This window comes from Nothoprocta perdicaria, unplaced genomic scaffold (genome assembly GCF_003342845.1).
Source record: "Nothoprocta perdicaria isolate Ctin4 unplaced genomic scaffold, notPer1 scaffold_14, whole genome shotgun sequence".
NCBI lineage: Eukaryota > Metazoa > Chordata > Aves > Tinamiformes > Tinamidae > Nothoprocta > Nothoprocta perdicaria.
Genome location: NW_020454538.1, coordinates 2,465,195 through 2,535,180, shown reverse-complemented (window position 1 = coordinate 2,535,180; position 69,986 = coordinate 2,465,195). Strand labels below are relative to the sequence as shown.

At 41.2% G+C, this 69,986-nt stretch overlaps 4 protein-coding genes across 8 annotated transcripts; 3 read left to right on the top strand and 1 right to left on the bottom strand.

The window, feature by feature from the left end:
* Positions 1-14,678: 14,678 nt before the first annotated feature.
* TACC3 (transforming acidic coiled-coil containing protein 3) lies at positions 14,679-29,600 on the bottom strand. Its single transcript, XM_026034173.1, has 15 exons — positions 29,420-29,600; positions 29,125-29,270; positions 25,762-26,850; positions 24,492-24,591; positions 23,806-23,998; positions 22,796-22,842; positions 21,970-22,103; positions 21,768-21,879; positions 20,943-21,095; positions 19,073-19,149; positions 18,945-18,988; positions 17,804-17,964; positions 16,447-16,553; positions 16,110-16,230; positions 14,679-14,846 (listed from the first exon to the last, which is right to left on the bottom strand). Exons 1-15 carry the CDS (start codon positions 29,597-29,599, stop codon positions 14,781-14,783), a joined length of 2,730 nt encoding a protein of 909 aa, XP_025889958.1. The 5' UTR covers position 29,600; the 3' UTR covers positions 14,679-14,780.
* Positions 29,601-34,201: 4,601 nt separating this feature from the next.
* TMEM129 (transmembrane protein 129) lies at positions 34,202-41,734 on the top strand. The gene is made up of 4 exons (XM_026034181.1): positions 34,202-34,406; positions 34,513-34,987; positions 37,636-37,795; positions 39,468-41,734. The coding sequence occupies exons 1-4, from the start codon at positions 34,202-34,204 to the stop codon at positions 39,714-39,716; spliced, it is 1,089 nt and encodes a 362-aa protein (XP_025889966.1). The 3' UTR covers positions 39,717-41,734.
* A 2,353-nt stretch (positions 41,735-44,087) lies between these two features.
* Positions 44,088-54,039, top strand: LOC112943052 (histone RNA hairpin-binding protein-like). Of its 5 annotated transcripts, none has more exons than XR_003248517.1 (12): positions 44,088-44,206; positions 44,867-44,912; positions 45,837-45,941; positions 46,672-46,803; positions 47,425-47,574; positions 48,385-48,522; positions 49,096-49,212; positions 49,681-49,785; positions 50,170-50,280; positions 50,643-50,741; positions 51,463-51,649; positions 52,522-54,039. XR_003248517.1 is itself a non-coding variant. In XM_026034149.1 (10 exons), exons 2-10 carry the CDS (start codon positions 44,896-44,898, stop codon positions 50,731-50,733), a joined length of 981 nt encoding a protein of 326 aa, XP_025889934.1. In that variant the 5' UTR covers positions 44,088-44,206; positions 44,867-44,895; the 3' UTR covers positions 50,734-50,742. The 5 variants fall into 5 exon arrangements, 3 of the variants coding, with proteins under 3 accessions (XP_025889934.1, XP_025889933.1, XP_025889936.1); XR_003248516.1 differs by having other exon boundaries at positions 50,628-50,741; XM_026034149.1 differs by lacking the exons at positions 51,463-51,649; positions 52,522-54,039 and having other exon boundaries at positions 50,628-50,742.
* A 2,026-nt stretch (positions 54,040-56,065) lies between these two features.
* On the top strand, positions 56,066-62,155 carry SLBP (stem-loop binding protein). Its single transcript, XM_026034135.1, has 7 exons — positions 56,066-56,099; positions 57,356-57,460; positions 57,975-58,034; positions 58,155-58,286; positions 58,896-59,045; positions 60,292-60,376; positions 61,197-62,155. The coding sequence occupies exons 2-7, from the start codon at positions 57,429-57,431 to the stop codon at positions 61,311-61,313; spliced, it is 576 nt and encodes a 191-aa protein (XP_025889920.1). The 5' UTR covers positions 56,066-56,099; positions 57,356-57,428; the 3' UTR covers positions 61,314-62,155.
* The last annotated feature ends 7,831 nt before the right edge of the window (positions 62,156-69,986 follow it).

Genomic DNA, 69,986 nt, shown 5'->3' with positions numbered 1-69,986 from the left:
GTTATATTTGTTCTGCTGAAGTGTTTTGATGCCAAATTCAAAGAAAGGGAGGAAGAAGTTCAATTCACTAAACGTCGTCTGGCTCCAGTATAAACATCCTTTCAAAAGGATGCAAAAGGAGAGGGCAAGGTGGGTTAACATACCAACTTTTCAGTCTTTCAGGTTTATGTTTAATTCAGGGCCACTCAGTGATTCCAACTCTCATTAGTTTAACACACACCTTGAAATAGCCCCTGGTCTCTGTGCTTCCAGTTTAAATCCCTGAAGTCAAGTAGACCAGTGAGGAACTTGGCTTGCGGTAAACTGCAAAAGCTTGGAGATATCACAGTGAGCAGACCACAAAAAAAAAAAAAAAARAAAAGAAAAAAGAAAAGAAAAGAACCCAAAATTGATTATTTCTTTAAAAAGGAGTAGTTTTAAAATTCACCCAGCCATTTATTGCGTGAAAATGTAGATTTAAACAAAGAGGCAGTCCCCAATAGAGCCAAATCCTCACCTATGTGCCCAGCACTGGTGACATTGCTTCACAGAGAAATGGGAGTGCAGATACTGGGGGCTCAGGGGCTCCATAGATTGCAGTTTTAAACATATGTGAGTTGACAGTTTTGAATTCCTCATAACCACAAACCTGATGATGTGCTTTTCATAATGCTTATCAAAACAAACACTTGAGGGTAATTCGTTGTATCAGGGCATATCACAGCTCTTTAAGTGAAAGCCAGCTTAATTTTTATCTGCTTCTGTCTGTATCCCCTATGATTGTGACCTCTGATCAATCTGCTGGTGTAAATCAGTGGTTCTTTCTGAGATTTCCATACTGTTACAATTTAAACATGTGATAGTTGAGGCACAGAGAGATTAAAAAGTTTGCACAAGAAGTAAGTGGCCAGATAACCTGGAGAGGAGTGCTGGAAAAATGCCACTTGAACATACATGTGTCCTACATACACCTATCTAGAAAGCAGAAGTTTTAATCTGAAAAAAAAATAGAAGTCCCACAGATCTTTGCAGGTAAATCCCTTCCAATACTGACTATTGGCATTTGGCAAGAGGAAACCCAGTAAATATAGACCAGTCTCTGATGTACTACCAAAGAAGAGCTTTTAAGCAATGGGTCTATGCATGAAAAAATAATAAAAATAGAAAAGAAATAATCAGAGCTAAAGATCCTCAAAAATTTAGCCAAGCCCAAGGCTACACAGCAAGGCATCCTGGGGTTTTAATTCTACTTAAACCTTAACCAAAGAAGCATAGAAGCAAACATTTAAATTATAGCACAGGCCAACAGAAATATGACAGAAATATGTGAAAGTCAATAGAAACACATTGGGATTTGAAGGGCTTGTTGCCCAACACTAGCTGTTCCCTGAAAATAAATGTTTTCTAATGTTTTCAAACGTGCTACAGAATGGTTCAGGAGCAGCCAAAGAAAACCTGTGGCTTTTCATAAAGAAAATCAATGAGAGCAAACCTCCTTGTTCTTCTCCTCTCACATGCTCTCACATAAAAAGAATTTTGCATTCGCAGCCCTGTGATAAATCTTTCATATCAGGTGCCTCCTTCGCCCTTTAGCTGACAGGCCTCCAGCCAGGATGCCTGTGGAGACACTAGGTTGACCTCTGTTTAAATGATCTTCCCTCCTAATACACAGAAACGTCCCAATGTCCGTTAGACGGTGCCAATTTGATCTTTTTCCTTTTCTTGTTGCAGCTTCTTCAAGGTTTTTGCAGCGCTGAGATTTCACTTGCCTGCGTGCTCAGAAATGTGATAGGTCTTCTCCTTTCAAGCAGGGGACAAATTGCAGTAGGAGAGAATGAGAGAGAGATGGTACAGTCCTACAGGCCTCCTCCTTTCCTTGGAAACTTGAATTAGAAAGAAGGGCTGTAGGTGTTGCTCAGAAGTAGCCTCTTCCAAGGGACAGTCTGGTTGCTTAAGCTCTCTTAGGGAGGCCTATGGTGGCCTTTTACTTGGCAGCAGTACTAGAGAGACAGGTCTGCTCCAGCCTGAGCTTACATGAGCTGAGGATCCATCTCTCTGTCTTCAGAGAAGTCTCATTAGTTTCCATCTGTAAAGATATGGCCCTGTGCTTTTTGATTGCTTAGCAGGTGCTGTAGATAACATGGAAACCCGCTCAGTGTGTGGTCCTGTGCCTGGTTCTGTTTTGCCCTTTTCCTGGCAGGGAACAGGAGCTATTCTGTGCACAGCAGAGAGATTCCAAAGCTGGGAGCAAAACACAAGAAGTGGTGGGGAAATGATGAGGAGGATCTGTCCCCAGGCACAGGAGCCCACGAGACAGCCCTACCTTGGGAGACACTGACTGGCAACAAGATGCTATGTCCAAAAGAGGTGGAAAAGGAGCAGAAGTCAGAGATGAATGACTCTTTCTACCACTCAGGAACAGAAAGAGAGGGAAATTAAAGGATGTACAGGCAGCCTGTGTCAGAGGCAGAAAGCCAAGGCATGTTCTGGCTCCCGTGTTGCCTACAAAAATGTCTTTCCTCCCATTTCTGATGACAGAGTTATGCCCAAAGTCTGTTTTTTTATTCCTTTCTCTGCCATTCACCCCAGCATTGGCCAGGGCAAGGGTTAATTAGCTCTTGATGGCAGCAAATCTGTCCAGATCCCGCATCAGAAAAAGGGAGAGGGTCAGCAGAGGAGTTTTCCCAGCCAGTACATTTGCTACAAATTTGTTTGCCTGGAACCTACTGAGGGTAAGTTCCTCATTTTTAAATAAAAATTCATAATGCTGATCCATATCTCCAGAAAATTGGAGGCAGCTGAAGCCCTGCAGTCAAGGTGAAGGCACATGTCTGAGATGCCACCTCCATTTTTAGGACTTTTCTAGACCTTTAATGGGCTGCTCTTTAAACTAGGCCAAAGAGAGAGGCCAAAGGATCAAGTGTTAAGGAAATAGATAGGGATAGAGGCAAAAGAAAGGAGGTTTACACCTTCATGGATAGAAAAGACCACCAAATGAGGGTAAGATCGGTCTTGATAGCCAAAGAAATCTCCAAAAGAATGCAAAGGTTGAATGAAGATATACCTGATGAGTGAGGGATTCCAGCAACCAGAATAATGTGGAGAAATGCCACTGTGGTGGGGCTTGCTTTCTTGCTTTCTTGCTTTCTTGCTTTTTCTTTTTTCCTTTTATTTATTTATTTATTTATTTAATTTTTATTTGAAACCAAGAAACAGAGGATGGAATAGAAACTTATGCTCCACAGCTGAGAACTTCGGCATCTGCATATGAACAGGGAAGCATAAACACTTCCTGGCTCAAGACAGAGCTGTTTGTGGGACCCAGGATTTTTGAGAGGAATTACTGAGGGCAGCAAAGCTGAACTTCCCAATGGTGAGGCCAGGGAGCGGATGCAATCAACAGCCACTCAGCCTGAACAAGTGCATAGCTCCAAGTTAAAGGAAGCTCTGAAGCAAGATGGAGCAATGAACTGGGAAATCGTAGGACATCGCAGTGATGTAGAAAAGCAAAAAGGATCAGAGGAATTTCCCCACCTACCCTCTGCTCCCAATGTGAAAGTCTTTTTATTCCAGAAGCATAAGTTGAAGGAGAAGTGATCTTGAACCATGGTCCAAAGCTGTGCCATGTCCCCCTTGGGTTTGAACACAGAGTGGGAACAGGCTGGCTCTGGAAAACTGTCATCCTGAGCACTGAGAAAGGACCTGGAGATGTTACAAAAACATCTCAAATAAAGTATATGAAGGAAGCCTGAGAGTTAGGCCGATAACTCTCCTGGTTTCTGAACATATACCCAGAGGTAACTCCCAAAGAGGCATCACAGAGATGCTCAGGGCCAGTCATTTGGGAAAGCAAAGAATTTCCTAAGCAAGAGATCAGCACTAAAATCCTGCAGCAGCAAAGAGCAGTCAGTTAACTTTATCAAGTAGATACCTTTCCATGTTAACTCCCCACCTTGCCAAGTGCAAGACTCAAGCCAGGGTGACACAAATTGCTGAAGTGTGCCACCAGCTCACATGAAGGGATGTGTGGTGATTGATTGAGAATGCAGCACTGCAGGACACACGAAGGGGACACTGCCCCTTAGATTTGGTCCTTTGGGGTCTGCTCCTACCTAATTTAAACCTCACAGTCCCCTGCAGGCTGCTGGAAGGGAGAGAAATCTGCATCTCTGGAGGGAATTCTTGGTGTGCAGAGACCGGTCCTCCAGTGCTGATCCTCATGTACCAACAAGCACGATAAGGTGCTGGTGGTGGTGACTGTCCCCCAAACACCTGCCACCTTCTTTGGACACTCCTGAACCTCCACACTTTACAGAAGGAGCCAGTTTCCCTGTGCCCTGCACTGCGGAGCATCAGCCACGGAGGAGGCAGCGTCTCTGTCCTGCAGGGAAAGCTCGGCTGCCTGCTGGCAAGTCTAGGAGAACCCCATCCTGGCATGGCGGGGAGTATTAAAAAGTGCATTATTTCAAAACAGCTTGTTACACGCATTATGGGGTTTTTTCTTTGTTCCTGTTGCTGCAATGTTTATTCCCTAAACTCTTTTATTAGTGGGCTTTTGAGAAGGTGTTTCCCCAGCATGGGAACTATGTATACAGCACAAAGCAAACACTTGCAAGATAAATATGCTTCACAGCCCGGGCTGGTCCCAACCCCTTGGAGTTCATCATTACCTCCCTCGGAGCAATTTAGCACAACTTAATCAAAGTTTAAAATGATACTGTGTGATTTTATTTTTGTACTTGCTCAGTGAGCTTTTATTGGCAATTGCTGCCAGGAGCTGGGATCCTGCCAAATCCCCTGCTTGCATTGCCCCAGTGTGGACAAACAAAGAAGGCCTATTTAAAGTTTCTTGGACATAAATTATTATACATTGTTTTCTATTTTGTATGTTTTTACCTTATTTATTTCCTTTATGAAGGATCTCCTTTGGAGGCCTTTGAAATGAGTTCTGGCTTCCACCTACAAAAGTCACTCAAGTGTATTATTTAATATTAATAGACATTCCTGAATCAAAATATTACAGCCAGAGGTATAAAATCCAGGGGGAAAAAAAAATCTATGTGCATTTGCATTGTATTTTAGACCTCCCGAGCCACTTGCCTTTCTCAGTAACGCCTCAAATCATGACTCAAAATAATTTGTGCATTTAAGCTATTCAAGTACAATTCTATTAATTAAGCATTTTATGCTAATAGAGCAGCTGAATGGAATAAAATGCTTTGCGTTACATAAAGACAGATGCCCCTTTCCACAGCACCTACCCGGAGGTGCACGAGTTGCCCCTGGACCACGTGTGTCCTGCAGCAGGGCTCCCGTGGCCGTTAGCAGATGACCACGGTTCCAGCAGGCCCAGGGACCCCCACAAGGTGACAATCACTCACACTGTATCATGTGGCATCCCTGACATTCACAGCACTGCAGAACTGCCTGGTGGCCCCAGGGGTGGCTGTGGACCACACCGTCCCACCATGGTGTCCCTCCTGCCCCAACCACCCATGCTGATGTCCCACAAAATATCCCACTGTGGTCTCTGTCCTGCTCCAGCCGCCTTCCTTCCCAGCTTGCTCCCACTGTCCATGTGTTTCTCCCAAACAAGGAGAAAGAGAGGGGAAAGGGAGAAAGGAGAGAGGAGGAGAGGATGGAGGGAAGATGAGAGGGAAGAGGAAAGAGGAGAAGGGGAGAAGGAGGAAGGGAAAGGGTTGGGGAGAAAGAGGGAGAAGGAAAAGAGAGTAGAGGGGTAATGGGGAGAGTGGAGGGGAGGTGGAAAGAGGAAAGAGGGTGGAACAAAAAGAGGGAGGGAGAAGGAAGCAGAGGAAGAGGGAAATGGAGAGAGGGGAGAGGAAGAGCAGGAAATGGAGAGAGAAGGAAAAGGGGATAGGGGGACAGGAAACTCTCCCCATTGAACAGCAGCGCAGCATTTCAGCAGGAGTGGGGGGGCTAGACTGCCTTTCGTAGGTCACACACACGAGCTGCTCTGCAGAGAGCCCACGCGAGCACACGGATCCCTGGTGAGGGAGAGCAACCGTCAGCACACAGACAGGCAGGTTCGGAGCAGATGGGCTTTGAATTCACAAGAATGTTTTTTTTCGGGTCACCTCTGATTTCTCTTGTAGTCAGTTGCTTTTTGATGTGCATGACCCATAGGAGAAAATTTCTCTCCCAGCAGAAGAGTCTGACATCAAGAAATAGTTTTTATTAAAAAAAAAAAAAAAAAGTAAACTTTTGTTTCTTTACCAGTGAGTGGCTGGAAAAAAATCAGAAAGAAATAAAGCACCTCTTGAATAAAGCATCTCTTGTGTCTCCTCCTAACTGAGCGAGCTTTGGTTTGAGAACACCTTTTAGAACTTATTGAAACATCAAATCTAGGTAAAATTCAGGTTGTTTGAAAGAATTTCTTGGACATGAGGAGTATCTGAAGTCCTACCTACATCAAACATCAGGGAGCTGCAGGTCCTGCCTCCTTTGCTAACCTGTGTGCTGTTGCAAAGGTGACAGAGCAGCATCCGCAGACACTGCGCAGCGTGGGCTGCTCCTCCGTTACCCCTACTCATCTGCACACAATGGGATTAAAATCTGCGAGGCCCTGGAGCAGTGTATAAAGGCACAGAGGGTATTTCTGCTGGCTTATTCTAGCAGGGAGGATTTCTTATCTCCAGTTATGTCCACACAAGGTGGTGTTGGCCCTTTGACGCTTTTATCCAGACAGATGTGCTTTGGAAGAGGAGAAAGAAATGTGACTTTGCCGCACGGCGCTCACGGTACAGAAGTCACGTCCTCCATCAGGGCTCCTTTGAGGGAGAACTCCTGGCTGTGCTCTGCAGACCTTGACCCCAGCCCCAGCTCAGCTGTCTTTGAAAGCACAGTTCTGAAAACGGGCTGATTCCTTCCTGCAGGTCACTCTCTGCTCCTGCCGGGACCCATCGGCTGATCTAATCCGAGCGATTTGCTCGTGTCACCTCCCTAGTTCATTTATTTAAGAGAGAGGTCATCTCTCCACCGACCTACAAAGAAAGCTGAGAGTTGAAAGCAGTTTACTGATCCACCTGCAGAGCTGGGAAGAGAGAGGTAAGGAGGAGAGGCAATTTGCAGCGGCCGCAGCCCCTTGCACTAGAAAAGCTGCGAATGTTTTGTGATGAGGAACGCTCTGGGAAGCAGGTCAGCCCCCTGCTAGGGGGGAATGCTCCGTTCCATAATCCAAGTTCGCTTCAGCCATATATTTATTTAGGGAGTCTTTGTAAAGATACCTTTGGAATCATAAATAGTATTGAAATGTATCTCGGCAGAAGGAGATGCCAGCACAGTGCAGAGGGGCTTCATCCCCTGCCCTCTTCCATGTGCAGAGAGGTGGATGGAGCAGGGATGCTGTAGAGAAGGATTAGTGCTCAGGTATTCGGGTCATGAGGAGGTGCCTCATTCCCCCTAAAATCCATGAGGGATACATGTCTAAATCTCTTTGAGGATCTGGCTTGGTAGCACCAGTGCCTTTCTTGCTTCTCATGTGTGAGATCTACACAGAAACACCTCTTGGATGCGGAGTTGTTGGTTGCACAGTTACCTTTCACGGAGCCCCAACCTTTCACAGGCTGAAAATCATGACAGCTTATTCTACCAAGCCCTGAGCAGTGTGGTGACCACGGCCTTCTCTGTGCTCTGCTGCCCTAACTCCACAGTCATCCATGGATTTGTAGCTCAGCAACCCCGTGGCCGCTTGTGTGGACCTGGTCATGGGCTCCTTGCTAACACAAGAAGCTACCAACTGCCCCAAAAAACATCTGTGGCCCCATTTGTCTCCTTGATTCATTTGGCTCATATTCAGTTTATCTCTTACCCAGCCTCTTGATGACAGCCCTTTCCTTGTTATTTCATTCATTACTGATCAAATTCCAATCCAAGCTTTTTACATTTTACATATCAGAACCCACAACATAAATCCCTTCTAGTTAATTGTTTAACACCTAGATTTTCTGCCTTAAATCACAACAGAATCTAACTGAAAGATATGGTCTGAAGTAATTACTTCATTGATCACCAGGAGATAAAGTTTCCATAAATGATATTCCTTACAAAGCAAAGCTGAGAATATGACCCAAGCAAAGCAAGTAATTAACTGCACAGCAGTTTCACAGCTGGACAGAAAGAAGTCACAGGTAGCCTAATTCCTCCTGCAGGTTGTCTACAGTGATCAAGATTGTTTTTTACCTTGTCCTTACTCAAATCAGTTGAAAAATACCCAACAATCACATAAAAAACTTGCTTTCTTGATGGGTCTTGTTTAGCTGCAGTCATTCTCTGACCTGATAAAATCCTGGGAAGTTTTGACCAGAAAAAAAACAACATACACAGAGATGTGTATAGATATATGCATATGCAGATAGAGAGATAAGCATGCACCTAACATTTCTGATCACATTTTTTCCCCTTGCTCAGGTTAGGATAGATGCTCAGTTCAGACCTAGTCCTATAAAATACTAAGTACCCCTAGACCCAAAGGTCAGTGAGTGCTCATTCCCTTCCAGATAAGACTCTCTCCCTTGCAGGCTCTAGCCCGACAAAAACAATGTTTACTCTCAAGTATTTCCAAATACTTCCTAAGCTCTTCCTGCAGCCTGGTGGACATAATATTCCCAATACACCCAGAAGAAACCAAGGATGTTTCTTGGTACAATCACACCAGGTCCAGCTAATGAACAGTTACACGTATTTCCCAGTCACCTCCTATCATCTCACCAGCTCATGTCTCATGTCCTGACCAACATCCTCCTGTGTCTCCAAGCAGTTTCCCAGGGTGTCTCAGTTTGGATTTATGGCAAGAGATGAGTGCAAAACTCTGAGGAAGGAGTTACAGATTCCAAGCAGACAAGCTGACTCCAGACTCCTCCTTGCATAATTGTCACTCGAAGGACTTAAGGCACCAGCAAGAGGTTAATAACACTCAGTGCTCATGTTGATTCACTCCAAGTATTGAAATGTCAAGAGTTTGAGCAATGGATCTGTCAGTGCCAGCTAAATAAACAGCACACGATAAAGCACCAGCTGCCGAGGGCTCTGCAACAGGCAGGCCTTCAAAACACCCGCGAGGAGCTTCTGCCTTGGTCCGAGCAGTGGTTGCTCTAAATCTTAAGTGGCCACCACTTAGAGACACTTTAAAAGCCTTCATTTTATTGAAAACACGGGCTCTTGCCATTTTTTATGTAAGTGTGGCTCATTTTTCTTGTTAGAAATGTCCCCCGATGCCTCACACAACCCAGCTACTTATCTCAGCCCTGCTCGGCAGCCAGCAGAGGAGATTTGGAGGTTCATTCACATGTAGAGGTTATCTTGATTAAGCCAAATAAAATGAAACTGAATTAATAGCAGATAAGTCAGATCCTCAACTTAAACATCTTGGCATAACTTCAGAGACCCCCAAGATCTGCAGCCTGATCTTCACCTGCAGGAATTGGTCTTCCTTACGGTAATTAAGCACATTATATAGAGGTTCTCCAAGTCAGGATTCCTGGCACTCAGGCCAGGCTGGGAGACAGCTTGGGACAGCGTGAGAAACACTTGAACTTGCCAGAGATACCAGCTGTAAGACAGCAAACAAGGGTGACATTCTGCTGTGGAGAGAGCCAACTTGTACATCAACAAGAGCAATATCACAGGTAATGCAAAAGCATCAGTGGATCAGCCAAAAACAGGTTTCTGGTTGGAAAGATGGGATTTTTCCACTTTTTTTTTTTTTTTTTTAATATATGCATCACCTCCATTGAAGAGTTAAACATGCAACAAATTTGATGGCCTTGATATCCTAGATTCCAGGCCGACTAGATCTCAGCTGGAGACTTCAGATTCAGGACCCAGATATAAGTTCCATTGTTAGGAAACAACTGCTGATCAAAACAACTGGGTTGGAAAGGATTTTATTTATTTACCAAAGTCCCCATAGAAACTACAGCAGAGATTTTTCTACCAGATGTGATGCTTCATTGTTAATTCGTTCATTTATCAGAACAACGGCTTTTCTATCATGAGATCTGGGCAGCTAGAATTTGCAAGGCTAGCTTGAGGCTGCCCATCAGATGGAAAACATTAGCAAGACACTCAGATTTTTTACTTCCAAAAATGAAGTGGGTTGTGTAAGAGAAGCAGTTATTGTTAATCTTGAGCTACCAGTGTGGAAATAAGGGCAGGGAGCATCAAAATGCCCTGAGCCCAACCAAATTTCTCTGAGCCCCTCAACTACTACTCAGCACTTAGACCCCAGCATTCGGGTTCAGCTCCCCATCATCAGTCAGATCATTTTACCCCCTGACAAGCTATAACCCATCTTCATCTCAGCATCCAATACTCAACATTACTAACAGCGTGCATGGTCTCCACGGACTTGCTGCATATGGGCTTAGGTGTGCATGGAACATGCAGAAAATGCCAGGGCCGTAGCAGATAACACCATGAGTGGGAAAAGGGAGAATGAGCATTGTGTCTCCATCTCCTACACTTTGCTGGGCACGGTCAGGATCTCGGCTGAGGCTCTATTTTTAGACCTACATTTACCTCTCTTCCAACCCAAATATAATTCTTCTTTTAATACTAGCTGCTTTCAGAGGGAAGGCCGAATCACGGCGCCACAATTATAAATAAAACTATCAGCTGTCGGTATGTGCTCCCACACAACCCCATGCAAGTCTCAGTCCGCTTGTCCCTGGCCTCCCAAATGTGGTCATGCTGGCCTTGCTAATGGAAAGAAAGGCAAGGATTTATTGTTTTAAATACCAAAATGAAGATATATTATGGAACTTTCTGCATAATGGAACTTTTCACATCTACAAGGTTTAGAGAAGTGTTTTCCATAGGTCCACCTTCCAATGCTATTCCTTCTTTCTTGATGGTATCTGCCTATTCAGATTGAGGGACATAGTCTTGAGACTAAATTCATTGGAGACAGCTGGATTCCTTCACTGACTGAAGTACTCCACCATGGTGGGATGCAGAGCCCTTTCATGCTCACTAACACATGCTCGTTGCTCCCTGGAGCTAGAATCACCTTCCTGTTAGCTCTGCTCTCCTGTTGGCTTGTGCATCCCCTGGGAGGATAACGGAGAAGTGGCAGCTTATACTGAGGTGAAACATTTGCTTGTGTTGAGAACGGATGCAAATTCTCAGTTTGAAAAACAGGAGATGACACTGGAGAAACTTCTTTGAGGAACAAGTTAAGACACAATGAAAAGCAATCCTTTTTTTTTTTTTTTAAAAAAAAAAGCTTTTAAAATTAAAAAAAAGCAAAACAGTTAACTAACAACTGACTAGGCTGCAGGAGGCAGCATTGCTCAGCAAGCTTTACAATGTACAGTGGGGAAAAAAGGGGTAAAAAAAAAAAAAAAAGATCTTAAATGGCTGATTAGAGAAGTCCATGCCCTCTTTCCAAATGTGTCCCATCCCAGAAGCCTACAGTTTACCCTTGTATCACAGAAGGGTAAGAAGGGTAGACACCTAGATTGGGACTGTGGTGATAGGAGTGCGTATTGGCACAATCTGCAGATCTCCCTGGCCAGTATTATGTTTTAAATTTAGTTGGTTTAAAGAGACTAAGGAGTAAAGACTTACTACATGTTTGTATTCCAGGTAGCTCCTTCCTAAAGCCTCACAAGCCACACTGCATCTGAGCACCCTTAGTGGGCTGCTGCATCCCATAACACTTGTGTTAGCCCCACTAAACTGCCACAGCTGCTTCTGGCACACAGACCCCTACCCTACAAGCATATTTAGACAAGCTGATCCCTGGGTTCACGGGCTCCTGCTGTGCTCTGATAAGTGACACCAGCCAAGGGACTGGCCTTGCAGCCTGGCTCACAGGAACATCACAGAGACACCACTACCCTCCAGCAATGAGCAGGGTTTCACTAGCAGGAAACACTGTCAAAGAGGAGAAATATCAGGGTCTGATACAGCCTCGTTCTGCATCTACAGACTGACTGCTAGCAACATGCTCAACTAGCCAGTTATCCTGGGAGGAAAACTGGCAGTAAGTGCTAAAAAACAAATACATGACATAAAACATGTTTAGCTTTCCTGGTCCTAACTTCATTCAAGAGTAGGGTGAAACTCGCAAGGAACTTCCTTCCCCTCTGCTCCTGTGGACTATTTCATTTGTCTGCACTAGGCACACTGGAAATGAAGAGAAGTCTGTAATAGAGTGGATGCTGTGACTGAATGTATTTGACAAAGCTGAAGGCCTGCTGATCTTCTAAAGCCATAAGATTAATCACAATGTGATCTAATGACTTCTAAAAAGACTAGAGAGAGCACAGGCATAGAAGATGTTTATAATTTTGCTTTTTAGTTGAGTTGAGTTTAGTTTATTCTGCTTGTGGAGACATGTCTGTAATTAAACAGTAAAAAGGTAACAAATCAGCCAGTTTGATTCTCATCTTGGAAGTTGTGCACCAAGTCATACTGACACAAACATAGATTTTGTGTACCTGTGCATCTCACACAGCTTCATTAACCTATACCTGGCCATCTATATTGTCCAAAATCACAGAATGATTGAGGTTGAAAGGAACCTCTGGAGATCTAGTTCAATGCTTCTACTCAAGCAGGGTCACCTACAACAGGTTGCACAAAATCAAATCCAGGTGGGCTTTGACTGTCTCCACAGATGGAAACTCTTCAACCTCCCTGCACAACCTGCTCTAGTGCAGTCACCCTCACAGTGAAGAAGCTCTTCTGAAACACCACCTGTATTTCCGTTTGTGCCTGTTGTCCCTGGCTCTGTCACTGGACACCAGTGAAGTCCGGCCCCATACTCCTGACACTTTCCCTTAAGAGACGAAGGGGGATTCTTTTGTAGGGGACTCCCTAGCACCCGAGGAAAGAAAAATAATCGTTAAACTAGGGAAGATGACATTTACACTGTATTTCCCAACTACCAATTGCAAAACATTAAGATCTTGCAGGGGGCATGAGTATTTATTCAGATGGAAATGCAGGCTGCACCTGCACTGTAAAAAGCTTCTTTCTGAGCTATTTTAAAAAGCAAGGCCAAAAGGAATCAAGCACAGCAGGAAGAGCCTCTGGCAAGCAGAACAGCCATCCAAGCTGAAGGCTGGCTCAGGTCTTGATGCTAAGCTTGGGACCTCACACATTCACAAATTCCTTACTCATCCACGTTAGCATCCAGACAGTTGCAGTGATCTCCATTCAGGTATTGGCCTTCAAATACCATCAGTTATCTTGTGAGCACTGATACAACCAGCAAACAGCAGAGCCTAGGACAGATTTCACATGGCATTGGTCAGATTACGTTAGGAATATGTTAGATTATCTTCTCACCTCTTACTATTGTACAGTTCCTACTATGTGATATCAACTGCACCAGGTTCCATTCTTGATAACAAGCTTGATCATAGGCCAAATGGAAGTTGTCAGGAGTACCATAGCATCTGTATCCAATATATTAGCCTTACTCACCCAGACCTTCCTCTGCATCCGCCTCCATCACCACAGTGGGGGCTGTAATGTTTGCAAGGGCTTTGCGTTCAAGCAACAGGATAAACACAAGCTGAATTAAGGCTCCTCTCCTCTCTGCAGCTGGCAGCTCTTCTCCACTTGCCCAGCAGGATGTCAGAGCAGAGGCTGCCTGCACAGGTAGCCAGTATGAAGCCACAGGGCAGGTCACCTCAAGGACCAGAGGGAAGATGCCAGGACTCCCTTATTCTGCAGTCTCTGCAATCGCTTGAGGACACGGAAAAAAGGAGATACGTGACATAAATAGAACAGTGGACATAATGACAGGAGACCTTCTCCTCAACTCCAACAAAATCAATGAATTATTATAATTCAGGGTAAGCTTGAGATGGCTAAACTTATATAGTGATAATAAACTTACTGGTTTATATCACTGTTTTGGCATTTTCAACTAGAACCTTCATCAGAACAAACAGTCTTATTACCATCAAGTGCAAGCAGCACACAGTGGGACAAGATCCATCTCTGCAATGTGCTGAAACAAAGCCCAATCCATTGGTCAGTATTTCAAAGAGCAGCAGCTACATCTTATGGAAAGATGTAGTATTGCAAGTTCATTCCTAATGTGAGAGTTTAATTTAACTCTTTAGCTTATAAGGGTCCTAGCTCAGCACCCTTTACCCAGAGCAACAAGCCTATCTGGATCATAACATCCATTATTTTTATTTCTCCTGTGGCAAGAAATGAAGTCTCTCACTTGTGACCACATCACCCTGCAAAATACCGCCTTGGGAAGCACCTGCCACTTGAAATCAATACAGCAGCAAGCTTTTTATGCTCAGTCTGCGTTTACTCTCTGCTGTTGTCTGCAGCTTTCCTAAGCCTTAAACATAATTTAATTGCTGTACCATATAAACCAAACTGAGTCTGTTGCTACTGTTTTCATCCAGACACTTGCAGGATAGCACAGAGCTTAAGCCAGCGTACCATGAATTTGGAGTCTTAGTTAACTGTAGACCTGGTCTGAACTCTAAAATCTTCATTCTAGATGCAGTAGCCAATATACCTGCTACTAACAGGTAACTAGCTACCTAAAGAGTAGACCTTGAGTTGCTAAGAATGGTTACTCACTTTTCTTCCTACCCTGGAAGATATATGTACCAGAAAAGGCAGTTTGAATATTTATGAATTTATCAGTAAATTGGTGCTCCATAAAAAAAACATAGCCAATAACATACAAGAGAAGTGCAAATCAAGAGTTTTATTTTTTCCATATTCATAATTAAAAAGTGAGTGAACATACAGGACAGGAATTCGGAGAGACTAGACATATATACAAGACAGTTCAGCTATTAGATTTTTTCCATCTTCAAAATCAAGTCATCACAGATTTTTGTTAGCTCGTCATTTTCTTTAGTCTGTGAAGAATAAAAAAACAGTTAACTAAGGTATGCTTAAACTATAACACAATTGAGTTACACATTGTCATGTTTACCAACACATGGCAGTGTTGATAACACAGTGGCAGAAAGTCTATTTACATGCTGACAAATTTACTTCAAAAGGCAGTCTAATTTCAGAAGGTTATGAGTTATCTGCCAAGCCTACTGAGGGCAAGTCAGAATTTGCTCTATTGTCTTTTTACTTCTGCTGCAGACTTTCCCCATTATCTGAGATCAGCAATCTTGGGAAATACGAATTAAAAGCCCTTTTGTTAGAAGCTCTCATTTTCAAGAGAAGAGCAATCATGTAGATTTTAGTATTCATGAAAACTTGCGGAAAAAAAATCCCCTTTACCTCCTTTAATGGTCAACCATTTTAATAAAAAGTTCTTAACATATAAGAACATACAGTACTTATATGTTGCTGTATTTACAACAGAAGCAAAGCTAGTTCTATGTTAATTGGTTCTTCTCATCTCACTATATGAAGACCTATTATTTATTCAGCTACACAAATCCCAGCGTTTAGCCTGGAGATGCAACACAGAAATGGGACTTTCTTCACAAATGCAGAAATGTTTCAGTATTAGCTACTTTAAGTCTTCAATGCTGGTAAAAATAACTATGATGCAATATAAAACTAGCCGCAGGCATTTTCCAACATGATAATTTAAAACCCTTAAAGATTATTTCCCCCTTTAAAAGGTTCTATCAAATCAAACTGATCTGCCTCTCCAAAGCAGTCTAAAACTTCATCTATGCAATAGAAAACACTGCAATCAAATATCTGTACTAATAGCTTGAAAAATACTGAAAGTTCAGCCAAAACAAGAAAATTTATAAGCCATTAGTACTAATACAAATTTTATGTTTAGCAACAAACTGAATGAGCTAGTTATTCTAAATTCATTCTCAAATTCTACCCTTTAAGATGCTTAAGTTATATCACTATTGCATTCAGCAGTTCAGATAGCTTTCAGAAAATACCCAATTCAACTGCTTCCGACCCCTATATAGTAATAAATCTTTTGCCCACACAGATTTGTATATATAGGTGACTTAAGGCACAACTGCAATATGTCTGGAGTGTCAATGCCTGTTTCCCAAAGTCTTCCAGGACAGCACACAGCAAAAACAGTATAGCTAGTTAGCACAGCTATTTCCAACACTTGTAAAAGACACTTTCTTAAACTAGCTCAGGTAGTACTTTAGAGAGTCATCGTTGCCACTTGGACTAACCTTTTGCTCTAGAGTCCTTTCTAAGGATTGGATCCTCATTTGTTCTTTGCGGAGACTGGCTTGTAGCGCTGCAGTCTCTGACTTGGCTCTGCTCCGGACCTGGGCAATTTCTTCATTCGCTCTGAATTGAAGCGAGACAGTGTTTAAGGGCCATCAGACAGCACAGCAGAACTGTTAACATCAGATACAAGTTCCTGCACGTGAAGGTTAAGCCCCAAATTAAAGGTGTTTTAAGTCACGCAAACTTTGGCACTAATGAAAGAAATTCTGCAGCAGCTCTAAGTGGGCAAATTAAGTATTTCACTCCCTATATTCCACTTCTTGATGTGCTACTTACTGATGCAGCTTTTCTTCAGCATGTGCTTTTAGTGCCTGGTATCTCTGCTCTTCCTTCTTGATTCTGGCCAAGTAGTCTTCAGCACACTTCTTCAGAGCCTCTTCATTCTATCCCAAGAGGAAGAAGCTTAGTTAGCTTTTTTATAGAAGAGTAGCCAAGCATTTGAGAATGTTGATTTATGGCCACATGTCTGCAAAGATAAGGTGAACAAATCTCCCCATTTTCCAGAAAAGTTATTTGAGTGCAGAGTTGCATTATTCATTTGAGTAATAGCGACAGTTGTCAACACTCAGAGGGAGGGAAGCTGTTCTCCATCTCCCTCATTTTGCAAATGAGGTCCTCTACTCCACAACCTGAACATACTATCTAGCACAAAGTATCTGGTAAAGAAAAAAGGCCCTGGGTCCTTGCTAATTATCACTTATCTGTTTTTATTCTTTCAATCAACTTCATCTTAATTTAATTCAACATTATATAGCACCAAAGCTACCAACATCATTATACCTTATCTTACGAGCTATTACAGCAAACTGGAACAGCTTGAAAAAAGTGCTGAGACGCTCCACTAACTCCAGATACTGGATTCAGTAACTCACTGTCTCCAGATAGTACTTGAGATCTATGATAAAGTGAAAGCTTCTACGTTCATGATGGAAAGCAGGAATGGACATGAAATGAAGAAAATGCCTCACAAGTTTCTGCAAGACTAACATATTAATGACATGACAGAAAATTCCTGTTCCCAAAGCCTGGACTACCATGAATCTTAAGTAAGAGACTAAAGAATAATTTCAGGAGAACACATCTGAAGGCCATCTTCTTCATGATGACTATACAACTTTTACTCACTTTATACATAGGGAAATTCGAGCAGCAGCTTCACTCCCCCCGCCTCCAGAAATAGTTGTAGATGTTTTAGAACAAAGACCCATCTTGACTAGTTTTTTTTTTTTTTTTTTAAGCTAAAGAACATCCCATCCAACAAAGCATGTGTTTCACCCTGTAGTAGCAAAACCTCTTAAGCATCCATCAAGAATGCAGGGACTCATGCTACTACCATGCAAGAGTTGCTACATTTGAGTTAGTCTCCATGACTAACTAAGTGATGCCCTGATGTATCCAGAAGCAGCATCTCATTCTTTAGTCTGAGGAGACTTGGGCTTCTAAAAAATATCATCATACTTTAAGACAAAATGTACTTGTTTATTATTATTATAAAAACTGTAACCTGGTGCCCTGTTTTACATGTAGTGCCTACAGTAACTAGAGATTGCTCTAGGAAAAAAACCTCCAACTCCTAGCCTTCTTTAAGCCTCCTTTATCTTGAAAGGTTATCATCTACATTATAGCATCTTACTTTGCGATAACCTTCTAGCACTTCCTTCTGCTTTTCGAATCGTTTGAACAGTTCAGAAAAAGATTTCTCCATAGAGTTCAGATCTGAAATAACTTGTTGCTTCTCTTCCACCATCCTCTGCATTTCTTTTTTTGAAAGTTCCTTCTGCTTGTGAGCATCCTCTAAGAAAGAGCAGGGAAACAGGGTTATAGTCTTATATTAGTTGCTGCATTGGCATAGAACAAGAAAAAAAAGCATAATATGGACACTTAACAATAAACTGATGGTGTAAAAGTCAAATAAAAGGCTTCATAGTTTAGCCTCTCCTCCCAAGGAATATTGTACCTTTGGTATTAGGTTAAGAAATTATATTCTGCTGCATACATTATGCTGTTTATTTACTGCATTTACCTCTTCTAACTCCAGAGGTCATTAAGGCCTGTGCTCATAAGGAGCTTGCCTAAATACACAGTTCTACTTTAAAAGGCTTCTCTTCTAGTTCTACTGCAATGCAGTCAAAATACTGCACTTGAGTTTACCATAACAGAAGCCTCAGAAGTTGTGATAGAAACAAGGCACCTCAGACAATATTTACATGTTTTTCATTTCAAGGATACATAGTAGCTGCAAGATCCAGAAGAAACTGGGATAACGAGCTAAACCAGCACAACAAACCCCTTCAGATCAAGTTTTTGCTAGTACACTTGAACTCTGTTCTCCATTTGCTAACTTTTCAAAAAAGTCTGTCAACTTTTTTCTTGCTTATCAGGGCTCCTTAAAGAGCCATATTTAAACAAGACATAGATTCAGCAAATTCAACTTTCAGCTAGGAAAAACAAAGCTATCTAACTTTCCAGGATCTCCATAATGTTTAAGTCACACATCCAACTGAAGCAAAGAGCAAATCTATCCAGGCAGAACTCCTATTGACATCAAAGGAGAGTATGTTCTTTCCTAACTTAAGAAGTCATTATTACCTACCAAGGTATAATCATTAAACATTATCACGTCAATTTGAATATAAAATTGATGTATTGTCAGCAGCCATACACACACCCCATCAGTGCTTAAAATGCTAATGCCATTGAGAGCATGGCGTTCAGTTAGCATTGTTATGCTTCATATGTCCCACTCAAAACTACTACGTAAATATGAAACTTACCCATCATTTGTGTTATTGTACCCTCAAACTCAGCAACTATTTTTCTGAAATAAAACAAACAAAATATGTTGAATATAAGTTAGAAAATAGTTAAAGAAACAGACGTACAAATCAAGGCACATGCTTACCCCATTTCTTTGTACTCCATGTGAAGCTTTTCATACTTCTTTTGCCATTCTAGAGCCTCCAATTGCTTCTCTTGAACCTTAGGGAAGGAGGGGAAAGCAAAGTGCTGTTTTTTTTCAGAAGTAGTGATATATGCTCAATATCATAACAGCCTGAAAGGTAACTTATGTATACCTAGAATTTACTATGGGGAATTTTTATTTATTTAAAGACTATTTGATTTGTAGTAAGTATAGCCAAGATCTTCAGCTACTACATCTCTTGACACAGTCTAATTTTTTGGTCAAGCTTCAGTTTGAAACCATTTTTATGCAACATTCAACCCTCCTCCATCATGTTTTTAAATTTAAAACCATTTCATCTTGAGAAATATCTATACCTATATTACAACTGAATTAAAACAAAGCTCATAGTAACAGTATTACATACTATAACCAAAAAAGCATCTTGGCCTTAAACAACAGGAAATTCAGTTTTGTCCTGGGTGTTTGTTTCTAAAACTATGTTGATAGTCAATTTTGTAGCCCAGAAAGCCACCTAGTGACAAAGAAGCCCAAATATACACAAAACCACCTGGAAGCTTAAGTAAGAAGATAAAAGCACCAATTACTTCTTGTTTTCCCTCGAGGCTGCACAGTATATTGTAGTTCAGAGAGCTCTGCTATGACTTTTAGTAGTGTTGATAGTTAACTTATTTTTAAGTTAAAGAATTATTTAATAATATTTTTTAAAAACTTTAAACTTATTATGAAACAAAGCACAAATATTAAAATGGAGGTCAAATCTAAAATCTGACAAGAGCAAAACCATGTGAAGAAAGACACAAAGTAAACCTTTCATTTGCTAAGTTGGCTGAAATAATTCAACAGATCCTTAAAAAGGCAAGTTTTTATAACTTACATATAGCCACATGAGAAAGAGGCTCCCCTCAAATAGTTTCACAAAAAAAAAACCTAAGGTCATCTTAAATTCAGGCTGCCATCATCCTTTTGGATTAATAGAGCATATCGAGCTAGAGTCATCCAGTCACGCCTGTCTTACTGCAATTACTGTTTAAAATGGTTCTTTGAAATCAGAGCATCAACTTGTAAGATATTAGAAGCTTTACTCCCTGTTATGTAAGTTCTTGTTTTTGCTCAGTGCACTGAGATAGGCTTCCTGGCAAAGCTGCACCCTTTTCTTTTTTCAAGCACTTCAGAAAATCCAAGGTAAAAATTTCTTCCCAAGTGACAGAAAAAACAGTTCTGCAAAACTTCCATTTCTAGAAGAGCTGGCACCTTTGTGCTATAAAGGAAGAGTTGTAAAGCAGCAAACATCCATAAGCATCTTCCTAAAGGGTACTGGGCACCCTTTGACTGCCATATCCTTGTCAGTCACTTTAAATGCTTCTTCAGCACAGGAAGTGATTCGATTAACTTTAGGAAGACTAGCTATAAGTGCTCCTTTTACATTACGTGCTATTGCTAAATTTCATTATGGTTTTTTTGATTATATAAAGTAGTCACCAGATTTTTGGAATGATGAAACTTGGTTTTTTGCATCTGAAAAAAGCAAGGCTCAAAAAGTAAGGCTCAGGAAGAGATTTCTTCTAGTGATATAGAAGTGACAGAAGAAATCCCACTGACTCCTTTCTTCTTCCTTTACTTACATTTCTTTACTCCAGTATTCCAGACTTCATTTTTTCTTCTAAGTTAGCAGCTGGATGGGCATGTTGTCCTCTCCATTTATCCCACGCCTCCCCATTCCACATCCAGAAAGTGACACCATACCCCTTCACTGAATTGCCCTTAGAGCTTCATCTTGCTTCAATGATAGTTATTACAGTTATCGCAACTTTTAGAGGAAAGTTTTGCTTTGGAAGGATCACCATACCTCTTTTTTAACCAGTTCAACAGCTGCATCCATGTCTTTTTGACTATACTTTAGCACATCTATAATAGCATCCACTGCAGTGTTTGTGGAAGTAGCAAAAGACAACGGTGAAACATCACCAGTCAGAGAGTCTGGAATGAGGGGACCTGTATCCTGCAAGGAAAGAAAAATTTGGGAGTTTTAACAGATTGATTTCAATACCATTGATTATCTACACATAAACTATCCCAATAATTCAACATATTTAATTTCAGAAACCTCTAACCTACCTCCTTGCAGGTATTTTGTAGGACTAGTATGTAATTATTTTTGAGATGATAAACTCCTCTCTCAGTTATGATGAGAAGAGCAGATGACATCACACCGTGACCCTCAGCAAATCAAACATCAGTTTGGGATAAACTGCTGGGTAGATCTACTCCTAAGCAATGTCACATCAGCAAACGTCATCTTGGGCTGCACAGCAGTGTTTTAAAGTAGTGCTTTTCATTCCAGCACTGCAATTATAGTACAAGTTTATCTTATTTTTGTAGCTTCAGCTGCACAAAAGGTCATGCAAGTAAAGCATTCTTTAGAACAGCTTAAATTCTTAGAGAACGCTACTAGTTCTCACAGAATATGCAAGGACATGAAGTCCATTAAAAAGTTTAACTTTGATATCACTGGTATCCAACCTTACTTTTAAGATGAGGATTTAAATAAGCCTTTTAAAGTATTTTGTTATTCATGTAAGTTTTGCATGGCAAGTCTTGAGTCCAGAACTCTACCTGTTCCCTTCTCCCAAAATATCCAGAAAAAATTTGGTATAATTTCAGGTATTCTTACAGAAGTTGTAAATGTTCCCAGAAGATCTAATCCTTTTGGCTTTTCTTCATTTTCAAGACTCACTCCAGGCTTTTCAGCTTCCTCAAGCAGTCTGCTTAAGTCAGCAGCAGAACTGAAAATGAACAAAAAGAACCATTTGTGCTCAAGCGCCGTCTTTCTTTGTAAGGCTACGTAGCAGAGTTTAGATCAAATAAATACCTACCCACAGTGAGGTGGAGCAGTCATAACACTCATATTTGCCTCAACAGTACCAGAAATCTGTTTCCTGGGACTGTCTCTCAACAGAGGGTCGAACTTCAAATACAGCGACTGTTTCCTCAAAGCTGATTCTTTGAACTGAGAAGAAAACACAAAAACTAGCAGATTTGTTGCTTTGTAGCCTAACACTAACATACACAACTCTCTGGAGGGAGGGCGAGTCTGTTCTTCTGTGGCCAGGGTATTGTTCTCCAGAGAAAAATTATATAACAGAACTTGGTGCCCAAAAGCTTAAGGCCTTATGTAACACCAAGTCAAAGTTAACAGTAAGACAAACACGGTGGGACTAAAACCAAAAACATAGCAATTAACTGCATATTCACACTAAAACAGGTGACTCCTACTCAGGCTTACAGGAAGAGAAAGAATAAAGGTGTATTATTTTAAACACAATTCCCAATTTTGAGACAGACTTCCTGAAGTCTTCTATATAGAAATCTGCCAAAAATATTTCTTCAAAACAGTGATCCTGCACTTCCAAAGCATTACATTCTCCTTGCTTTGGCAAGCAGACACACCATTTCATCCATCTCCATTTCCCTACCAAAGATGCCTACCAAAGGCATCTTTGAAAACCAAAGATACAGTCTCTGACTCTTTGCAGAAGGGCTTGAAACTACATCCCTCCCTAGCTTTATAGATGCTTCTCTGAAGCAGAAGATTTTTATGGTCAAGTTCAAAACCAAATTATTTCCTAAGAGTATCTTAGGCTTGACAGTGACTTTTTTCTTTTCCCTTATGATAACAAGACATTTCAGTATCATACTTACTGATGAAGAACCAAACTGTTCCAGATAGTCTATGCCCATTCCTAGAACTAGAAAAAAAAATTACACATAAGATATGCAGTATTGTCATATTATCTTTACAGCGAAGCATCTAAAGATAGAAAGATACATATGGGTAAAAAGCAGGTAAATCCCTCTTCTCATCAGCTTTAGTTTTTCATTTGCCAAGAGTTTTATACTTCAAAAAAATCAAAAGACAAAGTATTCTAAGGCATATCAACTTTTAGCCTCCATTCACCCCCTCCAAATGCATATTTAACTCATAGAGGAACACATACTTGAAGAAATTCTGTTGTTCTAAAGTGGCAAAAACACCCAGATATTCTACTTTATATAGTGCCCCACAAAAAGGCTAGGACTACTAGTCTGACCATTAAAGTTAGTATCCAGCTCACAGCTGTGATCACACAAGTTTTGTGGCTGTTTCTCAGTGTTGGTTCCACTCAAGTACTCCGTAACGCACTGCAAAGCAGCCAAGTTGTGCACTCGCCCTTCCACATAGTGCTCCTAAAAGGAATAACTCATCCAGGAGGTCCAAAAATCTTGGCTATGCAATAAACTTTCAAGGTACACATGCAAGTGCAGAAAAAACACACATGCTAAAATAAGCAATCAGCATTCAAGCAGTGCTGAGGGACTTCAGCAAGCTACAGAACTCAAATACAGGCAGTCAGGTGGCTCTCAGTTTAGCAAGTACTTAACACTAGAAGCGATTTTGAGAACAGAACATGTTTTCAGCACAAAAACCTGTGACTAAGGCTCCAAAAACAATTTATATGACAGAATAAAATTCATCCTCTCAGGCAGCAAGTTGTTGCCGTTCGTCTCCTACTGGAATTTAGTATAATCCAAAGATGGTTAGAAATCATATATATAAATAGCAAAAGGGGATGATTAAAAGCAAAAAAACATCAATTGCTAATATTAGAGAAACAAATATTTTTGAGAAGTTATTTTAATCTTTCCAAGTCTGTCTGAAAGACTGCTCTTACCTTCTGCTGATGGTCTGAACTCCTCTTCAGGCTCAGTGCTAGCTGTCTGGTCATCTGCTATTGTCTTAGTTCTGTGGGAACCAAGTTTAATTTCTTCTGTAGGCATTGGACTTTTTCCACTGTCAGGGGAAACTAGCCTATCTTGAGACGCTTCATTTGCTGGAGACAATTTAGAGGGACTCTTTTTCTTCTCCTGTAGAAGAAAAGCCAAAGCTTTGGATTGTTAATATAACACTTTACTTGTATTATGAAAAATATATTTTCAGTATCATAACAATGATCAAATTGGTTTGTCAAACTAGCTGGGCAGCTAATATAAACCTCAAAAGTTCACAGGTACAGAAAATAAGCAGTACTAGCAAGGCGTTGTTTAAGAGGGCTCACATTAGGCAGGAGTCACTCCAAGTCTACACCCTTAGGTTTGTCTTTATATACAACTGTGATCAAAAAGAAATCCTATGTACCAAGCTACCAATTTTGCTACCTCTGATGTTACCTTTAAAGGTACCAGACTTCTTCTTTTAAAGAAGTCTGTGCATTGTTTACATTCAGTCTTAAGCTGGTGAAGATCCTTAAAAAAAAATTCTTATGCAGAATATAAAACAAGGGATATAATGGTGAAGTCAAGAATAACTTTGCTCCATTAAACAACTGTCCAGGGAATCATTATCTTTTCTACACATTACCATGGCTAGTTGTCCTAGAAGTTCAGCTTCTGTTTGAGCTCCTAGCATATCTTTTTGAATTGCTGGCTCGTCCTCTTCCACGCTCTGTTTACCAGTTTCTCTAAAAAAAAAAAAGAGTATCAACAAATCCAAGTCAGTTATATCATTCTGAATTATTTGCAAGATATATTGAAACACTGAATAAAATAAGCTTATTTAAGAGCTTCTACTACATTCCAGAAGGCTTCAAGGGTGGAGAAGCAAATTCACTTTCTTCCCTGATAATACTAAGAGACAAAGTTCATTAGAAGCAGAGCTACCAAGGAAGCAAATAAAGTCACAGCAGTGTCACAGAAGAGTCTTACAGTTGGCTTAACCTTGACTTATTTCCAACTGTAAAGCCCAAGTTATTATTAAGAGGGTCACTTTGTTTAAAAAGAATTAGGATTTACAAGGCAGCCTGCTTCTCTTTCCACCACAATAAAGTAGCATGACAACTGGTGTAAATCTTCATTAAAATTCCAGTGCTTTATTTATTGATGACAGTAATTTTGACCCAGCAAAGTTACAAGTAGCTGATCAGGGAGTAAGCAAGCAGACCCTCCCCTTCTGCCAAATCTCATGAAAGGCAACTTCAAGCAAGCACCTGCCTATAGTACTGCAAAAAGCTGCCAACAACTTAATACTTTATTTTCTAGGAATTTAAAATACAGTTTCTCACTTGAGAGTGGAAGATGATTTGGTGCCGAAAAAAGGCAACAATTATGGCAAGCAGTTTTTATACTGGAAATAGCATTCAGATCCCAAGCTCAGCAAGTACCTAGCCTTGCTTCAATCCACGCTTAATTCTACACTGTAAATATGGCATATAACTGTCTAGTCCCTCTTCATGATGCATAAAACATAACTGTGCCAATTAAGTCTCCAGTCACATCTCAACACACAGTTCTTTGGAAAGAGTAGCAGCTACCTGATTCTCCACATTCTACTCAAGATTTTGGCAGAGTGAGAATAAAGAACCATTTGAACCATATTATCACTCTTCCCATGCAAGTCTGCTCCCTTCCTTGAGATTTAAGAATAACTTTTGCCCAGAACCATTTCCAGATGGTTTCCCAAAAAAAATCTTTGGCATCACAACCCCTTATGCTAGAGACCCCAGAGTGCATCCTAAGTCCACCCATCTACCCAAGGCAGAAATTCAAAGAGTTAGAATCCATTTAAGAAAAATAAACTATTTTCACAAAAGAATTCAATGCACTTCTAAATTCAGTTCTGTAGATTTACTTACAGATTTTCAGTATCTTTTTCCTCAAGAACTTCACAGGTACTTGGTGTGTTATCCTGCTCCATTGAAAGAGACTCCCTTCTTAAGGGGGTACCATCCTGCTCCTCTTGCAGATGAGATTTTTGAGCGGTAGGTTTAGGACACTTGGGTGAGCTGGAAATTTTAGAGCCTCCTCCAAATGGATTGAAATTTGGATCATCAAGTTTGTCCCAGTCAAACTTATAAGATGCCTTGGGAATAGGAACGTCTTCTTCCACATTACTTAGATTTTTCACTTCAGTATTCTCTGGTTTTGTTTTGGCAGTAGGAATCTTTTTAGAAGGTGGCTTAATTCCAGGTCTTTTACCTAGTTTCTTAGGAGGTGGTTTTCTAGCAGTGGTATTATCAAAGTCAAATTCCAGTTTTACTGGTCCAGCCTTGGTGATACCAGGTTGTTCTGCAGATTCCTCCTTGGAGCTAACAGGCTTCTCTGTACGTTTTGACTCTTCTGTGGAGGCTTTTTCTGCTACAGAAACATTCTGAAGCTTCAGTTCCCCAGTTTTAGAAGAATCAGTTGCATCAGAACTACTAGGGTCTGATTTGTCAGACAGTTGTACAGAACGTTTAGGTGCTTCTGTTGATCCCACAGAGTCATCAGTGTGGCTTACTACATTGGAAAAAGATTTCACATCCTGCACAGAGTCACTGATTGTTTGCTTAGGAGTCTGCCTGTGTTTGTTAGCCTCCTCCAACTCTGTCAAAACAGATTTTCCAGATAAAAGTATGTTTGCCTCTGCGCTGGAGCTCTCTGTACTTGCTGTAGTGGAAGGAAAAGAAATCGCATCATCCAGGGGAAGAGAATTCCTACTTTTTTCAGGAACTCTCCCAGAACTGCTGGATATAGGAGACTTTTGTAGATTTCCAGGAGAATTCTGCAGCTGCATTGAACTCTGAAAAGGATTGATGTCATCCAAGTTATCAAAGTCAATGCTGTAGGAACCTCGGCTCTTCACTGGCATCTCATCATCAGGGTAAGAAGCAGCGCTGATCTTCTCCGGCATTTGTGTATTTGACTCTCTATGACTATCTTCAGCTTCAGCTTTTTGAGCACTTCTGCATTGAAAGAATCAAAATATACATGACATAGCTATTATTTCAGATATAATTTCAAAACACTTTAAAAAAAGATCAACCTCACAAGTAGCTTTATATGCTCTAAAGCAGTCTTAATTTTTCATGTAGTATGGAGACTAAGAGAAAGAAAAACAACAACAAACCTAGAAACAAACAAACAAAAAACCCCACAGCAAACAGACATCTGACCAACCTGCAATTAGGAGATGCTATACATGAAATACAGGTGAAAAGTTCTTAGAAGTAACTGAGTATTAAGCTATCCATTTGACACAGCCAGGTTCTCTTATTCTAGTCGCTGCTATGACAGCTCTGCTCACTACAGCTGAAAAAGCCATTTTCATTTCACTGAATAAACATGTTCTACTCAGGAAGAGTTAATCTGCTCAGACACAGACACACTAGTAGTGCATCTTCATGGTGATTTGACTGAGTCACGACTAACTCATAAGACTAGGCTCAAACTAGGATCATGACTCACTTCCCCCATTTTGTCCAATCTTTTTGTCTGGACATTCTGGACAATTTTGCATGTCAAAGCCCACAGCAGCATTCCATAAATGAGGTCCTGCCAGAACAAAACCTGGACTTTAGGTATTCTCAACTCTATAGAGCAACAAAGCTGAAGAGCAAAGCAATTTACAAGAAAATACTATCTCTAGAAAGTTCTACAGAAAGAGAGAAAAAAAAAAGTAAGATTCTAGCAGAAGAAACAAGTAAAAGTTTGTATACTCACTACTGCTGGGTACTCTACAAGATAACTCTCCACATTATTTCCCCAAGCTTAACTTTTTTGAGTCTCATCCTCAGACTACAGAGAGTTAAGCCATTACTTCCTGAAACAGGATTTCCTCCCACTGTTTTGTCCCTGTGCAAAGAAACTATCTGTGCGCCACTCATATCTGCTATAGTGCAGAACATGATTAGAAGCTGCTCATTAAAAATAGTACTTTGATAAACCTGAAAGCAAAGGCTGGAGATAAAGGTCAGGAAGCTCTTCTCACCCGCCTGAGTGCCTCTTCCCTGCAACAGTTCAGCCCCAGACTTGTCTAACTTGCCAGGCTCCTCCCATTTTTTTTTTTCCAGTATTTAACCAAATAAGTGCCAGTCAAGAGCAAGCTATTGACTTAAAGGACATTTCTCTCCAAAGAAAAAGTTCAGTAACATGCAGTGTTTAATTTTAAAATATAGATTTGTTTTTATCAAGAAAAGGATATACACAAGCAATGTCTTGGCACGGTTATGTCCCTAATTAAAAACAATAGATGGCAGCGCTTTTAACTCAAGTGAGCCATGTATTACATCTTCATTCATCCATGCAAACATAATTGCATCTATGGCTCAAACTTAAGTCATTTAAGAATTGCAGCGGCTTGCTCAAGAGTACTTTGTTAAGCTACAGTATATATGCAAGTTAACTTCGGAAATGAATCCAACCTCTTAAGGGGCACTGAGAAATTAAGGACTGATCATTCACCATTTCCATCTTACTCTCCCTTCCCAAATGGAAAGAAAGAGAGCTAAATAAAAAAAAAATAGGAAGTTTTAAAACAAACAAAAGAACATCTTGCTCCACAGAAGGGGAAGTAAGAAACTGGGAGCTATTAAATAATATCACTGTATTATTACTATGCTATTATAACAGTATCTTCAGTGAAGCAGCAGTCACAAAACCCTAAATTGTAACACTGCAGACTGTGCTCTTCTCTAGGCAGCTGTCGCGGGCCACACTGGAACTCAAGACTCCTAGACTACAGATGCATAAACTAGTTGCAACATGGGATTGATTAACATTAGATTCAGGTTGCTTTAAAAAAAAATAACCAAAAAAACCCAAACTCAGCATTTACTGACTCAAGATTCAAGCCAACTCTTCAGAACATATCTTAAGAATAAAGAGATAAAATAGTACTTCACATTCAAAAAGGAAGTTTGAAGACTTGTCATATGAGCTTCAGATAGTTACATAGTCTCACAGGAAAAAAGTCATGGTAAGAAACAGCTTTGTTTTCTCTGTCAAATGCTCTTACAGGACTAGAAACAGAGCTCAGTAACCAATACTGCAAGTGTCATGATCTCTCAAGCCTTTAATGTTGGAAAAAAAGTTTGTGCATCAGGTTCAACACTAATTTTAATACTCTTATGGAGTTTACATAGTCATAAATTCACATTAAAAAGAAAAGTTTATAATGAGGGAGCATTAACTTGAGTATATCCTGTATTGTTAAGACTGCTAGCAAGGATGTTACTTACTCAACATTGTCAAGGGCAGATAAAAGATCATCCTCTGCAGCATCCCTGCAATCATCCAGCGTAAAAGTAGTCTCAAGCTTGCCTGCCATGGCTGGACTTAAGATTTTTCGAGTCTGAGGATCTCTTAGAGGCGTTTGAAAGGTCACCTTGGGGGCAAGGGGGAGGAAGAAGATGAAAAAAAGGGAAGAATATGAACAAAGCTGTATTTTCAAGTTTCAAATAGCATACGCATTGAGTTCAGCACCACAGATCACAGAAGGAAGGAAGAATATAATCAATTCAAAAGCAAGTTTACCTTCATCGCTTTTGCCACACTTTTTAGTGGCAGGTTTTCTTTCTGCGAGAGGCGCAGGATGGACTGCCTCCCTGTAGGTTCCGGTGGTGCAAAGCAAAAGCCAGTGTCTTCCGCTGTTAGATCATCACTGATGTTTTCACAGTTTTCTCCATTTTCTGCATTTAAAATCTGCAGACTCATTCTAGGATATCAACACATGCAACATCGCACCGTCAGTAGGAGGGTGTGACCGGCCAGATGCATGTTCAGATAATCAAACACACTCTAAGCTGGGTGCTTACTAGCCAAGATAGATTAACAGCTGCAAAGAGAGAGTATTAAAAATCCAGATACGAAAATGTAACTCACACCACCCTGCAGGCATCCAAACAGAACATTTTTACAGGCACTTTTCTTTCAATACATGGCTAAAAGGTTGTTGCTGATATTATACATTCTGCATAGACATACAAGAGTACTAATTAAGCTGCTAATCCTTTAAAAGGAGCTGTATCATTTAGTGTTTTCTTCATTCCCAACTCCTTCAGGTGAATCGGGCTACTAAGGTACAGTCAGGTCTCCTGTAGTTGGGCATCTCTAACAAAACTATAGCCTTTGTAAGGGGCAAATCACCATAATTTTTTCTATTTATTCATACGGCTTTATTACCGCATCATACACCAGTAAATAGCAAGACAAATGTTAAGGTGTATTTAGGAGGAGTTTTGAACAAAATTATTCAATTTTTCTCTGCACTTTCCGCACACAGACTTTATGCAAAGGCTCATGCTCATATGTTTAAAACAGGCTCAATAATGCCTGTTTTATAGGTATCATTGGTACAAAAATTGGAAAAAACTTGTAAAAGCAATGTTTAAGGAATATGTATTTTTATTAGATTAGACATACTGGTAGAAACAGATCATCCTATATGGTCTTCTAAACTTTTATGTATGTCTGATGTGGCAAATTTGGAACTAAAGTTTGCATCACATATCTAAGATTAGGGAAGAAAAATGAGAGGAGGAATACTTTCTTTAACTTCTTTTCCTCCTTAAAGTATTCCACACAAACTAACAGTTTGCAGAACTTAAATTAGTCTTCCTTTTTATTCTCTTTATAGTCCTCTCTGCAGCCTTTTAGAAATCAGTAGTTGCCTCATCAGGTATTTGAGTGAGGGAGAGGTTGAACAGAAAGACAAAAAAGGCAAAAAGCACCAGATGACAAAAAGCATATAGCAAGGATTAGACATTGCCACTGCCCATTAAGAATGATTCCCCATAAGTGCATAATTATCAGTGAAACTTACATAGCCATTTCTTTCAGAATCATCAGCTAGAGAAGATGATCATTTAGAAAAGGTGATCTGGTCAAGAATGTCATCAAATGCTTTGAGAGCAAACACCTGACAAAGAGCTTGTTTTCCTCATCCCTCAACAAGCCCAGGTCAAGTCAAAATCCATCTGAAGATGGTGATTAAAGTCATCCTTCAGAAAGGCAACAGGAACATTCACGCTTGAAGTTTACTGTCCATGTATTTAAATTCAAGTCTCTGCACACATTCTAGTACTTCACATTAATCCTTATGCAGATATTGGCTTCAATATTTGCTGCACTCTCTACTGAACTCAGCTCCTTTGTCTGCAAGGCAGACAACAGCAGAACAGGGTTTCTCACTATCAGCAGTGAAACACAAACAATAGCTAAAGCAGCAATAACAAGAAGGCTATCGCTGTATTTGTTATTTCTTTATTTCTGAGTCAGACTTTATTCCAAGTTGTCTTATACCTAAAATTATATATATATAAAGACCTCTAGAACTTGAAATACTTGAAGCTTCACTGATTCTCTTTATTCTTCCAAGCTAAAACAAAGAAAACTAATCAAGAGCTGAGTCTTCAAAACCCTCTAGTTATTTAACGTAGCTAGCTTAAAAACAAAGTCTAAGATGAAGTAAAGTTGACAGTACCTTCCAACACAAGCTCATAGAGCCTCCTTTGCTCATTGAAGGCTTCAGATTTATTACATCAAACTGTTTATGAACCACTGCTAGATCAGATTAAATACCTAGCATACCAACAGGATGTACACACACATTCACCTACAGTTTTAGGTATTAGAAACAAACTTCATTTTGTGGGATTAAATCACTAAAGGGGATTATTTAAAATATTTGTCCATAAAAGTATCTGTATTTTATTTTCACGACCTCATTAGCTAGCAGCTAATGGGAAATAAGGTAAAAGAAAAGCTTTGAACAACAACCACCACCACCTTAGTTTAAGTGGTCCAACATAGGTCATTTTCCCACTATTAGTCTTTGCTAATACCGATCCCAAAATGAAACCACTTCACATTTTAAAGGAATACTCATTTAAGCACAAGTATCAATCTTTAACTCGATATTTAAGCATCAACATAAATGCAACGATATCGGGTAATTAGACCTCAGATATCCACTATTTTTAATATTAGGCTTTGCATAAGACTTGAAAAAGATGCTAGACTCCTTTGATCAGGACTTCACTACTGCTACTTACGGTCTTATAACTTTTCAACAGCACTACCTAAAACATCCCTGGATTCTCAAATGCCTAAAAAAGTCACAGAACATGCAGGGCAGAGGCAGATTTTTTTTCTTTTTTTCTCCTCCCTACTTAATTAGCCTGTAAGATCCTCTAGCAGTTGAGCAGCAGAGCACCAGTCTCCAGTGCGGTGTGCCTGCCTGGCGTTCCAGGTTAAGGACAAGCGTTAGTACATTCATAAACACTCAAATGACTGGAGATTCACGCAGCCATGAGGGTTTCCAGACAAACTGGCAGAGATGACACCTATATTCGTGGACCTGCTCCAGCCCAGAGCAAGCACTTCTGCTAACAGATTCCTTCAAGAGCGTTTGCCCCCGGCATAGCCGGGGAAGGAGCACCCTGGTCAGACCCTTCGTGGGGAGTGGGGACAGGCAGCGTGGGCAGCCAGGACAGGGAAGGGAGGCTGGGCGAGGAAGGGCGCGACGGGGCGGTGCCCACCATCCTGCACCACCTAGTACCCCGACCCCCCCGGGGCTCCTCCAACCCCGCCCCCCCCCGGCCTAGCGGGGTGTCCCTGGGACACCGTCACCTCCCCCACCCCCGCACCGCGGGGGGTCCCCAAACCCTTCAAGAGCTTCCCCGCCCCCGCCTCGAGCTCATAGAGCCCCCCAAGCCACCCCCTCAACCTCAGAGGGGCATCAACAGCCTAAGGCCGTAACAATCCGCCGACATCCATAACGCCCCCCCCCCAGCCCCACAGGAGCCCCACTCCCCCCCCGCCGTGCTCCAAGCGGGGCAGGTAGCCCCACACATCCCCTTCTCCCGGGCCTCATAGAGGGGAACCCCTCAGCTCCCCACTACTCACAGAACCTCCCCCACATCATCCCCACAGCGACGCTCCCAGCCCAAAGCTCTTGGGGGCTCCTCCGCAGGAGCCCCACACATCCCTGCGGGGCGGCCCGCCCTCCAGGACTTCCCTCCCCGCGACAACCGCCACAGCCCGTACCTGCCGACAGGCCGCGGGTCCGGCCGTACGCTCCGCTGCGGCACCGCACAGGCGCCACTACTGCAACCGCCGCCGCAAGATTTCAAATTTCAACGGCCGCCTCAGGCGGCCAATGAGAAAGCGGCGACCGGAACGGTTTGGCCAATGAAGAAAGCGTCTTGGCGAGGGGGCGGGATCGGCCGCTGCCCCCTCGCCAATCAGCCCCCGCGGAAGGGCGAAGCGCGGGGGGTGGCAGGAGGAGAAGGGCGGGCCGCGCCATGGCGCGGGGAAGAGCTGGGCCGCGGCGGCCATCGTGTCATTGCCTAAAGCGAGCCGCAGCCTTGCGCTGCCCCGTGGTAAAACGGCAGAAAAGACATTTGCCGTCTTGCTATATGCCTGTATAAATAATAATTCTATGTCATAGCCCAGTCTAGAGGTCAAAGGGGTTCTCAACAGAATGGAATCATTGGGAGCAGCAATGAAATGGTGGCCGAACCTTATAAAGCTGGTAACAGAGTCGTGAAATGCGGAGCACACCACCCCCGTGCTCTTACTGGCGCAACCGCCTCGCGCAATTGGCCACCAAACCAGCCTTAAGGCCTCATCCTCATCAGTAGCGTGAGATTTCACACCGCAGGCGCAGCAGTTCCTGTTTGCTCCGGGCATGGCCTGGTGTTTTCTCAGAGTCCTCCACAGTGGTTTAATTCGCGCCCCCCCTCCCTTTTCTTCCTCCTCCTCATGGTTAATTATTGGCGGAGAAAGGATCTGAGAGAAACACTGATGGTTACAGCTATTGTTTTTGTTTCTTTGTTGCTTACGGCTCTTATTTGTGTTTCTTTAGCGTCCAGAGACCACTTTTGTTGTGTTCAGGAGCACGCACATCTCAAAAGCTCTCCATCACAGACACCTTAAGTCTCCCTCCTGATCCTTCTGTGAGGCAAAACACGGCACAAAATACCCCGGAAACCCAAAGAGAAGCTTTATCGGCGCCCAGGGGGGGCCCGCCTGCTTCGTACTGACGTTTCTTGCCCTCTCCCCTCCAAAAAATCGCTTTTTTAGGCGCAAACGCCGAATCTGCAGCTTCCGGTCGGCGCCGCGGGGGGGCGGGGGCGGGGAAATGCGCATGCGCAGCGCAACGGCCGTGGGCGGGCGGGAACTACCACTCCCAGGAGGCCGCGCGCGCTGCAATGCGCATGCGCAGCGCCACAGCCGTGGGCGGGCGGGAACTACCGCTCCCAGGAGGCCGCGCGGCGGCGGCGCGGGCCGGGCCGGGTGCGGCTGTGGCGCAGCATGGAGAGCCCGGCCGTCACCTTCACGCTGGCCTACGTGGTGTTCGCCGTGTGCTTCGTGTTCCCGCCCGACGAGGTGCGCTCGGCTGGGCTCACCGTGCAGAGCCTGCTGGGCGCCTGGCTGGGCAGCGAGGACGCGGCCTTCGTGCAGTACCACGTGCGGCGCAGCACGGGCACCATGCTGGCGCACTCCCTGCTGCCCCTCGGTGAGGCCCGCGGGCCCCGGCCCCGCACGGGGTCGCGGGAAGCGAGCGTGTTTTTGTGCGAGCTTGTTCTGTGAAAGTACATCTCTTTTTATTCATTTATTCGCAGGGTATTACCTTGGAATGTGCTTCGCCGCCCCAGAAAAGCATCTCTGTTATTTTTACCTGGCTCCCAAAGGATGGAAAACCTTCTTTTTTCTCGCCGTTCTCCTCCCGGCGGTCACCAGCGCCCTGGCGTATTACTGGTCGCGGAAGGGCTGGAATAATCACCCGCTCGCTCGGACGCTGGCCGTGCACGCCCTCCCTCAGTCGGGTTGGAGGGCAGTGGCCTCCTCCATCAATATGGAATTCAGAAGAATTGATAAATTCGCCACCGGAGCGCCAGGAGCCCGAGTGATTGTTACAGACACGTGGGTGATTAAAGTGACCACCTACTGTTTGCATGTTGCCCAGCAGCAGGACATTCACTTGACCGTGACAGACTCCAGGCAGCACGAGCTCTCGCCAGACTCCAACGTGCCCGTGCAGTTCCTCACCATCCGAGTTGCCAGTATTAACCCCTATGTGAAGGCCTTCAATATTCGGTAAAACAAAATATGCTCCACCGTTATGCTCTATGTGTGCTATTGAATAACGTTAATGGAGTGCTTCTTGGCAGATGTGGAGAACTCTAGGGTTTTGTCCTCTAGTGTTCCTAGGGATTGAGATGGAGGTTGGAGAAGTAGGTGGAAAAACTTGGGTGAAAGCCGGAGAACAGAAGCCGGAGAACAGAAAAGAAACGGAGTATCTTTCGTCTCCCAATTTTTGAGGGAAAAGAAATAGTGATTGCTCATCCATGACTTGCTTTTCTTCCCTCCTATGTAAGACTCATAATTGAGTCAATTAGCCTCTAATTGAAAGAGCCCTCACTGAATTATAAACTATTGCACTTCAAGTGAAACAAGGAAGTAATTTAAGGTCACCTTTGATTTGTGTGTCCTCGGAGTTGTAAATAATGGAAAACGTCATGGGGTTTGTTAATGCTTGTTTTCTAAGGGCCTGTGCTGTTTGTTGTTTTAAATGATGGGCAAAATTGGACACTTTGTACATTTGACCTGACATTTGTAACAGTCAGGTCTACTTTAAGCTAATAATTCATAACAATTTGAGTTTTGTTCTGATCTGAGATCAGGATCATGGAGTCTTACAGCTTTTGAGGGAAAAGCAAGAGCTCATGTAAGAATTAAATTCTCTTAACAGATGACAGGAACATGCATTTAGAGGTAGGTAAAAGTACAGTGATTACTAGACTGAACAGAGGAGTTTTGGCAAGCATGAGAAAGTGAATGAGATGATTGTGTTAGATCCAGGTGAGCTGAGCCCAGAATGAGGGTTAAGGTAAGCATGACAGAAAAAAGGAAGAGATTTATATAGAATTGTAAAAGTGGTGACCAAAGAACTAAGAGTTTCTGTGAGTGCTTCAGTACCAGAGTGATAAAACTGCATCCAGCTGATTCTGAGAAAATCAAGACTTCTTTAAAACAGTTGCTTTGAGGGAGGAGAGGAGGAGGTTTTTCTTTTTTGGTGACACAAAGCAGTAGCAAGAATAGCATTTGAAAGTTCTTATAGTAAGACATCTCAGAAATAAATCTCTACTAGAACACAGGTTTTATTAAAAATCCAGAAGAACAAAATTCCCTTTCTAAGAGTACAGAATCATTGATTACTATAATTGGATACAGTTGAGTCTTTATGAAAGACAAACGCCGTTGTGGACACAGCACATTCCTCTCCGTTTTCAGTGTGAATTTTTCCCCTTTGCATCCCCTGGATGCAAAGGTCTTTGTTGTTTGCAGAGGTAGTATCTATTAGCAAACAGTATTACCCTGTAGTGCTTAAAACGGTGGAGAGCACCTGGAGCTGCAGCTGAAGCAGTGCTGCATTGTACCCTATGTGTTCCTCAGTGAACTGAGTTGGAGGTAGGAAGAATGAGGAATTTCACGGCAATGTTCCCAGGGTTACTTCATGAAAGCTCTTTAATGACTGAAAACATGGAGTTTGGGAGTCCAGAATCTGCAGTTTGGATTCATTTCATTAATTTCATTCATTCAGATTCAGTTTCATTGAAAAATGTTCAGTAGCAAGAGTGTCTCATTGCAGGTTTGTAAAAGGTCTCGTGTGCCCCAGGTAGTCTGTGGGCCTCATTTTAGAGACATTTACTGTAGCAGAAGTGACATAGTATGAAAAATGCCATAAGTCAAATTTTAGGTCTCATCCAGGAGCTGTTTGGAGCTGCTGTAAAATTTATTTTTTTATGTATAACTGTGTCATAAAAAATAGAGAAATTTGATACCATTTAACATCTTTATCTACACATGTACCATATAGTTTATATGATATAATAACTAGTCTTTGTCCTCAGCAGCTTATAAACTGGAATTTAAATACAGTATAAGCAACTAAACCTAAACAAGGGGGGACAGAGAATGCAGTGTTTTACAGTTTCTGCATGATTTATGTACCCGTATTGCTTTTGTTCAAAATAATTGTTTTACAAGCACAGCTTTATTTTCATGTGAAGTTTTTCCTGATCTCTGGTATGTCCTGTTGACAGTTTGACCCAGCTATAAAGGAAGGGCTGGGCATTAATCCTGAATTTAAATATTTATATCTGTAGGTTGAGGCAGGAGGACAACACGTTTTGTTGTTGTCTGAGTTAAATCTGTCCTGGCCCAGAATGCCAGTCTTAAAGCTCTGCTTGTTCCCTTTCATAAGTATTTAAGGATTACGTTTTGAAAAAGAGCTCATGGTTTGGGGTGTCAGAATCTGGAAGTCCCATGTGTGACACTCAGAAGTGTGTATGTGACTGTTTGAATTGGTGGGAGCCTGGTACTCCAGAGCTGGGAGGAACTGGATAAGTGCTTTAAGTTGAGCATGCTAAAATAAATCCAGTTTTGAACATCTGTCTCCATATGTGCCCACCAGAAAAATTAAAACTAGAATAAAGGTATTTCCTTTTTTAATTTCATCTGTGAGAAAACAGAATAAAATTTATGTAAATTTATTTTATTGCTTAACCTTCCCTCCCCTTGCCACACCGCCAAAAAAAACCCTTTTGATTTATTCTGACCAATTTGCATCACCCTCGTCAGCTTTTCCAGCCACTCACTTTCCTGATATTAACCTCTTCAATATACTGAAAAAGGTATTTGAATGGATAACCAAGGTAACCTTTTGTCCATCTCCTCTTCAGGTTGAACTCCACAGAGTATGGGGAGCTCCGTGAAAAGCTCCGTGCTCCAATCACTAATGCAGCCAACGTTGTGATCCATCAAAGCCTCAGTGATTTATTTCTAGAAACTTTTACATCTCTGGTGGAAATTAATCAGACATACCCTGCTCCAAGCAATCAGGTGAGACTTTTTCCTCCATTGAAGACTGTAATAATTCTGTAATAATTATTTTAAATATAAGTGAGCCTGCGATTACTGTGTCTCATGACTGCTTATGACTTACTTTCCATTTCAGTAAACACGTAATAAGTAAAATTTTGACATCTTCTGTGCCTTCTGCTAGAAAATTAACTATATTATGAGCATTGAATATTTGAGAAATACTGTAATGGAAAATGTTCCTATAATAGTTTCTATAAACCTTTTACCCAAGACATTTGGAAATGATAAAGACACATTTCCAGAAAGTTTATGGGGAGATAGAGTCACAGTTCTTGTGCAGTTTGCTCCAGTCCAGCTTGTTTTTCTAGAAAGCCAGGTTTTGTTGGATCTTTTCCTGTAATAGATTAGTGACTTTTAATTGGGATTTGCTTTAATTGTAAATAAGGATATGGAATATCTCCTTCAGTAATGTTCAGATACTTGGTGATTATAATATTTGTGTTACATTAAGAATTGTGATTAGAGCACTGTTAAATACATTGAACTAACTCTGGTTACCTTATGGTGTGGCTGTTGCAAATGCTCCAGCTGATGGAGTGAGTACTTCATATCACAGGCAGCTTGTATGGTGTTCTCACTGTCATATCTTAGAGAGTTGCTTTCTTGCAAAGGCTTTTAATTTCTGACACATTTAAGTATAAACTTGGTACTAAGTTTTAGACTGATAGCAAGTGGTAAATAAACACAAAACTATGACATGGAGATTAAAAATACAACATGAGATCTTCCCCTCTTCTGAAGCTCCATTAGCTTAAAAAGTTTCAATATTGGAGCTTTGTCTACCTAAATCCTATGATAGGCCTCTGTTTCACAAGCTAAGAGGAGAGATGGCTTCTGAAAGAATGAATCCCTTCCGTGACGAAGGTGACTGTTTGGCTGAGCAGACCCTTGAGTTGACAAAGGAAGAGATAGTGGGGAAATGGGACCTACAGACCATGCAACAGAGCTACTTTCTATGACCTTGGTGCTGTCTTAAATGAATAATATTACTTTACGTAGCTATCTACTAGTAAACATTTAAGGGGAATAAATGAAAAATGCTAAAACACTTTTACAAGGTAAATGATGTGTGAGTATGTCCATTTTATGAGTGTAAAAATAGATATTGTTAGGTTCCTTTCTCAGAGCTTTCAGGTGTCCTTGCGTGTTCTGTATATTGGGTCTTGAACTTTGTATAAAGTTACTGGAGAGCTTTGACTGCACAACCCATAGTATATGTGAATTCCTGTTTATTAATTAGCAAAATAGTTTCCTTATATGCAAATACAAGTTCATATGACACAATTAACTGTGTGGAAATAACTCTTGTTTAGCTTGTCCTGGCTGCTGTGTTCTGGAAGCAGATCCAGAGAGATATGGGAAGTTTGCTTGTTTCAGTCATTTATTTAATGTCTCAGCAGTTATGAATGTTCTTTGTTTAAAGAGTTCCTTTGTTCTCATTTGTTAGCGTGTATTAGAGTCATGTAAAAATGTGTTTGATATCTTTTGGTGGGGCAGTTCTGCCTTGAGGCTCTGTCCAGCTCAGGTTCCTGCTATGCCTATGTGGAGGTAATTTTCTAAGAGCCTTTGAAAAGCAATAAAAGAAGCAGTCTGTGCAGTTCATATTTATGACATCTTTCTCCTCCTCCAGGAACTGGAGCCGTGCATAGGGTGCATGCAGACAAATGCAAATATCAAGCTCATCAAGAACTGCCAAGAGCCAAATGAAGGAGAGTGCCAGCAGTGCTACTGTCGTCCTATGTGGTGCCTCACCTGCATGGGCAAATGGTTTGCCAGCCGGCAGGACCAGCAGCACCCGGAGACCTGGCTCTCAAGTCAAGTGCCTTGTCCAACTTGCCGAGCCAAATTTTGCATTTTAGATGTTTGCATAATACGGTGAACAATATTTTGATACGTTTTAACTTTTAAATGTATTTTGAGTGGGCTTGGCTGAAAGGTCTGTTAGCTTTGTTTCTTGCGGTTCACATTCTATATGGGTGCAAACTCCAGAGCTTTCTTTGACAACCTTGAAAACAGGAGCCCATCTTCCTTTCATTTCCTTTTCACTTTTACCTTTATTCTTTATTCTTGTTTTTTGTTCTCCAGATACATAACTTCTGAGACTTTTTTCGCTCTTTCTCAAAGAAATTTTTCTTTTTTATGTCTTGGATGGAATAAGGGTACCCATTGATGGTTTAGGTACTATTTTCTGTTTTTTTTAAGTTTTAACATTGATATTTTGATCCTTTAGTAAAGGGCTAACTGAAAAAAATGCTGTGATTAGATTTTATTGATGCTGTTATTCATTGATCCATCAGTAATGCTCATGTTCATCTTTCCAAGTGTTCACCAAACCAGTATAGCAGATAGGTTTCTCTGCTTGTCCCGTTCTATTAGAAAGGGGACAGGTTACAACAGCCTAAGGACTTTAATCCCTAAAGATGTACAGCTTGTGCAGAGAACTTGTATTTCATTAATCTGCCTCTATCTTGTTCTTTAAAGGATGTATTTATTTCAAACTACAGAAGAATTCAGAAATATACTGTGTTTACCTATGCTGCTAATGCTGCGCATAGGATCTGTATAGTTAAATGTTCCTGGAAGGTTCATTGCCTGGGGTTTCAGTGCTCTTCGGGTAATGTTTTGTTTGTTTGTTTTTTAATTTATTTGAAGGAAGTGCAGCAAATGTTTGAACTGTTTAAAAATTCAGAAAGAATGCTCAGCTATTTCAAAGCCTGTAAGATTTTCCAAGTAGGTAATTAGTAAGTTACCAGTACAGATGGCATGCCAGTGAATAATTGCAAAAGTCTTAATTACCAGGATATCCATGGCTGCTTTGAGGAGAAATAGGAAACAGAACATTAAAGGTGGCACGAGCACTGGAAGCGCAACTGTGAAATGTTTCACTGAGGTCTCAGCCTAGCTGTAGGTTACATGGTGAGAATACCAAACTGCACTTAGGACCAGACAAACCAGGATATGGTTACCTGTGTTGGCTGCAAGTCGCATTTTGGGTATAACTCAAATATAGATTTGGCAGCATCATATAAGAACTGACTCATAATTTATATATTCTGGGTATATATTATTTTCTAATATACACTTAAAAGGCCGTCTGGGTTAAGGACACTGATCAGTTGAGTATATCTTAGTTGTTTCATATACAATTTCTACTATGCAATTGTCTGTCCTACCTATTAATCAGGATGTTTCTTCCTGCTTTTCCTTTTGGATTACTACTGCTTGTTTTGGAGTGAAGACACTTAGACTGGCAGTATGGATTTGTCTCTTTCCTACATACATCTTAAATGATGTTCATTTGCATAGGACAAAACTGAAGCTTTGATTTTCAGACCAAACTGTGGACAAGTCTGAATAATTAAATAAAATTCAGGGCACAGATCCGTGACTGAATTTAAGATTTTTTTCAGTACTTTTGTGGTAAAGTTATTGGTAATTTTGAAATGCAGTCTCTACAGTATTTTTATTATTATTATTTTTAATCTGTGGTAGATTCTATCTGGGCCAGGTGGTGTCATCTGATATTTACCTCCTCACTATACAGTAGCCTTTACAAATACAGTTTTTGTGCTCTTTCTGCAATTTACATCAAGTGGCACAAATACAAGGAATAGGATCCTTGAAATAGTTGTAGAAGGATGGGTAGGATTATGGACCTGTGGCTCTGCAATTGACAGGCATTCAATGCCTACATGTTTCCTACATGTTTCCTAAATTCCTGCATTTAATGCTAAGGTGCTTGAAGCTTAAATTGTAAAGACCTCGAGAACCTTATAGAGACATGTAGTTGCAGATGTTTTTTATACAAGAAAAGTGGGTTAATTGCAGTATCTTATGTATTAAGAGCTTTAGTCTCACAATTGCTTGTGCGTTCATGTTCTTTAAATATTTTTTTCTTTAAACTAACTGGTTCATTCCATTGGAACTTTCATTCACCTTAGTTCTTTTGCCAACACAACAGCATAAGAAAGTATTATTCATAAACGTATAATACTTTTGCATCTCTTCATGGTAGTGCTCTGTCCACAGAAGTGCCTCTTAGAAGACTTAGTAATAAATACCAAAATAAAAGGATGATTTGTATTTATAATGGTGCCTGGCTTATATTCCTACAACAAGCATTTTCTCAAGTTCAGATTCTTAGTGTGGTCCGCCTCTAAGCTGCTTAAGCTTTTTAAAGGCTGTGTTACAGAACCAATTTCTTAAAAATCCATATTTTTAACACCTCTAAGGAGCTGTCCTTAGAGATGACAGGAGAAACCATGACTTCTAACTGCATAGGAAATCTGATATCTTACATGTGGTGCATAGTACACCAAATACAAAATTGATATTAAAAGAGGTGCTTGTCTTTATGATAACTTCAAGCCATCATTCCCAAAAGACAGTCTGGCTCTTTCTAGGGAAGGTTGCAGCTTGCAGGGAAAGTAGATATATTGTCTCCCAAGTGATCAAGATATGTTTCATGAACATAGTGTTTAGAATATTTACAGTTTAAGAGAAAATGATAAAAGTAACGTTGTGGGATAGTATGTTTCCTAAACAAATAACAATTTCATGAACTATTAGTAATTTAAAGCTTTTCTTTTTCCAAATGTGTGTATGCTTTTCCACATCACTGACTTGTAGATAAGCAATGTTAGTAAACTGAGGTGTATTATGTTCACAGAATGTTAATTTAATTTTGATGATGTTACCATAAGACAATCTATTTATGGATGCACAGTGTCAGTATATATACCCTATACATATGTTTACATATATAGCTGAATTTTCCATATGCACTTCAGCTTCATATGGGCCATAGCAAAAGGTATCATTGCCACTGTTATTTCAGGAATTGCAGCATTCACCAAAATGGTGATTTCGCCAAGCATAATCTGTTGGTCCATGAAGGGCATTTTAACCAAGCAGGATGTATTTAGAGTCTTAGCATACCTTTGCTATGAATGGGGCTCGTTAATAATGAGGTTTGCCATAATCTGAAACCAGGAAACCTGGTGGTTTGAGATGGCTTCAGCACGAGAGGGTTTGTTGCGTCGAAGCTCTGCAGGCAGCAGGTCTGTGCGGTTCCGCTTGGACCAGACCCGAGCGATTCGGCATAGACTCTTAAGTTCTGAGTGCCACTTCCTAAGAGAGACTTGTGTGTGTGTGTGTGTGTGTGTATATATATATAAAAATATACACACACATATGTATATACATATGTGTGTACATATATACACACACATATGTAATATATGTATGTGTATGTATATTTAAAATCAACTTTTTTCTTTTTATTTATATATATAAAAGCTATTTAAGGAGCAGTGAGTATTAATGCTCTGACAAACATTATGAGAAACTTTCTTCCAAAGATACCCTGCGGAGTTTATTTGTGTAGAGCATTTTTTACCCAAATAATTATCTATTTTAAAACTGATTTTTATTTGGAGAGCCTTTAAGCAGAGGGCTTAACGAACACATATAGTTCCTTTTAAAGCTGTGTGAATAAAAGCACAATTGATTGCACGGGAGGCTTTTGGTTTTCATTTTTAATTTTTACTGTGACAACAGTCTAGGGGGGTGGAAATCAGACCCAAGAAACCAAAGGGACGCTCCAATGAAGGAAGTCATGAATAATCTACGCGTATAACTCAAAAATTATAAATAAAAAAACATAATATTAATAATAATAAAAATAATAAATGAAATACATAAATAAAAAGGCGCCGTCCGGGGTGCGCTGCTGCCCTGCGCGCACCCCACCCGCACCACGTGCCCTTGTGCGCATGCGCGCGGCGCCTGCGCAGCTCGCGGCCGGCAGGGGTCCCGCGCCTGCGCGCTGCCTCCCGCGGGGGGTGGGCAGCCATGTTGGGCGGGCGGCGCCGCCCGTCGCGGCCATGTTGCGGGGCCCGCCGCGGGGCGGCCGGCGCTGCGCAGGTCGGGGCTGCGGGAGGGAGGGAGGCGGGGAAGGGCCGCGGAGGGGGGTCCGCGTTGCTCCCACAGGGCGGGCGGCTGCGGGGGCGGGGCGCGGAGACTGCCCTCTGCTCCCGGACGCCTGGGCCCCCTGCCCGGGGGGGAGGGGCTGGGGTCCTGCCGGGGCAGAAACGCTGCTGAGCTGAAAAGCGCCGGTTTTGGTGCTCATCCGCTCCGGGGGTGGTGGCTGCGCGGCCGCTGCGGGCTTTGCTCTAGAAGCCGGGGATTAGTAAAAGCTGAAGGTGTGCTATTTAATCTCCTGACATATATAAATTATATGTCAAGTATAAATTAAGGAACTGCCAAGGAGGAGGAAGCCAAGGGCAATGTAGCCAACTCCTGATTGCGAAGTAATCCTGCTGCCCCTGTGTTTGCACCGCGCTGTCGCCTTCCCCATAGCCGTCCCCGGTAAGGAATTTACCGTCTGAAAGTGTTCGTGCTTGAGCATTAACCCCGCTGCTGTGCCCTTAGACACGAGATATCCTGCGTGGTGACCCTGCCCTGCGTTCGCCTTGTGTAAACGTTGAGTGCTGCGGGTATGTGACCCGCTGCCCTGCAGGCTGGGTGCTGAACGTGTGTCGGGGCTGTAGGGCCCTCAGTCCCCCCAACCCCTTCAGGATCCCAAACAGAGGAAGGGTGTTTTTGTTGTTAACTAAAAATTAACGGATTATAGTTCAGCTGCCTTGATTGCATTAATTGGGCACCTTTCTTGGCGATTGAGTTGGCCAATCCCTCTACTAAACTAGTGTTCCTTGAGTAGGCTGTAATCTGATGCAGATCATCTATCTGTAAGCCAAACGAATCAGCATTTTGTAATGACAAAGGACAGTATATAAGTTGTCATGTTTGTTTTGACTGACTTGCAAGTGAAAATTACTGTTTTGTGGTTCTACACAGCCTCCACACTGCTGCTTTCCAGAGCAGAAATGGGGAAACTGGAATGGTTCAGATTCTTTAGTGTTTGATGAGGATCTGTCTAGACATTTAGATGATGAAGTGGGATGGTGAGGAATAAACGTGAAGTTTGTTTGAATCTTTGCTGTATTGTGAAGTGGCTCCTTTCTTTAGGAATCCAAGAAAACTTTGGATATGATCAAATGAACTTCTTACAATGGTATGGAATACAGAATTAGTGCATGATATCCTCATTACATGAGGGTAGACCGTACAGTTTGGGTAACTAAAATTTACATAAATAAATTAGCAAGTGTTCTGCCTGAAAGGGAGTACCTGTGTTATATACTGGGACAGCAGGTAGAAACCCTTTGCCGCTGAAATCTTTATTAGAAAATGTCCCTGGGGAAAAAAATATATTGGTAACTTTTCTGCTTTGTGGGTATATGTTTATCTGTGTGCAAAGTGTGATACTTGTTTCCTCGGTCAATATACTCATTCCATTCAATATGAGTGGTGCTCTATGTTTTTGCTTAATGTAATATCATTGAAATTGCCTTTTGGGAAGATGTGACATGTTAGTGATTTCAGATGAAATACTAGCTTTGCTCACTTGACAGGATGCTTTTATTTCATATAGTGTCTTAGCTGTCCTTTGCAATGTGCTTTGCTCATCACTGGCTGCAGTGTTTAGACTGCTTTTTGGTTTGTTTGTTTTTCTGGGTAATTTCAAGTATTGTGCTCTGTGGTAGAATTGAGGTATTGGGAGAAAAAAAAGCTTCATAAGTGGAGAGCAGTATGTGTGTTGTTTGAGCTGGCAATATTTTTAGAGGCTATCAGCTCTGTGGCTCTGATATGAATTTCACTGCACGATCGCTTTCTTTTCCTGCAAAGTAGAACTGATTGTTACCTTACGTCATTGCCAAAGGTGACTGAAGCTCAGATTTCTTTAATTTAAAAAAAAAAAAAAAAGTTTGTCTGTGCAGTGAAATGGAACAGGAGCACTCCCATGGCCAGCTGTGGATAATGGCAGCTTGCTAGACTGCACTAGCTTTCTTCTTTGTAAAACTGCATGATAATATTGAAGTTTCAAAGTTAACTTGTGAACAACAAATCTTCAGGTAGAGATCTAATTATTTTCCAGCTCTCCAATATCAGAATACTCTAAGCCTCTTTCAAGTTGCTCGGACTGGGAAAGTAGAATCGAAGAAGGCAAAACCATGAGGACATCAAATAAAAAAATGACCAAGTGAGTATTATGTAATTATTAAACAGGTACTTTGATTTTATTAACAGCTGTCTGATGACTTCCAGCTGCTTTACATACATTAATGAAGATTTGAAACACCTTGGGCAAGAGGGAGCTATCCTAAATCTTGGCCTCTCTCTCTTGTCACTGTTCCTCACTGTTAAATTGTCTGAACTGTTTCATTTCATCCCTGAAGGAAACTTGAAGGAGAGAAAGCACAGAGACTTTTTATGTTATCTTAAAAGTTGTTTGTGCAGTCACTGATTGCATATTCATTACAGCTTTGCATAAGACAAATTGGAGAATGAAAGGAAGAGTGAAAAGCAACATTCAGACCTAGAGAGAGAAACGGCTATAGGATCCTTCAAGCTAATCTTCTGTGTTATCCATCTCTGTGTTGTTTGTGTTGAGTTTTGTCTTGTGTAGTTCTGTTCGCCTTTTTTTAAAAAATATTAGATTGTTACACATATGCAGAAGTCTACCATTTTGTTACAGAATGATCCATGAACCTCTAGTTAAGCAGCTGTACTACTGATATCCTTAGATACATGATAACTTGGAACAAACCGGAGCAATTAGATGAACTTGGAAAGTCTGATCAGTTCTAGTGGCGCATTTGATTAGCGTTACCATCACCTCTGTGAACGGGTCCCTACCATCTATCAGAGCATGTGTGTACATAACTTACTGTGACACTACTAACTTGATGCTAACTGTTTTTCATTTAAAGTTCCGTGTCAAACGATTCCCCTAATCCAGTGGAAAGGGAAACCGATGAGGTGGTCCTAAGGAGAAGGCAAAAACAGATTAATTTTGGAAAGAACACGCTTGCCTATGACAGATACATTAAAGAAGTTCCCAAGTAAGTTGTATGGTGTGTTGCAAGTTTCCATGTAAATCCTTATTTGTTCTTGACATAAGTGTGGGATCAGCCTATGGCTTAGTCACGTTAAATAAGTAAAACTTGAATACTTTTGTTTAAAAAAAAAAAAAAGAGGGGAGGGGAAGGGAATACTCTTCTTCACTGAAGCAGCTTTAAAGCTCAATGCTTTAAGTACTTTAAGTACTGTCGTTGTTGGTAGTAAGCTTGTTTTAAATAAATTCTACCTTGGTTGGTTCCCTGTTAAATTTTTGGTAAGTATGTGCTACTAGACTAATATGAAGTTAATTCATGTTGGCAAGTGATTGTTTTGAATGAGGATTGACTCAACCAGCACCTACTCCAGTATGGTATGGCTGTAAGCACAGGATTATTTGGTACCGCAGATACGGTTTTAGTGAATCTCCAGCTATTGTTAGTTGTGGCTCATGTGTTTCCCTTTCTGACAACTAAGATAGGTATACTCTAGAACATTAAACTTTTAACAGAGGAGTATTTTCTTTTTATTAGCCCACTGATGCTTGCTTAATCTGATAGACTGAGGATTCTTCTGAAGAAAGAAAATTATGTACTAAAATGTACCTTGTTTTTTAATAAAAACAGGAATCAACGAATACCAGGAGTCCACCCTAGAACTCCCAACAAATTTAAGAAGTACAGCCGTAGATCCTGGGACCAGCAGATCAGGCTGTGGAAGATAGCACTGCACGCCTGGGATCCTCCTCAAGAAGAAAGCTGGGATCTGCAGCCAGTGTGTGTATGGGTGAATTAGTTAATGATGCTCTGTTGCTTCACAGCACGGCTCTGTATTTCCACTACAACATTCCTTACTGGGAGCAAAACAGGGAATTGGACTCAGGTCCAGAAAAGAGAGTCACATTCAGTCGTTTCTGGTGTCACATTTTCCCCTTCCCGTTCTGTTAGCCTTCAGAATTTTCTTAATGTTTAGTATAAATTCACTCCCTGTAAGGTACTTCAGGGAGGAGAGCATGTGGCCTCTCTGCAGTGGTACGTTCCATTCCCTGTGTGTTTGCACTGGCCAATTCAAGAGAAAATTATTTTTCTGAGAAGGGACAGCAATAAATATAAACTTGTTGAATACTGATTCTTGGTCTTCATAATCTTTCCATCTTCCCAATAGTTAAGACAGTAGATACTTATTTCTGATTGCAGTAGAACCACCCTGCTCCTTTAATAATTACCTGTTGAGTTTAAGAGTTTAAGATTGGAAGGATTTTACATCTTCTCCAGAAGATAGTGGCAGTTGTATTCATGTTGGAAAGACTTCTGATTTTCAAAAAAAAAAAAAGCTTTTCAGGTTTATGTAACAGGGTGAGCTTCAATAACTGACACCTAATACTTAACAGAATTGGGAGGAGAAGACTGAATGGAATTTCTGGGACAGTAACTGTATTGTGTCACTAGCTGTAGTTGTGTTGTCCTCTGTAGTGGAGGTTGTAATCATTTGTGCCACCTGTGTACTAATTGCTGCAGATTAGCTCTCTTCTGATGGGAGTGATAAGCTAGGTAGATAGCATTTAATATTTTTTTCTCCATTTTTAGTAATACAGAACCTTCGAGTAGTTCCCAAGAACAGGTCTACAGAGATCAGGATGACTCTGACTGTCTGGTATTTGATGAAAAGCAGAAGAGAAATGATTGTGAAGACCAATGTAGAGAGACAGATTATACACCAGAAAGGTATGAAATTGAGTTTTGTAATTGATTGAGATAATTCAATGCACATATTTAATGAGGGAGCAGTTCTTTCCCCATTTAGCACTTCTGCTACTGAACATAATCCATCTCTGGTACAAAGCACCAAATGTGCAAAAGTACCAGCATTACAGATCTGAATTATTAATAGTAGAAAAAGGAAATGTTCTTCCAGCTTGTCTCTCTTTGTAGTGTGGTAGCGAGGTGTCTTTAACCGAAGTTGGCAAATGCTGAAAATAGGCTCTCTCTCCCTTGGAAGCAAGACTGTTGATCCTAAGTTAAGGGGCTGTGGTTGTGGGGCTGGAAGTGTCTCTGCTTCCGAGCTCGATGGAGTTTCACTGGCAGTTATGACTTACCTGAGTTTTCAGAGTAGTCAAATGTTTTCAAAACTTGAGTGTTTTCAGAGTTGCACCTTTTGCTCTAACTTGTGTGCCCTGCTTTAGGGGAAAAGTTCCTCTTGTGTTGTATGTGTCCTTATTTTACAGAACTGTAATAGGAATTTAAACACAGATGAGGGAAGAAAATTTTGTGTTTAACATCCTTGTATTATTTTTGCAGCCTCTGTTCTCCCGACTCCTCTCCAGTATGGAAACGCAGAAAACGGAACAGTCCTAACTCCTCTACAGGCATAAAAGGCAAAAACCATTTTGTGCATATGTGCCACACGCTGGAAGGGTATGTAAAGATTCTGTATATGGGAGACCACGTTTTGAATGGACTTTGGAATGTTACAGGGACTTATCACTTCTCCAGTTCCTCTATTGGTTAGTGATTTTAGTCTGAATATATTTACATCCTGATGAGGAAAGGAAACTATGCCAGAATAACTGCAGTGATGAATGCTTACAAAGATGAAGAAAATCTCCTTTTTTATAACTACAACGTAAAAAGTAATCCTTAAATGGGAAATGACAGACTAACTATGTTGAAGAGGCACAGGTTAATTGTATATATAGTGCTGTCAAAATTGTGAAGCGAAAAATGTTTTCTGGGAGGATTAGTAGCCTGTTGTTAAGAACTTTAGCAAAAATATATAGGTGTGAATTTTTTTCCTGCCCTTTCTCCGTAGCTCTCATCTCCCCAGAAGAGTTAATGAGGAACAAAAAGATTAGTAATTTTAAACCTTTTTTTCTTCCTGTCTAGTCTTACAGAATCAGGAGACCAGGAAGCTTTTTCAAGGTGTTCCGAGTGGGGAACCTCATGTGAAAATGATGAAATAATGACAATACAGCATGATATAGAAGTAAGGTAAATACTGTGGTGGTAATCTATGTAATGCTTGTGTTGTGAAGCTTCCCTTGGCCTATTTTAACCTTCCTGTTTTTTTTTTTTGTACTGTTTTCCTTTTCCCCAGTGCTTCCTGCAGCATTTGGTTGGTTTGGTTGTTTTTGAGACTAGTCTGAGGAACAGTATGGCTCCCTTCTGCTCTTCCCTGCAGCTTCTGCTTTTAGCTAATCCTGCAAGATGCTGTGCTGCTTTCACTTTTTCTTATCTTAGGGAAGGCTGTTGCCAGTGACTGTTAATGCCTCCTGCTTGCTAAGCCTTAGCACCTGAAAACTTCTTGTCTTTGTTTCCTCAGAGATAAAGCTGTTTTGTAGCTGACTACAGAGGTGGTTATTTGTTTTTGTGCAGTGACCAGGTTCCAGCCAGTTGTTCTTCAGGATGGAATGATCAAGAACAGAAAAAATCCAGCCTTTTGCAGGATAGCAGAACATGCAGAGACTCAGACTGCAGGCTAGAGAGGTATAAAACCCTGCATATTAGGACTTTTTTTGATAGAAATGTGTCATTTTATTACTGTATTTCAAGACCAGGTTTTATTAGGTGTGTATCTCTCTCTCTACTGCTTTTATTAGGAGTGTTTTTGCCAGTGTTTGCTGTGGGATAAAGTTTTGTCTTCAATGTTCTGTCATTGCGAACTATAGGCAGTCTTATAAAATAGAGTTACAAGATACTATTTAACACAGACTGTTTTTATATAAAAAGGTTTATCGTAACAAATCAACTACTTGGTGAATGGAAACAGAGATACAAAAGGAGTGTGTGTGTGTGTGTGTGTGTGTGTGTATATATATATTTTCCATTTGTAGGCTTAAACTTTGCAGCAATTTATTGGAAGGACATCAATCAGAATACCTTGAGAGGGAATGGGAAAATGGAGGTGTTGAAGAGGAGATAATAAGGAAAAAAATATAAATTGCAAGGTTAGTTCATAATGTGTATTCACCTTGTCTGTTCTGTTACAATAGTCCATCAACACAATCTAATTCTTAATATTCAATTCATGCAGATCAGAGCTTCTCTTATGATCAATATTTTTTCTCATCTTTTTGCCTTTAATGTATTACATCTTTTAATTAGGCACTACTACTTAGTAAAATTGGAATGTTTATCTGTTCAACCAGCAAGCATAATATTTGCATTTTATAATGCTTTGTTTTTTTAAGCTGTTTCAGGAGCATCTTTTCTGCCTTTAGTGTTTTGTATGAAGTCATAATTATGCATTTGCAATAATACTCAAACATTATTTTGGGGATAGTAAACTTTGAGATTCATTTGATCCATTATTAAGATAGATAGTATTTTGAGTCAAATATCCATTATTGACAAAGGTAATCTTTCATGTGATTCAATTAGATCTTTGGTGATCTAATGCAGAGTCTGAAATATTGTGAGTATGTTGTATTTTTTTTTCCACAGTCATCTTAGAATAATAAAGCCAAATAAAAATTTGGCACAGAACTAGTATAGATAAGTATTGTCAAGTGGTAGTAGAAATGAAAGATAGGACTCTACTAAAAATTTGTGTTAATAGCAGTTTTTCTGTTAGCTTTATTGATACCCTTTTAAACGGAATTCTTTACTACTATAAGACAATATGAGTTATCATTTCTAAAGTGCTAATTCAGTATTTTAAATATCCAGCCTTTGTATATAGAAGTATCAAAGAAGAGGGACTTTCTCCTGTGACACAATGATTTGAAGGCTAGGGATATATTCTGGGATCAACAGATCAAGCCTTGGAAGACTGGTGCAGTCTCAACTTCTGCATGGAAAGAGGAAGAGACTGACAATCAGCGTATATGTCATCAACACAAGGTGAATTGTGCAGGTAAGAGGAACATGCTTCTACATCACAGTTCAGAGAGAATTTCTAGTCTTTTGGGCAGTCAGTAGGTTTGTTCTATGTAAGGTCTGAATAAGGGGTGTATGTACTTGGTGGGTGCAGTCACTTGTTCTAACTGGAAAACTATCTCTGTGACAAGTTGAGTGTAGAGAGTGAATTTAACTTCTCTGTGGAGTGAAGCATCCATTTCTGGGCATGTGAAGATCAGTATATAGAGGGAGGGTGGCAGTTTCTGTGTCTGTTTTCAGAGATGACTAACTCTCAAGTGGCAGGAGCTTTTTGACTTGGAGGAAACTGTTGCTTGAAAACTAGCTTGTGGGTTATGTGATAGAAAAGCCTTGACCTGTTTATTAAACAAAAAAAAAATTGATTTCCTAGGAAAAAGGAATGTGGCTATTACATTCAGAATGATGAGATGTTTACCATTTGATTTTTCTTGAAAGAGGTTTGGGAAAACCTTAATGCTTAAACACTTGTGATATGATAGAATTTCTTAATTGCAATTGAGAGAAAATATATTTTGTGCACTCGTAAAGGTGTTTAGATAAAGATGATGTGAGGAGTTGGGAAGGCTCAAGTAGTTCACTGTGACACATATCTACCCAGGATCAGTTATGTAATGTTTCTCTAATTGTTTCTGTGGAAAGTAATGTTTTCTAAATGATCCTTATATCCCTTCCTGAAGTAGAGATAATATGGTTTGTCTTTTATACTGTGCTGTAAGCTCACCACATGCAGTGCTCTCTTCCATTCACTACCATAACACAGTAGTTTGAGACAGTAATGTGGTGGTGAGGGTGGCTGTTTAATGTTTAAATCTATCATATTTATAAAAGGTTGTTATGTCTCTCTTCTAGGTTTCTCTAGAGCTTTAAGGATAGATAGACTTCTGTAAGCTTTGCCTCGAATGTAAAACTTGAGGTTCATTAAGCCTGGGCTAAGGATGTTCCCTAAAGCTTTTGTGAGAATGTTTCTGCTTTATGAGTTGGCAGATGCTGTGTATGTTGTGTTGTTAAAGGCCACTTCAGTTTTTTGGATCCTGCTGTTGCCATTTGGAGATGATGCTACTTACAGTGCACTAATGTTATGCTGGTAAATGGGTGCAATACTGAGAGTGAAGGATGTCAGCTCTTAATCCACTGAGATGAGCCATTTTTTCCTTGTCCTGGACCAGATTTCTAAGTCTGACTTAAAGAACTGCTTCAGAAGAATGTAGGTGACTGCACCCTTCCCTGCAACTGTTGAAGACAAACTACTAGTTTTGGATGGGGTGTTGATCCACTTGGTTTATTTTACATTCTAGTATAATGTATATTAAGCTAACATGTGCCTAATCCTAGTGAGACCAAGAGAAAAGGAAAGGTTTATCAAAATTGCCCTCTGAGGGGATGCGTAGCTTGAGCAGCAGTACGGCTTGAATGTTTGAACTTTACTTCTGTGCCTGTTACAGGCTCACTGGGGAACTACGCTGCTGCTGAAAATTGGGGAGGATGAATTCAGTGGCAGCTGTTTGCTACAGAAATAGAGGAAAGCAGCAGTATTTGCAGGCTTGCAGGTAGCTGCTCTTGGGTTTGGAGTGTCCTGGCTAAGGGCTGCTCTGGTCACCCTTGTTTTATCTTTCTAGCATTGTGCTCAGAGCGAGTACTGTGGCTACAGTGGAGTTTAGACCAGATTCATATATTAAGAGAAAGTTTTATAGTCTTTTTAGTACATTCTGTATTGAGGCACAAGTGTCTGTTAGCAGCGGGGTTCTCACTGCAGTAATTCAGCTTTGCAGCACTACTCCCAGTGTCTCATAAACCATAACCTAACCTTGTATTGCTCAGACCTCTGCCAAGAGAGTCTTGAACCTGGCCTGGATTTCTAGACATGTTGTAAATACTTCAAAACATGCAGGAAACGCTGTGTAAAAGCCTGGGCAGCCTGTGGGACCTTGTGTTCCCCAAGGGCTGCTGTACACGCAGAAATGCGTGACTGCTGTTCACCACCACAGATCTGGCCTTTCCCAGGGTCTGCTGCTTTAACAGAATTATGCTAGGCCTCATTAGAGCTGCCTGTCGGTAGAATGTCATTTTTGCTCTGTATTCTGCTACACAAAGAGAGGCGGAGGGCAGCTCCTCTGTCTGAAAAGCAAGCCAGTTACAGCAGGGTGAGGAGAGGTGCAGGCCCATGGGTGCCATCCAGTCCTGCCCAGACATGGACTGCACTGATGTCCTAGCACAGCAGTGGCTCCCTCGTGTGTCTCTGCTTCAGAGCATGGAATTTGTGCATACAGGGAACAGATCCGTACAGCACATTTTACGTAATATATAGAGCCTTGTTGCAGTGTGCGTGTTTCCATGTGTCATGTGATCTTTGTAAATAAAGAATTCTTTTAAATCTTTGGCATATTGTCTTTATGCAAAAGAACTAACCTTTTAAAAACTCATCCAGAAGGTACTGGCATACAAATGTTTTTATTTCTAGTAGTACTGTTAGTCTAAGAGCTTTTCTCTTGAAGGGAGTCTGCAGTAGCGGCTGGACACAAACCTGGCTCTTAGTTACTGTCCTGCACCACTCTGTGTTACAACAGTTCTGCTGAGAAGCTGAATTTAACCTGCAAATAGCAGGGTTAAGGTAACTGTGCTGTGTGCCCTCCAGTCTGGGTCCATCCTCTCTTAAGGCCTTGCATGAATTCAGATAAATGGTCTCTAAATTATCTTAATTCAGTGCAAGGCTTTAGGGAAGTTGGACATGTAGAGGTGCTGAACCTCTACTGAACTTCCAGATGCCTGTTTTCTGTAATAGCATCTGGGCAAGGATCAGTGCTTGAATGTGCAACATTCCTGCACAAGCACAAATGTTTATGCAGGTGCTGTGCAGGAGCTGTGTAAGCTGGTGCAGTTACAGCAAAGCCAGGCAGGGGAGGAGAAAGGTAAACAGCTCTGTCTATGTTCCTCAGCTCAAGGTTTGTTGAGTGCAGAGCCAGCCCCATCTAAGGCACCCTAAAAACATCCTAAAACAATCCTCACAGAGGAGAAAAGCACTGAGCCTGCATAGAAGCTGTGAGGGGGGGAAAATACACTAGTGGGTGGAAGGGGGCTTGCACCTCTCTCACCACTTCTCAAAATGCTGCTAATGTCCGTGAGGAGTAATAGGTAATAGTGGATAGGTAGTAATACTATTATAGTAAGTACTATAGTATAGTGTACTATATTATACTAGATATAGTATAGTAAATAGTAATAGGTAAGTGTATGTTAAAAAAGCTAAGAGCTAAAAAATGATTTCCAAATACACGCTTGGCAGGAGTCTTTGAGGTATATATGGTTAAAAAAAGGAGAATACAGATATGTTTTGTGAAAGTGAGATAATTTAAATAGTCACTACATTCACAAGTGGAAAACTTGGAAAGCTGGACCTTGTTTTGCATTGCAGTGCTTTGGCCAGCAAGCAAAATAATTAAAAAAAAAAAAAAAGAAAAGGCAGGCACTCCAGATGGCTTATCTTAGGAACAAGACTGAAACAGAGTGGTGGTTTTCTTCCCAAGGGTCTTATTTCCTGGGCCTTGTACTTGAGTGACTAGCGTGAGTTTTTACTACTAAAACATGACATCTCTTCACGGATTGTTTTAGCCTGTTTAGCCTTTAGCCCAGTCCACTCCAGAATGACCACTAAGACGGTTTGGCGGGTTCTGTGCCGGATTCTGGCATTTCGGAATCAGCAGGATCTGGCCGTGTCCGTGGGAAGCGGCCGGCCTCTGCAATCGCAGCCCAGCAGCCCCCGGCCGCGCCCAGCCGTGTTCCCAGCGGCAGGAACCCCAGTTTCGCGCCAAGGCCCTTCACGCGCTCCGGCTTGGCGCCAAAACCGCCGCCTTCTCCCGCCAACACGCCCCGCGGGGCGGGGCCGGGGCGCGCGGGCTGAACCACGGCAGCAGCGGGGGGGAGCGGGGCCCCCGGCCGCAGAGCGGCGCGGCGGGAGGAGGCGCCGCCCCCCCAGCGCGGGCGCGCGCGGTGGTTGGTCCCGCGCAGGCGGGGCGGGGGCGGGGGCGGGGCCGGCGGCGGCGGCGGGAGATGCGAAGGAGCTGAGGCGGGAAGGCGCCCGCTGCTCTCCGCTTCGCCCCGCGCCGCTCCACACCGGCCCCGCACCATGTCCTTCCGCCACCGGAGCCCGCACGGCAGGTAGCGCCTTTCTCCCCCTCTCCTGAGCCCGGGGGCCGGGGTGGGGCACGCCGCGGCGGCCGTTAACGGCCGCTAACGGTCCCCGCGCGCCGTTGCGCTGCCGCCATGCCCGTCGCGGCCTGGCGAGTGGCGGCGCGCCGCGTGCTCACGGTGTCCCCTGGTGCCGGCAGCCCGCAGGCCGCGCCCCGCTGCGCGCTGCGGAGGAAGCGCGGCGCGGACGGCAGGCGGAGGACGCGGGAGGAGGCGCGCGAGCCCGCGGACGGGCGGCTCCACAGGTGGGTGAGCGCGGGGCGCCGCGTCCGCGGGTCTCCCAGCCCCTGGGAATGTCGCTGCTGACGTCCCCGGGGTAAATACTGGCTAAATACTGAAGAGGCCGCCTGGGGAGGCTGGGGGGGTCTGCCCTGGAGACCTTCCAAACCCACCTGGATGCTGTCCTGTGCTCTGGGTGTCCCCGCTGGAGCAGGGCGTTGGACTGGGTGATCTCCAGAGGTCCCTTCCAACCTCAACCACTCCGTGATTTCTTACACCCAACACTACATTCTTCATCCCCTTCTCTTCTATTTCATGCTCCATCACTGGTGTTTACCAGGAGCCTCCATTGTAGTGGCCAGGTTGCACAACACAACGTCAATGTCAATGCCTTAAGCCCTGCTTTCCTGCCCCTCTGGTGGGGTTTAAGCACCACTCCGTTTTGCAGCTCGCAGTTTTGAGTTAGTGCTTTGAGGAGAACTCAGTCATCCCCTTAGTTATCGCCTGCCTTGGGAGGGCGAGGAGCCAAACTGCAAGACGCATTTAAGAGTGGGAAATCGGGCAGCCAGTGTTTGCTAGGAGGGGATAGGAGATTTGGCCCCGAAACCGTCTGAATCTGCTCGAGACCCTCATAGACTCCAGTGAAGACAGATCACTTTGCAAAGGCAGAGCAAAGCTCAGCTTATGACCTACAGACTGAACTTCTATTTTGTGCATTTGCCTGTTCTTCAAATTACGTTTTCCCACGAGATAGTTCCGCTGCTATCCCATTGTTTTATTTCATTAGCTGTACAACTTCTGTGGTTTTTTTTTTTTTTTTTTTTCTCCCACACTCTTAATGACTTTGCAACCACGAAAGGGTAAATATTTAACTCCTTTAGTGGATTCAAAATACCTAGGGGAGCAAATTAGTTACGAGGGTGTTCAACGTGCAGTGTTCTGAAGGGCAGCATTTGTACAGTGCAATTTGCTGTACACAGTGTAGTGCTGTAGGATACTTTACCTGAAACACTGGCACCTTTCTATGTGTATGGAAACTTACAGGAAAGAAAAACAAAAAAAAGGATGAAAAAGGGGAGAAAAATGCACCTCCTACTCCTTCCAAACCCAAAATGAGGCCTTACAAAGAGGTTTGTTTATTTTAATAGAACTGTGTAAGATTCTCACACCCAAAAGAGCATTATAAATGAATATAAGAAATAACTATTAAGCTAAAATGGGGAGGTAAGTGTGGAGGGAAAATACTACAAAATAAAATTTAATAGAGAGGCTTTCTTCTCAGTTTTACAACACCAGAAGGCCCTGGATCCCTTTCACGGTGTTCAGACTGGGGAACTGCAGTGGAAGAAGATGAAATGAGGACCAATGTTAACAAAGAAATTGCAAGGTACTGTGCAATTGGAAATGAAGTGACAGAAAGAGGGCAAATGGTACTTGTCTTGCAGAGTCTGTACTGAATTTAACCTCATGATTGTAGCAAAGCTTAGAGACTCACGAAGGCCCGATGGCCACAGAGAGCAAGTGCTGGCTTTAGGCCAGCTTTGGCTGGTCCACAGAGTGACTCTTGGGAGAGTTCATGTGCACTGCTGAATGTCCCCCTTTTGTCCTCTCCTAAATCTCTTTGTCTTTCGGTGGTGTTGTCTCGATTGCTGTTTGTGAGTATAGTTACTATGGAAAGAATTTTAGGGGGAAGACTTGGGAACAGTAGCTTGGGGAGGTTATCGAATAGATCTTTCCAGTTTCCCTAAATGAGAAGGTATTGATAGTCTGTGGGTTGACTTTGGTATTATTGCGTGATAGAAAAGTGTAATCAACTGTGAGCTATGTATGTGTGTGCTGGAGGGGGAATCTTATTTTCTTTTTGTGTATACTCTTAAGAAACTTGATTTGAACTCTTGCAGATACAGAAGAAAACTCCTGATAAATGAATTTTCAAGAGAAAGAAAGTCCTCCTCTGGAAGGTAAGAATTTTCTAACTTAGTTGAGGAAAATCATGACAGTGGTCTCAATTTAACTTGTCTTTTGTCTTTGGCTAGCTTTTGTTTTCTAATATTTTCAAATTCACACTACTTTTTTTCTAGTTCTGACTCAAAGGAGTCCAGTGTAACAGTAGAACTTGAGACAGATGAAGTGGTTTTGATGAGAAGACAAAAACAGATAAACTATGGAAAAAACACCATTGCATATGATAGATACATTAAAGAAGTTCCTAGGTAAGTTTTGAATTCTAGAAAACTGTGTACTACATATAACAAACAGCTATGGCATATTTGTATATTAACAGGCTACTCTTGGTATCTGAGGCCTATTCAAATGAAGGCAGAATTGGTTCTAAGACTTTTGTCCTCTCCCCAAGATGACTGAAACTAGTGTGGGCAAAAACAAGTGCTGCAGAAATGAAAGCGAAAGGTGTTTGTATTGTAGTTGCAATAGACAACTAGAAGAAATGAAACTTCACAGTCAGCTCTTCAACCTTACTAAGTTGAAAGGCAAAACAGCCTTGTTTCTCTTAGGTTTGAAAGGCATATGAAATGCAGAAGCCAGATGCTGAAGTTTTCAGGCTTTCAGAATTAAGATAATTTATATTTGAACCAATAGAAGGTGGAAAACCTAAACTGTGAATATAATCTTTTACTTAAGCCTGAACTTGTGCTAATTGTGGAGTTTTTTTTTTCCTCTCTAGGTCATATTACTTTTTTCAGAATATGCTGCTCTGTAATTGGGCTCTTAAGTAGACAGCTAGTTTTAGAGTTTAAAGCTATTTGATAAGTGTGGTGTTTGATATCTGTGAAAAGCACTAATTTTTCTGAACATCTGAGCAGATGCCATCGTATACCAGGAGTTCACCCCAGAACGCCAAATAAATTTAAGAAGTACAGCCGTAGGTCATGGGACCAGCAAATCAAACTGTGGAAAGTGGCATTGCATTCCTGGGATCCACCTACTGAAGAAGGATGTGATCTGCAAGAAATGTATGTATCCACTATTCTGGGTATTTACAAATGTTTTCACTAGCCCTTTGTCTACATTTAGTGCCATCTAGTCCTCTTCAGCTCCCTTGCAGACGGAATGGGTGTTAGCTGACTTGGGAGACTTGTCTGGTCCTAGTTGGTAGGACTGGGTTTAGCTGGTGTCCTTGCAAGGACATGGCTCTGTGTCCCTCTTTAGTAGCTTTCCCCAGAGTGAAACCAGAGGTTCTACTGCAGTGCTCTATAAAGGATGGACTACACTAGCAGGGCAGCCTGGTCCTTTCCGAACAGTTTGAAGACTAATTCAGGAGGGAAAAGCGATTTGTGGTGAAAGCCCTGCCGGTCAGTTTGGCTACCAGACTTTCAGTTGACTCATGAATATTGAGCTCATAACAATACAGTGTGTGAGAACATGCTGTATGCTCTTGCCATTTAGTATTCCAAGAGCAGTGGTATAAATTCTTCTTTCTGAGAAGTACTAGTAAAATCACCTCAGGGTAGCATTAAATTAAAAACATTGCTATGAGAGCTTACAATCTAGATTAGTGTGATCTTTTACCCTGGAAGATGTAAATGTGACTTTTTTTTCCTCTGTAGGAAACAAACAAAACAAAAAAAAACCCCACGCCCTCATCAAGCAAATTATAAAATAAAATAAGCTGGCACTACAGAATGAGGGAAAAGAGATGTAACTGGCTCTATTAAAAAATACTTTTGTTGTTAAGTTTTTGTTTGTTTTCCCTCATGATAAAATTAAAGTCCCTATGGAGCAATGTGATCTAAAACCAAAGGCTTTGGTTAATTTTCATTTGTAGCCAACGTGGAGTCGGCTGTTATTCTAGCTTGACACTAGACACTAGCAACTGTGTATGTTGCTGTTGAAATGCTGCCCCCAGATGGGATGGGTCTGATTGTGTGTGTTAATTTAATGTTGGAAGGCAATTAGCCTTGTCTCTGAAAGTAAGTTCCTGGTTCTTTTCGTCATACCTACCCTCTGTACTAAGGCATTACTTGAGCATTGGGTATTTGCCTCAAGGCTTCAATTTGATCTTTGGATGTTTTAAAAGTGTTAGTTGACTTGGAGTTCTGTTTGGTCTCAGCAATGTGTCAACTCTGTCTGTGTAATCTCTGTAGGTCTCTTTGTTCTTGTCCTGCTATCAGTTCTAAAACCACAGCCACAAAATGCACCAAAGTTACTGTGAGAAAACAGAATTTGTTCTAAGCTGTATGTTTTTGAATTATTTTACAGTAGTCCTGTTGATCTTGGTGAGATGGAGACGGAATCCATTGGAAGCAATTCTACTGAATCACAAACAAGTTCTCAAGATAACTATGTAAGAATATTTGCTACTTGCATAAATATATTTTGAATAACCAGTCCATTACTTATAATTATATCCAGAGTAGCTTGAATATGTAAGACTCTGTAACCTGCCAGATGTGGGTAGAGACTGTGTATACAGCTGAGTGATTTAAGTTGCAGAGGAACTGCTGTTTTCCTCTATGGCCAGTGTTTGTCTCTAGTTCAGGGAGAACTTGCATGATCTGCTGAGATGAGATACCTCAATCTTTGTAGCCTACAAAAGAGAATATTTCCGTGTGTTTAAAGCATGCCTTTGTCCCTGCTTGAGCAGGGAGGTTGGACTAGATGATCTCTAGAGGTCCCTGCCAACCTTGAACATTCTGTGATTCTGTGACATGCCACTTGTGACCTGCAGTCTAAAGAGGAAACACTTGCTATAAAGATTGTGATGCCTGATGTTAAAACAGGACATAATTCAGTCCAACTTCTTGAAGCGGGCTATTTTTATATCCAGGAAACCTTTTGCACAGTTGAACTGTGAGCCTCCATAGAAATTCAGTAGTTTTTTTTAATGGGTTGCTCTCCTGAATATTTACTATGTATAATATTTCAGTATCTGAATACTTTGAACATATATTGAAAATCTTAAGAAATAGTTGGATGGAGAGAGAAGCATTCATTTAAACTCTTCACTTTTTTTTACTTTAAGTATTGTTTGTGATATTTAAAAAGTGATATTTAAAGTGTTCATAAGCCTCTGTTAGAGAGGGATAAATGAGGTACAGAAGCAAAAGATGTTGTTGTGCAACTAAGTTGCATTTGACTAATTTTTCACTGACTTTACTTTCCAGGAAACTTATTCTGGCACTCCCACAAAAGTCAGACACATCGACTATCAAGCAGAAGGTGAATTTGACTTAGAAGCATGTTTGAGTGAGCCACTTAAAGATTTCAATACTGTGAGTTAAATAGTCTTGGGCAAATTGTTTTAGAGGAAGTTTCTTTTAAATTTGAGAGGTTAGCCTGATTAAACAGCGGGCTGTTTTCTACCTGTTAATTGTATGAGAGCCCAAGCAAAGTTAGACTGTTCCTCTAAGCTGTGGCTGGTCTGTGTATCCTCTGGACCAAACCTATGTAAAAATAGAATTAAGTTGTGTGACTTTTTAACTTCTAATTTATGTATATCAGATTTTTTTTATAAAACATTTCAACTTTTTTTTTTATAAAAACATTTCAACATTTGCCTAGAGAAATAGCCAAAGGCAATGCTGTCCTCAGCTGATTATAAATAGTTCAGTAAGATCTCGTGTTTTTTCCACATTGTTGTTTGTAACTCCAGTTGCCACCTACACATTAAGAGCAAAGTAGAGAGATGTTTTTGACTCTATATCACTTTGCTTTTTCGTTTGTCTCTATTTAAAAAAAAATGTATCTGTAGGTAATGCAGGTGGTAGCTGAACCATGCTGATTATTTTTACTAGTAAACAGGGCCACTGCAGTTAAATTTAAGAGCATTTCTTAAGTAAGAGCAGGTTATTTTTAATTTGCAAAAAAAAAAAAAAAAAGGCTTTTGAAACAATGGGAAAGTAAATACTTAAAGAATCTGGAGTTCATATGGTAAAGCTTGAATAGCAGTAATAGAAGAAGCAGTAGCCTGGGAAGTCTGTAAATAGTCATGATCTCTTAAAGCTGTTGAGAAAACAAGATGCTAAAGAACAGTGCTCAAGTCTTTTTAATTTGCTGATTTTAAAATGTAAAACTGTTGTAAATGATAACACTGTACAGACTTTCTGCTGAAAGCAGTTGTTTCTATTGCCTTTTTTTTTGTATGGGATGTTGCTGGAAAATAAATGGATGTGTGCTTATGACTCTTTAGCTTCATTTCATATTAATTATGTTCTGTGGATAACAGTGCTGGTAACATGCAAAAAATATCAAGTATTACTACCTACACTTGCATATTTGTTCTTTAGCACCATCTTCTGACTTCCCCTGCGAGCACCTAAAACATACTTGTATGTGTATGTGCCACTGTAGGGACTTAAGCCTTAATGTTACGTAAGGCTGCTGACCTTTAGCAGATTCCTTAGAGATAGCTTAGACTAGTCAGTTGGCTGTTGGCTGGCTATCAAATTCTGTTATCTGGAACACCTGCTGGAAGAGGTAGGTGGAAAAATGTGCCTTGCTTATTAAGCAGAATCTTTTACCAAAGATAGTCTCTCTCTTTTATATATATATATAATATATAAAAAAATATATCTATATATTATATAGATATATAATCTTCAAAATGGATTTTCTGGGTGTGAGTGTTAACTTGTTAGGCTAAACAGAGATACTTAAACTCCTGTACTTATTGAAATGAGTACCTTAGTTGAGAAGAGTATTGCTAGTTGTCTAATCCATCAGGCACTCGTAACATTCCTGTCTAGGATCTGAAGAGAAATTCCAAGAGAAAGTTGTACCTGGGATGAAGATGGAGCTGCAGTTTGGCGTTGAGGAGATGGCCTTTCTCGAACCTTGCCTTTACTTGCAGAGACAGCAAACTGGTAATTCTTGCTCACTGCTCAAAGGGCACTGAGCACATGAGCAGAAGAGAGCTACACACGTAACAGGAGGTTTGTTGGGATCAATTCAGTGGCTCCTGGTTCTCTTCTGATCCCTCTGTGTTTGCTTTCTACGCTCTCCCCAATCCATTTTTTGACTAGACTGAAAACAGGACTATTAAGAAAAGTAGGGATAGGTAAAAATTGTAGCTTGAGCCACAGGTCACTTCAGAATTTTTTTCCTATGTCCCCTTCAGTAAAGGTAGTTCATTTTTCTAACTGGAATCCAGGTGATTGCATATGAAGTTGTGTGGGAACACTATGTCAGACCATGGATACTTAGTGTTAGGTATTTTTATATCTCTTTTTTTTTTTTTTTTTTTTTTATACAATGAGCCAAAGCTGAGTTCTGTCTCTGCCCCTTACTGTTTGTAACCGGTGGTTCTAGACTTGTCAAGAGAGATTTTGAGGATATTTTGTGATTGCTTTGAAGATTAGTGGTGAGTAACACAAAGCCAACAACAGAGCTGCTCATTTGCCTTGAATAGGTTTGGATGTTAAGCAAAGGCAGTTCACACAAGTACCAGCCAAGAATAAAGTCTTAATGTTTAATGAAACAGTGTTTTTATCCAATGTGAAATGAGTAAGGCAAGAATGCCTTAGCAAATCACATTGTATAACTGAAAGTGGTATTTCACAGGTCACCTTGATTCTCTCTCCATAAGCTTAGAAGTGCTTGACATTTTGTAGTAATAGATTAGACCTAGATTTTGTGTCTCAGGTCACGCTTTATTAGGAGATACCAGCTGTCTTTGCTGGAGTTCTACTGCCATTGTAATGCTTAAATTCTCTAATTTGGTGTTACTCTACTGTAATGGCTTAATAAGTAATTAGCTGATCAATGAATTGGCTTTCCTACCTGCTGTTTTTAACTTCAGGTTATATCAAAAATTGATTCAATGAAAGTGGCGGAACTCTTTAAGGCTGTATCTAGACTGCTCAGGATAACTTGAGGTACAAACAAATTTGTATAGTTTGATCTCGGAGATAAGATTGGCCATAAAATGGCATCTTAAATAATCCTGTGGTGAATCAATAGTTTTCTCTGAGATAGAGAACAAGAATAAGGAACTTCTGGAGTCCATGTGCTAAGGGAGAGATGATTAGATGAGACTTAATACGGGGAGGGGAAATTTTGTTAATCTGAACCTGTATCTGAGTGTCAGAATGTGTCTTCAGTGGTCAAACCCAGCAGAAAGAGTGGAAATGTTCTCTAGACGTCTCTCTCATTTGGATCAGGGCAATATTCAGAAGATAGCTTTAGGGCAGCTTCCAAAGGGCAAGGATATTTAAGACTGATCTCTCAATAAGAATATTGAACCTAGCAAGTTTCCCCTGAGAAAATTATAGAATGAATGCATCTCCTCCTGTTTATTCTATAGAAAGCTGCTGCTCTGCTAATCTGTAGAATGTCATCATCTGTGAAAAGCTTTATAGGGAGCTTTTCACATAATTTCATGAAGAATTGTGTTACGGGAAACCTAGCTGGGGTGTATGCGATTGTTTTATTTATAAGAAAAAAGTGCTATTAAAGCCTTTTTTCCTTGAGTAATATGGGATCTTTGTGACATTTGCTAGATGCTGTGACTTGTGTTGTTTGGTATCTCTATCAGTGAGGGAAATACAGGACCTTTTCTCTCACCAAAAGATTCTAGTAGGAGAGGGATGTGGACAAAAAAACCCGAGTGCCCTAGTACCTCTGTGGAGTGCCAGGATACTGGGCAAACCCCTCTGCTTAGTGCGGGTTCTGTTGGTTTGAAATGCATAACAAAGGCTTCTCCATTGGCAGATGGCTTCACACTCCTCTAAGCTTCTTCAGAGCCTCTCTTCAGCGGGTAGCTTAAGTCCACCTCGAGCAAAGCCAAGTCACCTGCGGCCGCCCTTCTGTTCTCTGCTCTCCTGTGACCAGCACTTGCATAAATTGCACTCGTCTGGTTGAGAACAACTGTGCTTTTCCAGCCTACCCCTTGCTGGTTCACCTGATTTGAGCCCCTCATCTAGGCAGGGATGGCATCTTATTTCCAGGTTTTTTCTCAGTTTTAAAATTTTGAAGCATTTCCACTGTGTTGCACTTCGTCAGTGTCTTTTCCACCTGTATGCCAGAAAGGAGACATTCTACCTTCCAGATCTCTGCCTCTGAAGTATAAGGCTCTGCTGCTGTTCCTTTTTCTGCACAAACAATCCATCCCTTGTTTTCTCTTTCTCTAATGTGCTTTGGCTATTTACCAGTAACTTATTTTTGCTTGGTGGCCTTAAAAGCAAAACTCAGGTGAAAATCCTTGCTGTTCAGCACATGTACTAGCCCAGGGACCAGGTACGTGTGAGTGGACAGTTTAAACACCAATTTCTTCAATCTGAACTATTTCTTTTAAGTGGGTTGTGTTCAGTGACTGCTGCTGGAGTGGTTTCAGATTTTGAATTTATCTCAAGACAGCAGGACATCAATACTCTTGGCTGCAATTCTATGAGTTATTCCCATTTCCTTCAACGCTATAAAGTTTCTTTATGGAGTTGCATCCAACTAGGAGTCTAAACAGAGTCATCACGTTGCTTAATTTTTTTCCCCAGGTACTGAACATAGAAATGGAAAATAACTTTTTGCTGGCTACAGCCCTCTGGTGGTTAAACGTGGGATAACTTCACCCTTTTAGAGTCATGTCGGGAATCTTACGAGGAATAACATTCGGATGTTCAACCACATAATTAAATTTAATGAAGTTTACTTAAGGTGGAAGATTGGCAAGTACTTCTGTCCACTTAAGAATTTAACCTGCTATTTCTAAACTTTCTAAAAATAGAGGCAACAGATCTTACAAACCCTGTTTTCTTATGGATTTGTGCCTTTTATTTCATGATTCTCTTACCCCCTTCATAACAAGAGTCTTGAATCCTCGTTCAGCATCCTTCATGTCATGCCTGGCTAAGTGAGAGCAGTCTTGGCTGTAGCCAATTTAAAGCTACATCTGAGTTGGCTGAGACAGTGGATGACTCTGTACTGATAGAGGGGCAAGCAGAACAGGTTAGAGCTTAAGCCCTTCCTGCTTTTCCTTCACATGGGCATAAACCAGGTCTTCATTAATTACCTGGTATTTCATCAAGCTGAATGGAAAATTTTATCTCCTCTTCTGTTAAATATAGATGGAATTAGAAAGGTAGCTCAGAAATTCAGGAGAAAGAGGGAAATAAAAGGAAAAAAGCCCTGGTGATACAGTGATCTAGGTCTCTTTAAAGAAACCAAGCTAAAACTTGCTTTGTTCTGTTCACTTCTGAATCAAAAATACCCTTTCAAGCGATGTTTTGTTCCTGTTTATGTTTACTGAGAAGAACCAAAATGATTATATGATTTGTCATGTTGCTGGAAATATATAAGGCATTGGTACAGAGTCAATTACTTTATTTTTTGTAATTTTGCTTTAATGTGGATCCCTGCAGAAGTCCCTTGGGGACGATCAAGTCTATTCTATTGAAATACCTGGACTGGTGAAAGAGCCATTCTGAAGGAAATCCTAATTTACTGAAAAATCCCCCTTCTCATGTGTTTTTTTTTTTTTTTTTTTTTTTNTTTTTTTTGAGGTACATCTGATTCATTTCTTAAAATCTAAAGACTGGCTAGTAATTGCTGAAGGCTTCCATTTTGAGTACTTCCTGACACAAATATGGATAACTTTGGAAAAATATTATAGAAACAGTTGAGAAATCAAAAGTCCTCTTGGCAGTGTTAGAATCCATTTTATTTATTTCCAAAGAAATCAATGTACTTAGTGCAGTATAAATGATAGAGTGCCTGGGAGAAAGCAGTACTGTTGGGCAGAATCCATTCAATACATCCTTTATTTAATTCTGTGGTATCTGGGTAGTATCTAAATGTAAAACACACCAGGAATCAAGATCTGGCAGCTCCGAGTTCTGACCCCTGCTGTATATTTGGATTACCACCAGGGCTGGTTGCTTCATTCTTGGAGCTTACCGTTTAACTCCCTTGGACTGGGTTTAAACACAATAGGAAACTAATTTATCCACAAAGGTGCTGATTCATGCACTTGAGAAATACCTTAGCTTTAAGTGGAAAATTGGAGCCTTCTTGATGAGTCAAAGGGGAGTTCAACTATATATGCTGAGAGTTACCTATATTTTTTTTTTTTCAAGACTACTGAAAAATTTCCTGGAAGACACTGAAAGGGTTGTAATTATTAGCAAAAGCAAATCTCCTTCTGTGTTTCTTTAGAAAGGGGATATTGCATTTTTTCTGAAAAATTCTTCATCCTCAGAAATATGAGTGCAGCAGTAGAGAAGTGAAGGCTGCTCTTTCAATCAGCTTTCTTGTGCTAAAATCAAAGTAACTTTGCAGTACTGCAGAGGGCAGTAAAAGTGCATGTTTAATTACATGCACACAAAAGAAATCTCAGCATTGCTTTACATTTGTTGTAAATGCCAGGAATCTAATTATACTTACTGATTCTGACCTTAGGAGCAACCCATAGTTCCAATAAAATCCCTTCAAGTCTGTCATCTTTCACTGTTCCTTCCATTTCCAGTTTCGCTTGATCTTAAGCCCATTATTACAGGGAATGGAGAATAATAGTAACTTAACAGGAGACAGGCAGAGAAAAAAAATGGAATTTAGGTGGAAAAAAACCTGTCTCCTGACAGCTGCCACTAGAGTTCTTGCATTTAAAATCCTCAGTGATATGCAGTGTAAATGCCTGAAAATGGTTATTTAAATTGCTTTATAGAGATGCAAGGAATAAAAAAGTCAATTTCTTCTTGCAGTTCTGAGATTTCCCAAGGAAAACTCATTCCTTGAGTTTCTTTGTGCCCAGTTAATGTTTTCAGAAGCTTCCTTGACAGGTCATCAAGTATCATCCAGTTTTGAACTGGTCTCTGATAGGGAGTGAGTAGGAATTGGAGGATGGCTGAGATTTTTGCCTGTGCTCAGTTTATAATGCAGGATTGGATCCATGTTCTTTAACATACTTGTTAAGAGTCTGTTTCTCATATATCTAAAAAAATCATCAGATCAGTGCAGTAAAAGCTCTGCAGTATGAATGAGGAATTTTACACTGAAGTGGAAGTGCTGAATATGAAATCAAGGTATAGGGATTAGCAGTAGCTGAAAGGAATATGCTGGTAAGGTGGTTGTGGATGGCACAAAGAGTGCATCAGAGCAGACAGAGATTTGCAAAACCTGAACACAGTAAATGAATTTGATACTGAGTGTAGGAGCAAAACTGTCAACTTACCAAAATAACATTTTACGTTTCTTTCTGTAGCACTTGACCATTCTTGTACTATGTCAATGTTAAGATTAGCAATATACTGAAAGATAAATGTTTTATCTAGATAATAATCATGCCATAGATGGAGACATAATGCAGTTTTATTATTGAAAGCTAATTAAAAGAGGGCTGGATGTAATGACAGGTTTTAGAAATATAGACTAGCCAAAGTATTTGCCTTCAGACAAAGGTGGGAAGCATTTACATTAGTTCTCTGGAAAGCATCTGGAACTGAGCAGGGACAGGCTTTCCATGGGGTAAAAAGAAACTGTTTGTCACTTTTTTTAATAGTGAAAGAAAAGTGAAGATACCCTTCTGGGAAGGTCAGAATCAAGTCCTTGCCCTGCCTGATGGGGAGGCTGCAGGTAAAGCCGGGTCTAGTAGAGCACTGCCAGCTCTTCACTGTTCCTGTGTTAGGGGTTCTGCTCCCTTGTGGTCAGAAACCTTCCTGTAAAAAAACACCATTGCAATCAATGCGATTCTACCTCACTTAGTTAATTTTTGGCCTGTAATGCTAAGAAGATACTTCCCCTCTCCTAGCCCCCTCCAAAAAAAATCCCTAACAATCTAATGGGAACGTTCAAGCTATGAGTTTTGAAGCTGATGTGGATTTAGGGTGGAGTGGAACAAAAAATACATTTTGTCTCCTAGCACAAGTTTATTTTACCTGGACTATAGGTAGAATTTGGGCCCTGCGATGGAATTTAGCAAAGAATTTCTTTACGTTAGTGCAATATTTTAAGATTGCTGTTTTAAAATAGATAGGAAAATTCGGTGTTTATTTCTAGAAACTGAAAGCTGAAAAGACGACTTTTCATCAACAAAATGCAGTTTTTCTTGCTTTCTTGGCCTCCATGGGTTTGTTTTTGCTGTATTCCCAAAAGCAAACAAACAAAACATTAAACTGTGTAAAGAAAACTGGTTTTGACTGTGGGAGGGCAATATGTTCTTGCTGGTGTAGGAAGCGTGTCCAGCTCACTGAACAAAGTAGATCTGTTTGAACGTTGCCTGTTGTAGTAACGTTTGAAAGCTGAGACTAGCGACTGGCTTTCAGGCTGCTTAGTGCTGTGAGTCGTATTTCTCACAAGGATGCAGATGCAAAAGGGATGATCCCTTCCAGAGCTTCATAGGTTAAGTCAGGAAATCCATATCTCACACACCAAGCAAAAATATGCTAGCAACTGCTGGGAAAATGACAACTGCGGCGCCTGGTCGCTTGTCAAATCAATGAGGCTTTTCTCTCCTTTTGGTGAGAATTTATTTGCAGGGGTTGGTGAGCTGAGAAAATAAGATTCCTGACCTAATGGTCACCCCCATTGGTATCTCATTGTGGAAAATACTCTCTGCTGCAGTCCATTCAAGTGATTGGCAATGACAGCTTGGATGGATATTGTCACTTGACAGGGCTTTGCGCTCTCTCTGTGCTGAAAATGATGCGAAAAGATCCGTTCCCCGGCGCGCGGCGCCACCAGTAGAGTTTGTGAATGGACGGATGGATGAATGCGAGCGTCTGTCCCGCCGCTTGCAGCAGCAACAACAGAAATATTCCAATCCCATCCCTGAAATGAGATGCTAAGTAAATTCACGCACATGCGTTTGGTGCTCAAGCGGTGGCCGGCGGCGAGCGGAGCGAGTCCTTCCAAATGCCATGGCTCTGGGTTGGGGTTTTTCTTTCTTTTTTTTTTCTTTTTTTTTTTTTTTTTTTTTGTAGTCATGAGGAATTTCATGGAAAATGTAAAACTGCCCATTTGATATGGAA

Coding starts and splice junctions, on each gene's coding strand:
- TMEM129 (XM_026034181.1), top strand. CDS start 34,202: ATGGAGAGCCCGGCCGTCACCTTCACGCTGGCCTACGTGGTGTTCGCC. Junction 34,407..34,512: donor GCACTCCCTGCTGCCCCTCG/GTGAGGCCCGCG, acceptor ATTTATTCGCAG/GGTATTACCTTGGAATGTGC. Junction 34,988..37,635: donor GTGAAGGCCTTCAATATTCG/GTAAAACAAAAT, acceptor TCTCCTCTTCAG/GTTGAACTCCACAGAGTATG.
- LOC112943052 (XM_026034148.1), top strand. Junction 47,575..48,384: donor AGCTGGGATCTGCAGCCAGT/GTGTGTATGGGT, acceptor CTCCATTTTTAG/TAATACAGAACCTTCGAGTA. Junction 49,213..49,680: donor ATGTGCCACACGCTGGAAGG/GTATGTAAAGAT, acceptor CTTCCTGTCTAG/TCTTACAGAATCAGGAGACC.
- SLBP (XM_026034135.1), top strand. CDS start 57,429: ATGAGGACCAATGTTAACAAAGAAATTGCAAG. Junction 57,461..57,974: donor GTTAACAAAGAAATTGCAAG/GTACTGTGCAAT, acceptor GAACTCTTGCAG/ATACAGAAGAAAACTCCTGA. Junction 60,377..61,196: donor CAAGTTCTCAAGATAACTAT/GTAAGAATATTT, acceptor TTTACTTTCCAG/GAAACTTATTCTGGCACTCC.
- TACC3 (XM_026034173.1), bottom strand. CDS start 29,599: ATGAGTCTGCAGATTTTAAATGCAGAAAATGGAGAAAACTGTGAAAAC. Junction 24,592..25,761: donor GAAAAAGATACTGAAAATCT/GTAAGTAAATCT, acceptor TTTTTTTTTTAG/AGAAACTGGTAAACAGAGCG. Junction 22,104..22,795: donor AACAGTTTGGTTCTTCATCA/GTAAGTATGATA, acceptor TTTTCTTCTCAG/TTCAAAGAATCAGCTTTGAG.